This window comes from Mustelus asterias, unplaced genomic scaffold (assembly GCF_964213995.1).
Source record: "Mustelus asterias unplaced genomic scaffold, sMusAst1.hap1.1 HAP1_SCAFFOLD_130, whole genome shotgun sequence".
Taxonomy (NCBI): domain Eukaryota; kingdom Metazoa; phylum Chordata; class Chondrichthyes; order Carcharhiniformes; family Triakidae; genus Mustelus; species Mustelus asterias.
The window spans coordinates 2,158-72,790 of record NW_027590164.1 but is presented as its reverse complement, the minus strand read 5'-3'; the positions used below and the strand labels follow the sequence as shown (position 1 = coordinate 72,790).

Below are 70,633 nucleotides of genomic sequence, written 5' to 3'. Positions count from 1 at the left end.
TTTGTTTGAAGGGAAAGGAATGACTGGCAAATGGGAGGTTTTAAAAGTGTGATATCAAGAGTCCAGGGGCAGTATATTCCTGTTAAGATGCAGGGAAAGAATGGTAAATTTAGGGATCTCTGGCAGACAAGGGACATTGAGGCTCTGGTCAGGTAAAAGAAGGAAGCATACATTGGGTTTAGGCAATCGGGGACAAGTGAATCACTCTGACTATAAAAAGTGTAAGAAAATACTGAAGAGGGAAATCAGGAGGACAAAAAGAGGGTCTGATATGGATCTGGCAGGTAAGATTAAAGAAAATTCCAAGAGGTTCTATAGCTATATTAAGAGTAAAAGCGTGGCTAGAGAGAGAATAGATCCCCTTAAAAATCAGTCTGGCCATCTGTGTGTGGAGCCACAGGAGATGGGTGAGATTTTTAATGAATACTTCTCCTCTGTGTTTACTGCGGAGAGCACCATGGGTGCTAAAGAAATAAGGGAAACAAGTGGTGATGTCTTGGGCACACGCATGTTACTTGGGAGGAGGTATCTGCAGCCTTATAAAAGCAAATTACTGCGGATGCTGGAATCTGAAACCAAGAGAGAAAATGCTGGAAAATCTCAGCAGGTCTGGCAGCATCTGTAAGGAGAGAAAAGAGCTGATGTTTCTTGTCTCGATGACCCTTTGTCAAAGCTCTGGAACATCAGTTCTTTTCTCTCCATACAGATGCTGCCAGACCTGCTGAGAATGGGGAGAGAGTGTGTGGGATGGAGATTTACAGCTTTTGGGGAATGAGAGAGGAAAGAATGTTCCATGGAAATTGTCTGTTCTGAATTTCTATCCTGTACTGACACTGATGACTTTTGGAAACTCATTTTACAGGATATTGAAAGAGGAACCACAGGCCGAAATCTCAAACGTCACGTCTCGATCAGACAGAGTCATATTCCTTGGGACCTCAATATCATTGGACTTTGAATCCAGAAGGAGAAGTGATTGTCCAGTCTGTCAATTTGAAAAGATTTGAAATGTCAGTGTGAGTGAAAAAGCATCGACACACTGCCACACTCGAGTGAGTGTGTTCCAATGCACTGACTAAAGAACTTTAACCAGTTACACAGTCTGAATAAATATCACACCATTCACAGCGGGGAGAGACTGTAATCTTGTTCTGTGTGTGGACGAAGTTTCAACTAATTGTCCACCCAAGAGAGAGGTAAGGACACCTGCACCATGGAGAAACCATGGAAATGTGTGGACTGTAGGAAGAGATACAGATACCCGGTTGTGAACGTGCCCTAGTCATTCTACAGGAGCCTATTGCGCAGGCGCAGTGCTGTATCTGGAGCATGCGCAGTGTCACTTTGCTCGGAGTCCTGTGAATGGGGGAGACGCTTTTTTCAGCGGGTGAGTTGGTGGGGCTGCGGGAGAAATGTAGCCGGGAGTCGGGGTAGGGAGGGAGCTCTGGCTTCACAAACACCCGCTGTCGGCCGCACGGCCCGAATAGACCCTGCAGGTCCAGACATCTCTTCTCTCAGAGGATTTCTCTTCCACAGGGACCAGTGGAAGCTGAGGATCATTGAATATATTCCAGTTCAACAGATCTTTGACTGACAAGGGTGTCAAGGATTATGGGGAACAGACAAGAAGATGGAGCAAAAGCTAAGATGTGGGGGGATTTCTTCACTCAAGGATGTGGTAAAGCTTTGGAATTCTCAATCCCTGAGGACAGTGAAGCCTCAGTCATCAACTATTTTCAAGAGAGAGATTGATTGGTTTCTAGATATTGAAGATATCAAGGGATATGGGTTTAGTGTGGGGAGAATGATGCTGAGGTAGATGAACGAATTATCTAATTGAATAGTTTAAAAGACTCGATGGGCCAAATGGCCGACTGCAGCTCCTATTTGTTATGGTCCCTGTGTCCAGGACAGGAAGCAGTGAGCATGGATCTGTCAATCAGCCTCAATCAGCACCTTCAGGAGAATTGGGAGGGTGAATATTAGATACAACAGAGTGAGAATGGAGGGAGAGTGTGTGGGATGGAGATTTACAGCTTTTGGGGACTGAAATAGGAAAGAATGTTCCATAGAAACTAGAACCATAGAACCATAGAAAATTACAGCTCAGAAACAGGCCTTTTAGCCCTTCTTGTCTGTGCCGAACCATTTTATGCCTAGTCCCACTGATCTGCACTTGGACCATATCCCTCCACACCCCTCTCATCCATGAACCCGTCCAAGTTTTTCTTAAATGTTAAAAGCATTTAACTATTTTATTTGGCAGCTCATTCCACACTCCCACCACTCTCTGCGTGAAGAAGCCCCCCCTAATATTCCCTTTAAACTTTTCTCCTTTCACCCTTAACCCATGCCCTCTGGTTTTTTTCTCCCCGAGCCTCAGCGGAAAAAGCCTGCTTGCATTCACTCTATCTATACCCATCAAAATCTTATACACCTCTATCAAATCTCCCCTCAATCTTCTACGCTCCAGGGAATAAAGTCGCAACCTATTCAATCTCTCTCTGTAACTCAGCTTCTCAAGTCCCAGCAACATCCTTGTGAACCTTCTCTGCACTCTTTCAACCTTATTAACATCCTTCCTGTAACTAGGTGAGCAAAACTGTACACAATACTCCAGATTCGGCCTCACCAATGCCTTATATAACCTTACCATAACGCTCCAACTTTTATACTCGATACTCCGATTTATGAAGGCCAATGTACCAAAGACACTCTTTACGACCCTATCCACCTGTGACATCACTTTTAGGGAATTCTGTACCTGTATTCCCAGATCCCTCTGTTCAACTGCACTCTTCAGAGTCCTACCATTTACCCTGTACGTTCTTCTTTGGTTTGTCCTTCCAAAGTGCAATATCTCACACTTGTCTGCATTAAATTCCATTTGCCATTTTTCAGCCCATTTTTCAAGTTGGTCCAAATCCCTCTGCAAGCTTTGAAAACCTTCCTCACTGTCCACTACACCTCCAATCTTTGTATCATCAGCAAACTTGCTGATCCAATTGACCACATTATCATCCAGATCATTGATATAGATGACAAACAACAATGGACCCAACACCGATCCCTGCGGCACACCACTAGTCACAGGCCTCCACTCAGAGAAGCAATCCTAGAACTGTCTGTTCTGAATTTCTATCCTGTACTGACACTGATGACTTTTGTAAACCCATTTTACAGGATATTGAAAGAGGAATCACAGGCCGAAATCTCAAACGTCACGTCTAGATCTGACAGAGTCATATTCCTTGGGAGCTGAATATCATCGGACTTTGAATCCAGAAGCAGAAATGATTTGAAAAGATTTCAAACATCAGTATGACTGGAAAAGTACCAACACTCTGCCACACTCGAGTGAGAGTCTACCAGTGCACGGACTAAAGAGTTTCAACCAGTTCCACAGCCTGAATAAATATCACATCATTCACAGCAGGGAGAGACTGTACTTGTGTTGTGAGCGTGGACGAGGCTTCAACTGATTGTCCACCCAAGAAAGAGGCAAGGACACCTGCACCATGGAGAAACCATGGAAATGTGGGGACTGTGGGAAGAGATACAGTTACCCATCAGAGCTGGAAGCTCATCGGCGCAGCCACACTGGGGAGAGGCCATTCACCTGCTCGCAGTGTGAGAAGGGATTCATTCAGTCATCCAGCCTGCAGAGACACCAGCAAATTCACACTGGAGAGAGACTGTTCATCTGCTCTCAGTGTGGAAAGGGATTCACTCGGTCATCCCACCTGCAGACACACCAGCGAGTTCACACTGGGGAGAGACCGTTCACCTGCTCTCAGTGTGGGAAGGGATTCACTCAGTTATCCAGCCTGCAGACACACCAGCGAGTTCACACTGGGGAGAAGCCATTCACCTGCTCTCAGTGTGGGGAGGGATTCACTTGTTCATCTAACCTGCAGGTGCACCAGCGAGTTCACACTGGGGAGAGGCCATTCACCTGCTCTCAGTGTGAGAAGGGATTCATTTGTTTATCCCGCCTGCGGAGGCACCAGCGAGTTCACACTGGGGAGAAACCATTCACCTGCTCTCAGTGTGGGAAGGGATTCACTGACTCATCCAGCCTGCGGATACACCAGCGAGTTCACACTGGGGAGAGGCCATTCACCTGCTCTCAGTGTGGGAAGGGATTCAGAGTTTCATCCCAGCTGCTGAGACACCAACAATTTCACGAGTGATTCCAGAGGTTGGATTCTGCTGTTATTGTTTCTGCTCTCAATTACATCCAGGACTGCATTTTGTTCATTCTCACAGTTGGTCAATGGGGAGGGTCGGGGGGTTTCTTTCTGCTGGACTGGCCGGTCTCACGACTTTGCCTCCAGTGGGCTGATTCTCTTTGAGTCTTGTTGCGAATACCTGGTTTCAGATTTCACAAGGATCACAGAGTGACAGGATGTTAGGAGGTTATAGAGGTTTAGAACATGGAAACAGGCCCTTCGGCCCAACTTGTCCATGCTGCTCAGGTTTTACCACTAAGCTAGTCCCAAAAGGGGTGGCACAGTTGTTAGCACTGTTCCTTCACAGCTCCAGGGACCTGGGTTCAATTCCCGGCTTGGGTCACTGTCTGTGTGGAGTTTGCACATTCTCCTCGTGTCTGCGTGGGTTTCCTCCGGGTGCTCCGGTTTCCTCCCACAGTCCAAAGGTGTGCGGGTTCGGTTGATTGGCCATGCTAAAAATTGCCCTTAGTGTCCTGAGATGCGTAGGTTAGAAGGATTAGTGGGTAAATATGTAGGGATATGGGGGTAGGGCCTGGGTGGGATTGTGGTCGGTGCAGACTCGATGGGCCGAATGGCCTCTTTCTGTACTGTCGGGTTTCTATGTTTCTAGGTTAATTGCCCGTATTTTGCCCATATCCCTCTGTACCCATCTTACCCATGTAACTGTCTAAATGTTTTTGAAAAGACAGTATTGTACCCGCCTCTACTACTGCCTCTGGCAACTCGTTCCAGAAACTCACCACGACCTGAGTGAAAAACTGCCCCTCTGGACCCTTTTGTATCTCTCCCCTCTCACTTTAAACCTAAAACTAAGAACAAGGAATGTATCGATAAAATGATTAGAGAACAGAGCCAACGTTTCGAGTCTGGATGACACTTCATATGAGCTGTTATGAAGGGTCATCCAGTATCAAAACATGAGCTATATTCTCTCTCCACAGATGCTGCCAGACCCGCTGAGATTTTCCAGCATTTTCTGTTTTTGTTTCAGATTCCAGCATCCGCAGTATTTTACTCTTCTGATAAAATGATTAGTTCTGATTGGAATCCCCACGACCCTCCCGCAAAACAGGGGGAGTGATGGCAAAGGGAGAAAAAGGATAAGGATGATAAAGTCTGGGTTCTGATTCTCGGTGCCCATGTAGTTTTAACAAAACGAGTGAACCAGTTTATAAAGAACAGAAGTTACCCATCGCTAACAAAAACTGATCAAATTAAAATAATTAGGTTGAGGAAGAGAACAAAAGAATTAATAGATGAAGTTTAAAATCAACTTTGTTTTGCTGTTAGAGAAGTTTTTTAAAATTATGTAAAGTGATGTAACTGTGTACCAAGTGTTTTCTGTTCACTCCCCGCTTTAGGTCCTGTAGAAAAGTTAACCCTTTCAGCAGACAGTTGATTTCGTCATAGAGTCATAGAGGTTTACAGCATGGAAACAGGCCCTTTGGCCCAACTTGTCCATGCCGCCCCTTTTTTAACCCCTAAGTTAGTCCCAATTGCCCGCGTTTGGCCCATATCCCTCTATACCCATCTTACCCATGTAATGGTCCAAACACTTTTTAAGATTGAACCCACCTCTACTATTATTGCTAGCACAAGGGGACATAGCTTTAAATTGAGGGGTGAGAGTTCTTTACTAGAGAGTAGTAAGGGCGTGGAATGCCCTGCCTGCAGCAGTCGTGGACTCGTCAACATTAAGAGCATTCAAATGGTTATTGGATAAACATATGGATGATATTGGAATAGTGTAGATTAGAGGGGCTTTAGATTGGTTCCACTGGTCGGCACAACATCGAGGGCCAAAGGGCCTGTACTGCGCTGTAATGTTTTATGTTCTATTACCTCTGGCAGCTTTTTCCAGACACTCATCACCCTCTGTTAGAAAGAAATGCCCCTCTGGACCCTTTTGTATCTCTCCCCTCTCTTAAACCTATGCTCTCTAGTTTTAGACTCCCCTACCTTTGGGAAAAGATGTTGACTATGTAGCTGATCTATGCTTCTCATTATTTTATAAACCTCTATAAGGTCATCCCTAAGCCTCCTACACTCCAGGGAAAAATGTCTCAGTCTATCCAGCCTCTCCTTATAACTCAAACCATCAAGTCCTGGTAGCATCCTTGTAAATCATTTCTGCACTCTTTCTAGTTTAATAATATCCTTTCTATAATAGGGTGACCAGAACTGTACACAGTATTCCACATGTGGTCTTCCCAATGTCTTGTACAACTTCAACAAGACATTCCAACTCCTGTATTCAATGTTCTGACCGATGAAACCAAGCATGCCGAATGCCTTCTTCACCACTCTGTCCACCTGTGACTCCACTTTCAAGGAGTTATGAACCTGTACCCCTCGATCTCTTTGTTCTTTAACTCTCCCCAACGCCCAACCATTAACCTGCCCAGGTTCGATCGACCAAAATGCATCACCTCGCATTTATCTAAATTAAACTCCATCTGCCATTCGTCAGCCCATTGGCCCAATTGATCAAGATCCTGTTGCAATCCTAGATAACCTTCTTCACTGTCCACTATGCCACCAATCTTGGTGCCATCTGAAAAGTTACGATCCATGCCTCCTACATTGTCATCCAAATCATTCTTATAAATGTCAAATAACAGTGGACCCAGCAGCGATCCCTGAGGCACCCCGCTGGTCACAGGCCTCCAGTTTGAAAAAAACCTTCGACAACCACCCTCTGTCTTCTGTCATCAAGACAATTTTGTATCCATTTGGCTACCTCACCTGGATCCCATGAGATTTAACCTTATGCAACAACCTACCATGTGGTACCTTGTCAAAGGTCTTGCTAAAGTCCATGTAGACAACATCAACTGCACTGCCCTCATCTACCTTCTTGGTTACCCCTTCAAAAAACTCAACCAAATTTGTGAGACATGATTTTCCACTCATAAAGCCATGCTGACCGTCCCTAATCAGTCCTTGTGTCTCTAAATGCCTGTAGATCCTGTCTCTCAAAGTACCTTCTGACAACTTACCCACTACAGATGTGAGGCTCACCGGCCTGTAGTTCCCAGGCTTTTCCCTGCAGCCCTTTTTAAACAAAGGCACAACATTTGCCACCATCCAATCTTCAGGCACCTCACCTGTGACTATCGATGATTCAAATATCTCTGCTAGGGGACTCGCAATTTCCCCCCCTAGCCTCCCACAGTGTCCTGGGATACACTTCATCAGGTCCCAGGGATTTATCTACCTTGATGTGCTTTAAGACTTCCAGCACCTCCTTCTCTGTGATAAGTACATTCCTCAAGACATCACTATTTTTTTCCCCAAGTTCCTTAACATCCATCCCTTTCTGACCAGTGAATACTGATGAGAAATATTCATTTAGGATCTCACCCATCTCTTGTGGATGCGCACATAGATGACCTTGTTGATCCTTAAGAGGTCCTACTCTCTCCCTAGTTACTCTTTTGCCCTTTATGTATTTGTAGAACCTCTTTGGATTCTCCTTTGCCTTATCTGCCAAAACAATCTCGTGTCTTCTTTTTGCCCTCCTGATTTCTCTCTTAACTCTACTCCTACACCCCCTAAACTCTTCAAGGGATACACTTGATCCCAGCTGCCTATGCATGTCATGTGCCTCCTTCTTCTTCTTGACCAGAGCCTCAATATCCCAAGTCATTCAAGGTTCCCTACTTCTCCCAGCCTTGCCCTTCACTCTAAGAGGAATGTGCTTACCCTGAACCCTGGTTAAAACACTTTTGAAAGCCTCCCACTTACCAGACGTCCCTTTGCCTTCCCACAGTTAACTGTCGAAAGTTCCTGCCTGATACCATCAACATTGGCCTTGCCCTAATTTAGAATTTTTACTTTTGGGCCAGACCAATCATTTTCCATAGCTATCTTAAAACTAATGGAATTATGGTCACTGGTCCCAAAGTGATCCCTCACTAACACTTCTATCACCTGCCCTTCCTTATTTCCCAAGAGGAGATCAAGTTTTGCCCCTCTCTAGTTGGGCCATCCACATACTGAATGAGAAATTCCTACTGAATACACTCAACAAATTTCTCTCCATCCAACCCTCTCATACTATGGCTGTCCCAGTCAATGTTGGAAAGTTAAAATCTCCGACTATTACCACCCAATTTTTCTTGGAACTATCTGTATTCTCCTTACATATTTGCTCCTCAATTTCCCGCCGACTATTTGGGGGCCTATAGTACAACCCTATCAAAGTGATTTCCCCCTTCTTATATCGACTCAGTGGGCGAACCCTTGGATATATCCCCTCTCAGTACTGCCGTGATGTTTTCCTGAATCAAAAGTGCAACTCCCCCTCTTTTCTTTTCTCCTGTTCTGTCTTTCCTCTGGCATCTTGTTTTTAAATTGTTTTTAAATCGCCCGGAAACTCGTGTCTATTTTAGTTTCTAATTGTGGATTTATTGGAGCCAATTAAATGTGGAAATTTTAAGCGTAGCCTGGAAGAATTTGGAATAACTGAGAATTTTATTGTGTTGTCACCTCAACCCAAGATAAAGAACAAAGAGTTTGCAAATGGTAACGTTTGGGATTTTAAATCAACAAAGACTAGATGTTGCCTGTAAAGTCAGGCTTTGGAAGTTGGCTTAAAAAAGGTTAAGTTATAATGAAGGATCTTGTATCTTATTTTAATCAAGGAGTTGTGAGCTTGTAGTGCTCTGTCACTTTAAGAAGCTATAGCTGCGAGAGAGAATGCTGAGGATTCATTGTTTGAAATTTACGAGCTGTGAGAATCTGTGTTTTGTTTGTTTTATGTGGATGTTTGTCGATGTGTTTTATCATTGTTTTGGGCTACATTTGTTAAGGTTTATCTTTCTGGGGAATTAACCTTACCATGAGTCTTTAATTAAAGGCATTTTTGGAAGTTTAAAAACAGAATTACAAGAATGCTTAAGTAATTAATTTTGGTTATTGTTGTTGTAAAGCACATGCTAAGTTTCTCTGTTTGTGTGTGGATGATATTTGTGGATTGAACGCTTCAGGCTTTGAGTTTTTCTGTCTGTGATTTAAATCAAACATTTAAAAAAGGAAGTGTAATTCATAAAATGTTTTTTTTCAAAAGTTATGAACTTGGAGCCATATTTACTGGACAGAGACATCTTTCCAGGATATTTCTCTAAACATGCAGGAATTTTAATCCGGATAAAACTCACATGTGAGAATGAGAGTTTTAATTTATAATGGTTATTTAAAATTTGGTACATATGAAACGACTCTGACCAATCCTGTGTTGGATTGATCTTGGGTTAAACTTCCTGTCAGGTCCAAAGATTTATTCCTGACACAATTAACACAATGAAAAGGAAAATTCTGGAATTGGATACCGAAGAACAGAGTTTAAAAGGAGAGATTATTAAATAGAAATGATTCCCAGACCGTGTGGTCATTAGATTAAAACAAAGGAAGGTTGCTGACATCCATTTGAGAACTTTTAATCCACCCCTTTTCAAACTGAGTCTATGTACAAAGAAAACGCCAAGGATGGTAGATAAGGGGGTCTGGAAAACATCATGATGGGGGCACCTATCTGTCCATGAGATGATCACAAAGCCCCATGATGCCCAGATACTAATTTAATTGCACCTATATGTAATGTATGTAATCTATAACCATTCTGATTGGATTGTGTCCAGCCGGGATGGGCTGAGTAACTGGATAAGAATTGATGATTTTTTTTGTTGGGTGGAGTTACACATGGTCAGCCTCTGTGGCTTCTCCCCGCTGGCCTAACTCAATAAACTGTTTGTCGATTGAATCAGGTTTGAGTGTTGAATGATTCTTCTGAGTTCATTCCCCCCCAACACACTGGGTACATTACCACTTCATCCTCGGGAGTGGCCTGATAGGCCGTGGTCCAGACTACATGTGGCCCTTGGGGGGCCTTTCATGAATCACATGTGTTTGCTTGTTGTAGATGCACATTCAAAATGCTTGGAAGCACAGATCATGAGTAATATTACAGGGCAATTAGGACTAGCTTAGTGGTAAAAACTGTGCGACATGGACAAGTTGGGCCGAAGGGCCTGTTTCCATGCTGTAAACCTCTATGACTCTAACTACCTTTTTTGTGGCCTGAAGTTCCCACAATTGGAAAGCAGCCAGATTAGTTAAATAGACAGCATTAATTGTGAGACAATTAAATAATAAATGATTCATTGATACATATGTTATAAAGGCTGGAAATATAAATTTGAACACAAGTTTATAACTTTTAGAATTATAAACACATTAAGAATGGTTAAAATGCTGTGGGAATTATCAGATGTTCCCTTCCCATGCTGACAGAATAAAAAAAGATGAAAGGACTTGTTAACCTTGACTGGAGGGAATGAATCGGCTCCTGTTCAAGATGTCTCAACATCGAATGACTGATGTGAACCAATTATCGGTCGACCCAATTATCAGGCTACCCCAAGCTAAGAGATATCGTTTGAGAGAAAGATATGTCTTAAAATTAAGACAATGTGTGCAATTAGCTAAAAACCAAATCAATTTCATTATTGACAAGTTATGGCTAATTCCTAACAATTGGCTGAGCTGGGCTTTCTACATTTTTAAAGTATAAAAAAGGGATTCGAGAAACCAATTTGGTAAAAGTTTTTTAAAGTTAACTTTTTTTATAGTTTGTTTATTAGTGTCACACATAGACTTACATTAACATTGCAATGAAGTTACTCTGAAAATCCCCCAGTCGCCACACTCTGGCGCCTGTTTGGGTAAACTGAGGGAGAATTTAGCATGGCCAATGTACCCAACCAGCACGTCTTTCGGACTGTGGGAGGAAACCGGAGCACCCGGAGGAAACCTACACAGACACGGGGAGAATGGGCAAACTCCGCACAGCCAGTGACCCAAGCCGGGACTCGAACCCTCTGCTGTGAGGCAGCAGTGCCTCACACTGTGCCCTACAGAGAGACGTTGGGAGCTGTTAGTTTTACAAGTTATCCACGTTTTCAGAGCCATCACTTCATGTCCTGGTTTGAGAAGGATGGAGAAGTTAAAGTTCAGCTTTCCTCCTTTTACTGTTGATCCATACTTTGCTTTTTTATCTTTCTGACTTGTTACATTTTTAATGGTTCATAAACTTTCTGAATTCACCGTTTAAAATATCCTTTCTTGCCATATGGTTAAGACACTGGAACCTGGTGTGATTTACGATGAGGGAAGTTATTGTAAACAAGAGAACCCCCATAAATCTTAGTTCAAACAAATCAAAGTTCTTATAAATGGAATGTTATCCTTTATTCTGAGAGAAATTGAACATAGAAGTAAAGATGTTATGCTCCAGTTGTGCAGGGTGTTGCTGAGATTGCACCTTGAACACAGGGTACAATTTTGTCTCCTATTAAACAAAGGACATAAATGCATTGGAAGCAGTTCAGAGGAGGTTCACAAGATTGATTCCCAATCCAGTAGTGTGAAACATTAACACTGTTTCTCTCTCCACAGATGCTGCAAGACGTGTTGTGTTTTTCCAGCTCTTTCTGTATTTATTTTAGATCTACCTGTAGTGGTAGGAAAAACACTATTTACTATCCAGGATAAAATAAATGTCCTTTCAGTGGAAATGTGCTCTCCCAGGCTCAAAGAGCATCAGAGAACTAGAAGCAAAGTTGTGAGACCGGCCAGTCCAGCAGAAAGAAACCCTCTGACCCTCCCACTTCATCCACCGTCAGAATGAACATGGTTTCGTCCTGGATGTGATTAACAGCAGCAAGAACAGCAGAATCCAACCCCTGTCATCATTCGTGAACTCGCTGGTGTCTCCGCAGGCTGGATGACTGAGTGAATCCTTTCCCACACACACAGCAGGTGAACGGTCTCTCCCCAGTGTGAACTCACTGGTGTTGCCGCAGGTGGGATGACGTTCTAAATCTCTTTGTGCAGTGAGAGCAGCTGAACGGTCTCTCCTCAGTGTGAATGCACTGGTGGATCATCATATCCCGAGAACTTTTGAAACCACTTCCACAATCCGAGCATTTAAAGGGTCTCTCATTGGTGTGAGTGAGATTGTGGCTCAGCAGGCGAGATGAATGAGTGAATTCCTTCCCACACACAGAGCAGGTGAACGGTTTCTCCCTGGTGTGAACTCACGGTGTGATCACACGGGTTGGATTCTGCTGTTATTGTTTCTGCTCTCAATTACATCCAGGATTACATTTTGTTCATTCTCACAGTTAGTCAATGAGGAGGGTCGGAGGGTTTCTTTCTGCTGGACTGGCCGGTCTCATGACTTTGCCTCCAGTGGGCTGATGCTCTTTGAGTCTTGTTGCGAATACCTGGTTTCAGATTTCACAAGGATCACAGAGTGACGGTGTGAGGAAGTTCAGAGATCTTTAGTCAGCATTTTTGTCCAAAACCCCCCAAATGCCCATCCAATTTCCTTTGTAATTGTTTTTTGTCTCCACTTCCTCCACCCTCGGAGGCAGCGAGTTCCAGGTCATTACCATTCACTGCATCAAAATATTCTTCCTCACATTCCCCCCCCCCCGCCCCGCATCCCTGACCCAAAACCTTAAATCTGTGACCCCCCTCATCCTTGTCCAATCAGCTAATGGGAACAGCTTTTCTTTGTCCACCTTATCTAAACCTGTCAGAATCTTGTCCACCTCTATCAAATCTCCCCTCAACCTCCTTTGCTCCAAGGGGAACAACCCCAGCCTGACATCGACAATAAAGAACAAACTAACAGAATATGTTAATACCTGAAATCAAATGGGAATGTTTAATTCCTGTTTTAAAAATATTGTGAATATATTGTCCTGGACAATAAAGAAATTGGAATAACTCACCTTGGGTGTGGTTGAATAAAATATATCAATCTGGTATCCACCTACAGTCTCGTGAAAGGCTGGAATGTGTAGCTGGGATGAATAAATTGATCACTTTCTCTGGGAGATATTTACATCTTTGTTCATGAACTTTGTTTTAAAGAAATCTACATTTGAAAGCCTGGTCACTGCATGAAACATCAGCACCATAACAGGGGGAGATAAGAAAGACAGACACTCACTTTGATCTTTTCATCCGCGCATCTGAGAGTTAAGAATGTGTGACATGATTTTGGGACACCGGAGTGAGTGGACAGATGTGATTTGTTACATGTGAAAAATAGCAAGCCTAAATTCATGGTGAGATGGAGTGAAGAGCGGGTCCCAAACACACACAGCTACTTGAGACACTGCAGGAGATGAAATGGTTAATGTGGCCAGGGGATTGAGACAACATTGGGACATCATCAAGGCACTGACACACACTCCAGAGAGAAACTGAGTTCAAAACAATCAGGGTCCAATTAAACACAATACACATGGACAGAAAGTGAGTGAAATTAAAGTAAAATGAATATTATAGATTGGGACAATTAACCGCTTGGGAGAAATAATACTGAATAAGAACTGTCCACAATTTGGATACGGGTAAAGAGAGAGCTAGAGAATCTTTTACATCCATGCTTGATCTGTTGCTTGAAGCATCTGTCCTTATGTACGAGTAACCTAAAACTCACGGTGCTCCTTCAGGAGAGGACAAGATCGAGTCGATGTTACCCCAGGTGGGACCAGAAGAGAACTGGAAAATAACAGTGAAATTGAGTGAGGATCAGAGAGAGAGTTCTCCTCCCCCCTCAAGGTATGGACTGTAAGAATCCTGGGGGACCCCCAACTTTGGGTTTTCTTGCGAATTAGTGAACATTAAATTAAATTCTATGACTGGCTGTGCATTCAGTTTGAATTTGATTGTTACACTTCTCCTGTTTTTATTCCTGTTGTGATTACGCTCGGGGTAAGGATGGTTGACAGGTGACAGGATGGGAAATTGTGGTTTGGGTCATTGACCAAATGTTTACTGATCCGAAAGGTGTAAAAGGGGCCAAACTTCAGCAGAAATCCAGCAGAGCTGAGAACAGACAACTTGCTGTGTGGGAACAGGGAGATAAACAGCTCCCAGAGGACAGAGAAAACAGGAGGGCCTTGAGTCCTAGATGACACCTGGGTGTGAAGGCCACCATGTTTTCACTGCTTGGCATGGGAATGCTGACTCCCTGTACCAGTGGGAAGACAATTGTTTGAGAGTTTGAGAGTTTGACATGGCTTGTGCAAGTACAGATGGTTCAATGACGGGTTTTGTAATTGGTCCGTTCAAATGTTAGCTTTGCAATGATTGGGTTAAATCAGTCTCCATAGACTTTGTGATGTAAAAAAGTATAAGAAGGGATTCCCCGAGAACAGAGATTTGTCGAGGTTTTACATATTGCATTGACTGGTGCCATGGCATCTGGGGCAGAGCAGGGAGCATTTCCGTGGAGATGCTGCTTCTACCCAGAGTGTAATGGTAATGCTGCTGCACTTTGATACGACTGCTCAGACATTAGACTGTGTCAGCTCTTATTGATACTGAATAAAATCTAACCACTGTCACCAATAAGGGTTATCACCGTGAATCATTTCAGAGTTTGGGAAAAGGGGAGAAAGGGTTAATTGATTCCCTGAACCCCATTTTCTAACATCGCTGTGTCAAAAATAAAATCTCATCTCCCCCTCTGGCTCCTTTGCCAATTACCTTAGAGGGACTCACTTTCTGTTAAAGAGCCTGCCAACCCCTCTCACCCACTTTCCCTAAAGTGCATCAATCTCATCAGGAAAAGTCCACAACAATCAAATATTTTTACTGATGAAAGTTTATTAATGAAACAGAACATGGTTAAAACAAACAGAAAGTGACTTGAGGATCAAAGACAACCAGAGTAAAAGGATGTTCACAATGTTTTGGACCCAAATGGTTTCTCTTTAATTCATCTGTAGCCTGTTCCCTGCCCTCTTTGTGGAACACCTCCGCTCAGCCCACAAGCATGACCCTGACCTTCCGCTTGCCATTAGAATTCAGCACCTTGCTCTCACGCTCACATTTCTGTCCTCGGCCTGCTGCAATGTTCCGGAGAAGCCCAACACAAGCTGGACAAACAGCCCCTCATCTTCCGATGAGGCACGTTACAGCCTTCTGACCTCAACATTGAGTTCAACAACTTCACACCCTGAACTCTCTCCTACATTTTAATTTGTTTTTATTTGCTGAGTGCCAGTCTGTGTCTTGTTTTAATGTTTTTTTGCTTCCAGACAGAGCTGTCCTTTATTCTGCCATTGACACTTACTCTGGACCAATGCTTTGTTTCTTTCCAACAACCATTACCTCTCCCTTTGCCTTTTGTTCCAGGACATTTTTGTCATTTAATCTCACCCACCCTCTAACCAATTCCTGACTTTCCCTTTTGTTCTACCTGCCCCTCCCCCCTTTCTCAGCAGCATCAAACCCATCACATTTCTCCCTCTCTTTCGTTCTGAAGTAGAGTTACATTGCATGTGAAACATTATCTCTGTTTCTCTCTCCACAGATGCTGCCAGAGCTGCTGTGTTTTTCCAGTTCTTTCTGTATTTATTTTTGATCTACCTGTAGTGGAGGGAATAGACTATTTACTATCCAGGATAAAATAAATGGCCTTCATCAGTTTTTGTGGATCATTTCAATGGAAATGTGCTCTCACAGGCTCAAAGAGCATCAGCCCACTGGAAGCAAAGTCATGAGAGCGGCCAGTCCAGCAGAAAGAAACCCTCTAAACCTCCCCAGTGACCAACTTTGAGAATGAATAAATTGCAGCCCGAGATATAATTGAGAGCAGAAACAATAACAGCAGAATCCAACTCCTGGAATCACTTGTGAACTCGCTGGTGTCTCTGCAGGGAGGATGAAACAGTGAATCTCTTTCCACAGACAGAGCAGATGAATGGTCTCTCCCCAGTGTGAACTCGCTGATGTCTTTGCAGGTTGGATGCTGTTCTAAATCTCTTTGTGCAGTGAGAGCAGCTGAACGGTCTCTCCTCAGTGTGAATGCGCTGGTGGATCATCAGTTCCTGAGAGCTTTTGAAGTCGCTCCCACACTCAGAGCATTTAAAGGGTCTCTCATGGGTGTGAGTGACTGTGTGCGTCGACAGGGCAGATGACTGAGTGAATCCCTTCCCGCACACAAAGCAGGTAAATGGTTTCTTCCCAGTGTGAACTCGCTGGTGTACCTGCAAGTGTGATGATGTTCTAAACCTTTTTGTGCAGTGAGAGCAGCTGAACGGTCTCTCCCCGGTGTGAATGCGCTTGTGGACCCTCAGATCTGAAGCATGTTTGAAGGCACTCCCACACTCAGAGCATTTAAAGTGTCTCTCATTTGTGTGAGTGACTTTGTGACTTAGCAAGTGTGATAACTGAGTGAACACCATCCCACACACACAGCAGGTAAATGGCTTCTCTCCGGTGTGAACCCGCTGGTGTGTCCGCAGGTTGGATGACGTTCTAAATCTCTTTGTGCAGTGAGAGCAGCTGAACGGTCTCTCCTCAGTGTGAATGTGCTGGTGGGACACCAGTTCTCCAGAGCTTTTGAAACTACTCCCACAGTCAGAGCATTTAAAGGGTCTCTCATTGGTGTGAGTGAAATTGTGACTCAGCAGGTGGGATAACTGAGTGAATCCTTTCCCACAGTCAGAACAGGTAAATAGTCTCTCCCCCGTGTGAACTCGCTGGTGTCTCTGCAGATTAGGTAAGTCAGTGAATCCCTTCCCACACACAGAGCAGGTGAACGGTCTCTCTCCAGTGTGACTGCGTTGATGAACTTCCAACCGAGATGGGACCGTGAATCCCTTCCCACAGTCCCCACATTTCCACGGTTTCTCCATGGTGCAGGTGTCCTTGTGACTCTCCAGGTTAAACAATCAGTTAAATCTCTCACAGAACACGGGTATAGTCTCTCCCCGCTGGGAATGCTGCGATGTATTTTCAGGCTGTGTAACTGGTTCAAGCTCTTTCCACACTCAGTGCACTGGAACACTCTCACTCTGGTGTGTGTGTGCCTTGGTGCTTTTTCAGTTGCACTGATGCTTAAAATCTCTTGAAACAGACAGCTGAGAGAAACATTTCTCCCTCTGGATTTAAAGGCCGATGATATTCAGGTCCCAATGAATTGAGTGACTCTGTCAGACGTTGATGGGACGTTTGGTTTGCGATTTCTGTCTGTAAATCCTCACCATCTGATATCCTGTAAAAAGAATTTACAAAAGTCATCAGTCAGTACAGGATAGAAATTCAGAACAGACAGTTCTAGTTTCTATGAAACATTCTTTCTCTCTCATTCCCCAAAAGCTGTAAATCTCCATCCCACACACTCTCCCTCCATTCTCGCTCTGCTGTATCTAATATTCACCCTCTCAATTCTCCTGAAGGTGCTGATTGAGGCTGATTGACAGATCCATGCTCACTGCTTCCTGCCCTGGACACAGAGAGCTGGAAATCTCCTTGCAGGCGGCCAGACAGATATATGTCTATCTGACTGGACTAACAATGTGTGGAATAGACAGACTGGACTCACGTCCTTCCCTTCAGCGGCTAAGGGCGGCCAAGTCGCCAGGACCCAATGAACTGCACACGAGGCTGAAGAGATAGTGGACACTTTGGTTAAAATATTTTGTAACTCGCTAAATTCCAGGAGGATATTAGAAGATTGGAAAACAGCCAATGTGACTCCTTTGTTCAAAAAGGGAGAAAGGCAGAAGGCAGTGAACTATAGACCTGTTTATAGAATCATAGAATCTACAGGAGGCCGCCATTTGGCCCATCGAGCCTGCACCAACAACAATCCCAGCCAGGTCCTATCCCCGTAACCCCATGTATTTACCCTCCTAATCTGCCGAACTAAGGGGCGATTCATCACGGCCAATCAACCTAACCCTCACTTCTTTGGAATGAGGTAGGAAATCGGAGCACACAGAGGAAACCCACGCAAGCACGAGGAGAACGTGCAAACTCCACAGGTCCTTGGCACTGTGGGGCAGCAGTGCCAACCACTGTGCCACCAAGCCGCCCCGTGCTGCCCCAGTGAATTTAACACCTCGTCAACATGGTTTTATGAAAGATAAATCATGTTTGACAAATTTGTTCAAATTCTTTGAGGATGCAAGGGGTCGTGTAGATCGAGAGTAATCTGTAGATGTAGTGTATTTAGATAGGGTGGCACAGTGGTTAGCACTGCTGCCGCACAGCGCCAGGGACAAGGGTTCAATTCCAGCCTTGGGTGACCGTCTGTGTGGAGTCTGCACATTCTCCCCGTGTCTGTGTGGGTTTCCTCCAAGTGCTCCAGTTTCTTCCCATAGTCCAAAGATGTGCAGGTTAGGTTGATTGGCCATGCTGAATTATCCCTTTGTGTCCCAATAGATTTAGATTAGGGGGACTAGTGGGGAAAAAATGTGGGCTTATGGGGATGGGGCCTGGGAAAGATGTTCAAGCTGCTCGATGGGCCAAATGACCCCCTTCTGCACTCTAGGGATTCTATGATTTCCAAAAGGCATTTGTCAAGGTGCCACATAAGAGGCTGGCGCATAAAGTAAAGGTCCATGGAATTGATGGAAGTGCGTTAGCATGGATTGAAAACTGGCCGTCACATAGAAAACAGAGAGTTGGAATAAATGGGTCATTTTCAGAGTGGAAAGATGTAACTAGTGGAGTACCACAGGGATCAGTTCTTGGCAAGCAATTCATGATTCATTGGAGAAGGAACAGAATGTAAGGTTTCCAAATGATATGAAGATAAGTGAAAGGACATGTTGTGATGAGGATATTTTGATTCTGCAGTGGGATATAGATAGATTGGGTGACAAAAACCTGGCAAATGGAGTTTACTGTGGGGAAATGTGAGGTCATGTATTTCAGTAGGAAGAATCAAAAGGGAGATTATCTAAATGGAGAGGCACTGCAGGTGAGTGAAGTACAGAGGGATCGAGGTGTTTTGCACATGAATCACAAAAAGCTAGCAGGCAGGTCCCACAATAGGTAAGAAGGAAAATGGAATTTTGACCTTTATCGCAAAGGGGTTGGAGTTTAAAAACAGGGAGGTTTTGTGGCAACTGCACAGGGTGTTGGTGAGGTCTCACCTGGAATAATGCACACAGTTTTGATCCCCTCATTTAAACAAGGATATAGTAAGATCGGAGGTTCACCAGGTTAATTCCTGGGATGAGAGGGTTGTCCGATCAAGAGAGAATAAATTGTCGAGGTCTGTATTCCTTGAAGCTTGAAAGATAAACATAGAACATAGAACAGTACAGCACAGTACAGGCCCTTCGGCCCTCGATGTTGTGCCAAGCTTTGTCCGAAACCAAGATCAAGCCCTCCCACTCCCTATCATCCTGGTGTGCTCCATGTGCTTATCCAATAACCGCTTGAAAGTTCCTAAAGTCTCCGACTCCACTATCACTGCAGGCAGTCCATTCCACACCCCAACCACTCTCTGAGTAAAGAACCTACCTCGGACATCCCTCCTATATCTCCCATCATGAACCTTATAGTTATGCCTCCTAGTAACGGCTACATCCACCCGAGGAAATAGTCTCTGAATGTCCACTCTATCTATCCCCCTCATCATCTTATAAACCTCTATTAAGTCGCCTCTCATCCCCCTCCGCTCTAAAGAGAAAAGCCCCAGCTCCCTCAAGCTTTCCTCATAAGACCTACCCTCCAAACCAGGCAGCATCCTGGTAAATCTCCTTTGCACTCTTTCCAGTGCTTCCACATCCTTCTTATAGTGAGGTAACCAGAACTGCACACAATATTCCAAATGTGGTCTCACCAAGGTCCTGGACAGTTGCAGTATAAGCCCACAGCTCTTCAAACTCAAACCCCCTGTTAAGAAACGCTAACACACTAAAGGCCTTCTTCACAGCTCTATCCACTTGAGTGGCAACCTTCAGAGGTCTGTGGATATGAACCCCAAGATCTCTCTGTTCCTCCACATTCCTCAGAACCCTGCCGTTGACACTGTAATCCACATTCAAACTTGTCCTACCAAAATGAATCATCTCGCACTTATCAGGGTTAAACTCCATTTGCCATTTTTCAGCCCAGCTCTGCATCCTATCAATGTCTCTTTGCGGCCTACAACAGCCCTCCACCTCATCCACTACTCCACCAATTTTGGTGTCATCAGCAAATTTACTGACCCACGCTTCAGCCCCCTCCTCCAAGTCATTGATAAAAATCACAAATAGCAGAGGACCCAGCACTGATCCCTGTGGTACACCGCTGGTAACTGGTCTCCAGTCTGAAAATTTTCCATCCACCACCACCCTCTGTCTTCTATGAGATAGTAAGAAGTTTAACAACACCAGGTTAAAGTCCAACAGGTTTCTTTGGTAGCAAAAGCCACACAAGCTTTCGGAGCCTTAAGCCCCTTCTTCAAGTGAGTGAGAATTCTGTTCACAAACAGGGCATATAAAGACACAAACTCAATTTACAGAATAATGGTTGGAATGCGAATACTTCCAGCTAATCAAGTCTTTAAGATACAAACAATGTGAGTGGAGAGAGCATCAAGACAGGCTAAAGAGATGTGTATTGTCTCCAGACAGGCCAGCCAGCCACTCTGCAGGTCCAGACAAGCTGTGGGGATTACAGATAGTGTGACATGAACTCAATATCCTGGTTGAGGCCGTCCTCATGTGTGTGGAACTTGGCTATCAGTTTCTGCTCAGCGACTCTGCGCTGTCATGTGTCGTGAAGGCCACCTTGGAGAATGCCTACCTGAATATCAGAGGCCGAATGCCCGTGACCGCTGAAGTGGCTGTCTTGTCTGGAGACAATACACATCTCTTTAGCCTGTCTTGATGTTCTCTCCACTCACATTGTTTGTATCTTAAAGACTTGATTAGCTGTAAGTATTCGCATTCCAACCATTATTCTGTAAATTGAGTTTGTGTCTTTATATGCCCTGTTTGTGAACAGAATTCCCACTCACCAGAAGAAGGGGCTGAAGGCTCTGAAAGCTTGTGTGGCTTTTGCTACCAAATAAACCTGTTGGACTTTAACCTGGTGTTGTTAAACTTCTTACTTGTTTACCCCAGTCCAACGCCGGCATCTCCACTTCTATGAGATAGCCAGTTACTTATCTATCAGTTATCTATATTATCAGGGAAATAAAGCTGCAAAGATATGAGGATAGAGCAGAGGAATGGGACTGACTGGATGGCTGTAGACACCTTGCATGGATCCAATGGGCTGAATGGCCCTGCACCAGAATGACACTTTCTTGTAATCTCATCTTCTAATTTAACCTGGGAGTTCAGATATCACTCAGGTCCATCTGTTCTACACTCTCTCCAGGGCTATTATACCCTGTTGCCCGGAACTGAGCACAGTTCTCCAGATGTGGTCTAACCAGGGTTTGTGAATCTCGGGGCCTTTCCAATCACACTGAAATCCGAAATCTTCTCTCACAGACACAATCAACATTCAGAGGCTGCTAATATTCAGGTTCTGATGTATTGAGTGACTCCATCAGATCACAATGTGATGTTTGATTTGAGTTTCCCATATGTCAATTCTCCACTTCCAGCACTCTGCAAATTTACAGAAACCATCACAGTTAGTCCAGGATAGAAATTCACAACATTCTCTCCTCCGAGTTGCCAAATGTGATTAAATGTTTCCTGGAAGTTTTATCACGTCTTTTCTATTGTGCTCATCCTCCAATCACTAATCAGTCAACACATCCATCCCCACTGCCTTCCTGGGCCAATTGGAAAGCAAAAAAGACTCCTTACCTTACAGCATAATGATTGACAGTTAGGCAAACATTTTTTATCCATTTTCAATATTTTTATATCCGGTGAAGAGAAATGTTCAAAGGAAAATGACAACAAAAGATATATTTTTTAATGTCCTGAATGTTTTAGAGACTGAGGTTTGAATCCCACTACAGCAGGTGGTGAAATTTGAATTCAAGAAAAAAACAGAATTGAAAGTCGAATAATGACCATGAAACCATTGTCGATTGTTGTAAAAAGCAACTGATTCACTAATGTCCTTGAGCCAAGGAAATCTGCTGCCTGACCTGGTCAGGTCTATATGTGATTCCAGATCCACAGCAGTGTGGTTGGTTGACTCTTAAAATGCCCTCTGAAGTGCACTCAGTTCAAGGGCAAATAAAGATGGGCAATAGATGCTGTCCCAGCCAGTGGCAGCCACATTCCCTGGATGCATTGGGAAACAAATCTCCCATCCTTATCTGGTCTGGCCTAAATATGACTCCAAACTACATACTCTTCAAATGCCCTGTGACATGGTCTAGCAAGCCACTCAGTTGAAGGACAAATAGGGATGGGCAATAAATGCTGGTCTAGCCAGCGACTCCCACATTCCCTGAATGAATGAAAAAATTCCTGGAGACTCCAGTCCAATCCGGGAGAGTTGGTAACCGGGCCAGGCTCACAGCGCATGCGCCCTTCTGTACATTGTTCCTGTAAAGATGGCGGCCGCTGACCCGGGCCTGGAGCCGCTCAGCTCCGACTCTATTCTGTACCAATTGAAGCGGGACCGGGAACATTTTATTCTGGATTGAAGACTCTAGGGGGTATTTATGAAGCCTCCCAGCCCACTCCGCTGCTTCTATCCCTCCCCGGTCACCCAGCGGCTCCATTACTGAACCTCACTCCATTGTTTCTTTCCGGCTCCTCGCAGCTCCAGATACGGCCCGGACTGCGCATGCTCCAGTCAGAGCCAGGTACCGCGCTTGCGCAAGGCGGTGCTGTAATGTGGATAGGGCACATTCTCACCCGCAGAGAATGTTGGGTAATCACCCCGCCATTCACACTGGTTTTGTTTAATAGAAAATATGGTTTGCGATCTGAATATGATTGGTACCATTGGGCCACAATAACAAATGTATTAAATCGATTGGGCGGCACGGTAGCACAGTGGTTAGCACTGCTGCTTCACAGCTCCAGGGACCTGGGTTCGATTCCTGGCTTGGGTCACTGTCTGTGCGGAGTTTGCACGTTCTCCTCGTGTCTGCGTGGGTTTCCTCCAGGTGCTCCGGTTTCCTCCCACAGTCCAAAGATGTGCGGGATAGGTTGATTGGCCATGCTAAAATTGCCCCTTAGTGTCCGGAGATGTGTAGGTTAGAGGGATTAGTGGGTAAATATGTAGGGATATGGGGGTAGGGCCTGGGTGGGATTGTGGTCGGTGCAGACTCGATGGGCCAAATGGCCTCTTTCTGTACTGTAGGGTTTCTATGATTCATCATTTCTATGATTGATGTGGAACTAAGGAGTGATATAGTAACTAAGCACTGGGATGGCACAGTTGCAAGCACTGCTGTCTCACAGGAGCAGTGCTCCGAAAGCTAATGGTATTTGCTACCAAATAAACCTGTTGGACTTTAACCTGGTGTTGTGAGACTTCTTACCATCTCACAGTGCCAGGGAACCAAATTCAATTCTGGCCTCGGGTCATTGTCTCTGTGGACTTTGCATGTTCTCCCTGTGTCTGTGCGGGTTTCCTCCCACAGTCCAAAGATGTGCAGGTTAGGTTAATTGGCTATGCTAAAGTGCCCCTTAGTGTCAGGGGGATTAGCAGGGTGAATAGTTGGGGTTATGGGGATAGTGCATGGGTAGGATTGATGTCAGCAGAGACTTAATGGGCTGAATGGCCTCCTGTAGGAATTCTCTGAATCTATGAACATCGGGTCTCCACCACAGTTCGGTCCTGGGTCTGACTGACAACAGGACAAACATCTACAGTTAGAAGTGAATGCATCGGGGTCTCAGCATGTTTTCCCCATAGACACAACAGTTAAACTGCCCCTTGTCAATAAGAATGCTGGCATTGGATCAAATGCTTTGAGCTCTTAAAATCAGAGTGTTAGCCACTGAGGAAAACTAAGGAAATCCCTTTGCACATGTGAAGTGTCTGAGTGTTGTCCCCCTAGTCTAACTGTGCTGTTCTATCAGTAAATGAGATAACTGAGTGAATCCATGTGAAGGACAGTATCTGTCAGAGTGCAGCAGTCCCTCAATGTCAGACTGCAGTGTCAGCCTAGATAATGTGCTCAGCTTGATGAATATTTCCTGTTGTTATTGATGTGGATCATTCAGAAACAATGGACTCTGATGATGTCATCCAGTCCTGCTGCGATGATGTCATAGAGACTATTACATCACAGTGGAGCCTTAGTGCCTCGGGTGACTATCTGTCTGGAGTTTGCACGTTATCCCCATGTCTGCATAGGTTTCCTCTGGGTGCTCTGATCTACTCCCACAGTCTGACGATGTGCAGGTTAGGTGGATTGGCCACGCTAAATTGACCCTTAGTGTCCCAAGTTGTGCAAGTTAGATGGATTAGAAATGGTAAATGTGTTACAGGTATAAGTGGGGGAGAGGGCCTGGGTAAGATTCTCTGTCAGAATGTCGGTACAGACTCTTTAGGACAAATGGCCTCTTCTGCACTGTAGGGATTCTGAGTGACAGAGCATAATATTAGGATAGATGGGAAAAGCCTGATTGGAGAGGCAGATCTTGAATCAGGAGAGATGGACAATTTAGTGAGAGAATTTCACAGTTTCACACCCAGGCCCTGCCACTAATGATGGAGTATTAAAATCAAGGATGCTCAAGAGGCCAGAATGAGAAGAGTGCAGATATCTCAGAGAATAGTGAAACTGGAGATTACTGAGATAGGGAGGTATAAGGTCATGGAGGAATTTGAAATCAAGGATGTGAATTTTAAAGTTGATGCCCTACTTGACTTGAAGGTGAGGTAGGTCAGTGAGCTCAGGGGGAATGGGTGAATCTCACATTTCCGTGTGGGGGTGGGATGAATGTGACGGGCTGGTCAGAAATGTATTGGAATTGTCAAGTGTAAAGATAACACGGGCATGAATGAGGGTTTCAGCAGCAGATGAGCTGGGGTGGGTGAAGACAGGGTGACATTATGGAGATTGAAATATCTGGTATTGGTGATGGGGTGGATATGTGGTCAGAAACTCATCTTGGGGTCAAATCTGACACCGAGACTGTGAAGAGTGTGGTTCAGCCTCAGACAGTTCCCAGGCAGAGAGATGGACTGTAAGACATAGGAGCAGAAGGAGGCCATTTGGCCCATCAAGTTTGCTCTGCCATTCAATGAAATCATGACTGATCGCATGTGATTATCCGCAAGTCCACTTTCTTGCCTTATCTCCATAGCCCTTGATTCCCTTACTGATTAAGAAAAAAAATCGATCTCAGCCTTGAGCATACTTAATGACCCAGCCTGTACAGCCCTCTGCGCTAAAGAATTCCACAGATTCACTACCTTCTGAAAAATGTGGAGGAACAGAGAGATCTTGGGGTTCATATCCATAGATCTCTGAAGGTTGCCACACAAGTGGATAGAGCCGTGAAGAAGGCCTATAGTGTGTTGGCGTTCATTAACAGGGGGTTTGAGTTTAAGAGCCGTGGGGTTATGCTGCAACTGTACAGGACCTTGGTGAGACCACATTTGGAATATTGTGTGCAGTTCTGGTCACCTCACTACAAGAAGGATGTGAAGACACTGGAAAGAGTGCAAAGGAGATTTACCAGGATGCTGCCTGGTTTGGAGGGTCGGTCTTATGAGGAAAGGTTGAGGGAACTTGGGCTTTTCTCTTTGGAGCGGAGGAGGTTGAGAGGAGACTTGATAGAGGTTTATAAGATGATGAGGGGGATAGATAGAGTGAACGTTCAAAGACTATTTCCTCGGGTGAATGGAGCAGTAACTAGGGGGCATAACTATAGGGTTCATGGTGGGAGATATAGGAAGGATGTCCGAGGTAGGTTTTTTACTCAGAGTGGTTGGGGTGTGGAATGGACTGCCTGCAGGGATAGTGGAGTCAGAAACTTTAGGAACATTTAAGAAGCTATTGGATAGGCACATGGAGTACTTCGGGATGATAGGGAGGAAATAGCTTGATCTGGGTTTCAGACAAAGCTCGGCACAACATCGTGGGCCGATGGGCCTGTTCTGTGCTGTACTGTTCTATGTTCTATGTTCTGAGAAGAAATTCCTCCTCATCGCTGTCTTAATTGGATGACCCGTTACTCTGAGTAGTGAGGGAATGGAATTTTTAGTGGTGACTGAAGACAATGGCTTTTGTCTTTCCAATTTTTAACTGGAGGAAATTTCTGCTCATCCAGGACTGAATGTGGGATGAGCAGTTTGATAATTTAGTAACAGTGGAGGAATGGAGGGGGATGGGGGTGAAGTAGAGCTGGGTGTTGTCAGTTTACAGGTGAAAACTAACACGGTGCTTTCGGATGTTGTCACCCAGTGGCAGCATGTGGATGAGAAATAGCAGGGGCAAAGGACAGATCCTCGGGGGACACTGAGTTCAGGGGTTTTGGAGAGAAAAGGAAGTTGGAGATGGGGCAGTAATTTGCAAAGATAGTGGGGTTTAGTGTTTTTTTTAGGATGGGTGATGACGGTACATTTAAAGTGAGAGAAACAGTAAGAAATGGGAGAGAATTGTGAACAGTGTCACCTCACATGGGGAAGTTGGATGGACAGCAGTTTTGTGAGAATGGAGTCCAGGGAGTTGAAGGCAGGTCTCACGGACAAGATGAGCTCAGAGGGAGATAGAAGATAGGAGAGAAACTGGAGAAAGATAGAGCTCAGACAAGGAGGAACTTCACAGACACTTTGGTCCGGTGGTCTGTGGAAGGGAAGGAAGCAGCAAAGACAGCTGATTGGATTGGCTCAATCTTAGTCACAAGGAACCATAGAATCTGCACAGTGCAGAAAGAGGCCTTTTGGCTCATCGAGTCTGCACTGACTCTGAAAAAGTATCCCACCCAAGCCTTCCCCTCCATGCCATCCCTGTAACCCCACGTATTTACCATGGCTAATCCACCCAAACTACACATCTTTGGACACTTGGGTGCAATTTAGCATGGCTAATTCACCTAACCTGCACATCTTTGGAGTGTGGGAGGAAACTAGAGAACCCGGAGGAAACCCACACAGACACGGGGAGAACGTGCAACCTCCACATGGTCACACAAGGCCAGAATCAAAGCTGGGTCCCTGGCACTGAGGGAGCAGTGCTAAATACTGTGCCGCCTTATATGCCATGCGTTCCTCCACTTGTTGGAGGTGAGGATGGAGGTCCCTTTAAAAGGAAATAATTTGTGATAGAGATATTTAAAAAGACTTGATACACTTTGTTGAATAAAAAGCTGATTTATTTGACTTTTATCAAGAATATTAACTCCTATAACGGAGCTGGAGTTTATTTAATGTTAAGGGCACGGTTTATGATCAATATTGTGCTGTCTATGGTTGGAGGGGATGTAGAGATCAGGACAATTCAAGAGGTCCACACAAGATTGGATAAAAACAGCATTGAGACTGGTTTATTTTTAGGTGTGCATTCGACAGGTTTCAATTCCCCAACTACTGGCAGCCTGCAGAGACCCGATGATGTCACAGAGTGATCACGTGACCATGCCACACACAACAATATCCCAAATACACAACAACAAATCTGAGTTTACAATGTGTGTTGTATGAGGAGAGATTGTGAAATCCGGAAATTATGTCCTGACTTCTTATGATGGTTTTATAGCAATCTAAATATTAATTAAGAAATGGGGGGAAAAAAACCACAAAATGAAATAGAATTACACTTAAAATAATACAATGGCTTCACACAGCATCAATACTTTAAACAGTTCCAAACAATCTCAATTTAACTACCTTCACCAATCTGTCCAGCAACGCCTTTAGATTTTAAGATCTATAAAAATCCAGTAACTTTTTATTTTAACCACTCAGTGCCTTTACTCCTGTTGGTGTTGTTTCTGAGGTTAACAGCAGTTGGCTTTTCAAATCGGCCTCCTTCACACTGCTTTCTGGGAGTTAACCAACTATTACTGCTGTTGACCGAGACCTGAAACAACTCCCTTCATAGGTTTCAGTTTCCCATTAACTCTGTTCTTTCCTTTCATCTCTCTATTCGCACCCAATTTCCTCACAACTAATCTCTCCCAGAATTGATAAACATCATCTCTTTATTTTAACATTGATAATATAAAAGAAAAGTAAATTCACTTTAATCATACTTTACTCATGACAACTTTGTGGCACAGCATGCATATATTATTTTTTGATCACTAAGAGCCCATTCAGATCTATTTCTGTTCTGTACCCACCCCTACTAAACTGTTTTGGATAAGCACCTGTTTGAAGTCTTGCTGGGCTCATTAACACATCAAACTCTCAGTTTAAATTCACACAGCCACTCTGTTTCCTGCTGTAATTACCACTCTCACACTCCATCAGTTTTAAAAAATGAGCAATGCCAGGCAATGGCCATCACCAATAAGAGACACTGTAACCACCGCCCCATGACATCCAATGGTGGAACCATCACTGAATCCCTGAACTACTGGGACAGTAGTTCCCCAGAACTATGGTATCCTTGAGGTTACCATTGACCAAAACCTCAACTGGACTCACCACATAAACACAGTGGTTACAGGAGCAGGTCAGAAGCTGGGAATACTGTGGCGAGTAACTCACCTCCTGACTCCCCAGAACCTACCCACCATCTACAAGGAACAAGTCAGGAGTGTGGTGGAATACTCCCCACAAGCCTGGATGGCGCAGCTCCAACAACACTCAAGAAGCTTGACACCATCCAGGACAAAGCAGCCCACTTGGTTGGCACCACGTCTACAAACATTCACTCCCTCCACCACCGACGCTCAGTAGCAGCAATGTGTACTATCTACAAGATGCACTGGAGCAATTCACCAAAGATCCTTAGACAGCACCTTCCAAACCCCCGACCACTTCCATCGAGAAGGATAAGGGCAGCAGATAAATGGGAACACCACCACCTGCAATTCCTCTCCAAGCCACTCACCATCCTGACTTGGAGATTTATCGCCGTTCCTTCATAGTCACTGGGTCAAAATCCTGGAATTCCCTCCCTAACGGCATTGTGGGTCAACCCACAGAACATGGACTGCAGCGATTCAAGAAGGCAGCTCACCACCACCTTCTCAAGGGCAACTAGGGATGGGCAATAAATGCTGGTCAGCCAGCGACGCCCATGTCCCATGAATGAATAAATTTGGAGACAGTTTTATCCGGTGAGCTCGAGGAAGGGAGGGAAGCAGCAGAGGCAGCTGATTAGATTGTCTCAATCTTAGTGACAAAGAAACTCCATGAGCTCCTCACACCTTATAACTGGGTTGGAGTTTATGAACATCAGCAGCAACATTGAGGCTGGTTCAGCCCAGGATGTGACGAACAGCAACATCCAATCACTGAGATTTCTTGTGAATTTGCTGGTGCATTAGCAGGTTGGATAACTGAATGAATCCCTTTCCACACACGGAGCAGGGGAATGGCTTCTCCCCAGTGTGAATTCGCAGGTGTACAGTAAGGTCAGATGATCGTCTGAACCCAGTCCCACACTGAGAGCACCTGAATGGTCTCACATCAGTGTGAACACGTTGATGGGACAGTAGTTCCCCAGAACTTTTATAGCACTTCCCACAGTCTGGGCAGTTAAAAGGTCTCTCACCAGTGTGAACTCGTTGGTGTACAGTGAGGTCAGATGATCGTCTGAATCCAGTCCCACAGTGAGAGCACCTGAAGGGTCTCTCATCAGTGTGAATGCGTTGATGGGATATCAATTCCCCAGAACTTTTATAACACTTCTTGCAATCTGAACATTGGAATGGTCTCTCCCCAGTGTGAACTCGCTGGTGTCTCTGCAGATTGGAGGAGTGAGCGAATCCCTTCCCACACTGGGAGCAAGTGAACGGCCTCTCACCTGTGTGAATGTGTTGGTGTGTCTGCAAGTGGTATGAGTGTGTGAATCCCTTCCCACACTGGGAGCAGGTGAACGGTCTCTCCCTAGTGTGAGTTCGTTGATGAATTTCCAACTTGGATGGGTAATCGAACCCTTTCCCACAGTCCCCACATTTCCATGGTTTCTCCCCATTGCGATGGCATTTATGTTCTGACAGGCCAGATGATCGACTGAAGCTGCGTCCACACACAGAACATGTGTACGGTTTCTCCCCAGTGTGAACAGTGTTTTTTCCTTCCATCTTCAAAATCTGATGATATTCCATTTACGATAAAATCGGTCTGTATTAGATCCTGATGCGATGTTTGGTTTCAATTTCCCAACTCCAAATCCTCTCCTTCTAACATCCTGTGAAACAGATTTAAAACAGCAAAATGGGAGTGAGAGAGAACCCACAAAAACTCAAAGGGAGATTGTGAAATTGAGCGGAATGAATCAATCTGAGGTTGATTGGCCATTTGTGGGGCCGGAACGAGGAAAAAGTGACCATGGAAAACTGCTGGATTGTCATAAAAACCCAACTGGTTCACCTTTATGGGAGGAGCAAAGAGGGAGGGAGAGAGTTTGTGTTTGAGGGAGAGCGCGCGTGAGAGGGAGAGTACGCATGCGAGGGGGAAAGTGAGCGTGCAAGGGGGGGAGTGCGTGTGCGAGGGGGGGAGTGCGTGTGTGTGAGAGGGGAGGTGTGTGTGAGAGGGAAGGTGTGTGAGAGGGAAGGTGTGTGTGAGAGGGAAGGTGTGTGAGAGGGAAGGTGTGCGTGAGAGCGGAGGTGTGCGTGAGAGGGAAGGTGTGCGTGAGAGCGAAGGTGTGCGTGAGAGGGGAGGTGTGTGTGTGAGAGGGAAGGTGTGTGTGTGAGAGGAAAGGTGTGCGTGAGATGGGAGGTGTGTGTGAGAGGGAAGGTGTGTGTGAGAGGGGAGGTGTGTGTGAGAGGGAAGGTGTGTGTGTGAGGGAAGGTGTGTGTGAGAGGGAAGGTGTGTGTGAGAGGGAAGGTGTGTGTGTGAGAGGGAAGGTGTGTGTGTGAGAGGGAAGGTGTGTGTGTGAGAGGGAAGGTGTGTGTGTGAGAGGGAAGGTGTGTGTGTGAGAGGGAAGGTGTGTGTGTGAGAGGAAAGGTGTGCAGGTGAGAGGGAAGGTGTGCGTGTGAGGGAAGGTGTGCGTGTGAGGGAAGGTGTGTGTGAGAGGGAAGGTGTGTGTGTGAGAGGGAAGGTGTGTGTGTGAGAGGGAAGGTGTGTGTGTGAGAGGGAAGGTGTGTGTGTGAGAGGGAAGGTGTGTGTGTGAGAGGGAAGGTGTGTGTGTGAGAGGGAAGGTGTGTGTGTGAGAGGGAAGGTGTGTGTGAGAGAGGGAAGGTGTGTGTGTGAGAGGGAAGGTGTGTGTGTGAGAGGGAAAGTGTGTGTGTGTGAGAGGGAAGGTGTGTGTGTGTGTGTGAGAGGGAAGGTGTGTGTGTGTGAGAGGGAAGGTGTGTGTGTGTGAGAGGGAAGGTGTGTGTGTGAGAGGGAAGGTGTGTGTGTGTGAGGGAAGGTGTGTGTGTGAGGGAAGGTGTGTGTGAGAGGGAAGGTGTATGTGAGAGAGGGAAGGTGTGTGTGAGAGGGAAGGTGTGTGTGAGAGGGAAGGTGTGTGTGAGAGTGTGTGATAATGTTTGTGTGAGGGAGAGAGAGTGTGAGAGAGAGAGAGTGGGTGTGTGAGAGACAGACAATAGGTAGATGGCGATAGAAAGGGATTGAATACATGCACAGCTGGGGTTTTCACCCCTCCCCCATTGGCATTTTGCATTGATCACTGGCCGTGCTGCTGGGAAACTGCCTCGGACGGTCACCATCAGCTGGAATGGAAGATCCCACTCGTGGAAGGGCTGCAAATTCAGTCCCGCAACTAAACCACAACTTTAACAGAATCTCCCAACAGACAGAGAAAAATCTCCTCGTTGAGGAAATCCCCAGGGAGCGGGGATGATGTCACCACACAATGTGAGCGAGGTACTGTGGTTAGCATTGCTACCTTACAGCGCCAGGGACCCGGGTTCGATTCTGGCCTTGGGTGGTAGTCTGTGCAGAATTTGCACATTGTCACCATGTCTGCCTGGGTTTCCTCCAGGTGCTCTGGTTTCATCCCACAGTCCAAAGATGTGCAGGTTAGGGGGATTGGCCATGCTAAACTGCCCCTTAGTTTCCAAAGATGTGTAGGTTAGGTGGAGCGGCCATGGTAAAATTGTCCCCATGTCCCAAGATCTGCAGGTTAGGCAGATTAGCGGGGTAAATATGTGCAGTTAGGAGGGTTGCGCCTGGGGAAGATGCTCTGTCAGAGAGTCAGTGCAGACTTCATGGGCCAAATGGCCTCCTACTGCACAGACAGGAACACAGAACATCTGGATCTGTGCAAAGCAGTGATCACCACACATTATGGAGGATGTGAGGCTCCTCGACAGGGTGCCGAGGAGATTTACCAGAATAGTTCCAGGGATGAGGGATTATAGTTACAATGTTAGGCTGGAGAAACTGGGGTTATTGTCCTTGGAGCAAAAGAGACTGATAGAGCTGTACAAGTTTATGATTGGTCTAAGATAAGGTAGCTAAAGAAAAGCTGTTCCTATCAGCTGATTTGGGTGGCACGATGGTACAAGTAAAGTGAAGTTTATTTATTAGTCACAAGTAAGGCTTACATTAACAATGCAGTGAAGTTACAGTTAAATTCCTCCAGTCATCACACTCCGACACCTGTTCAGGTCAATGCACCTAACCAGCACGTCTTTCAGACTGTGGGAGGAAACCGGAGCACCCGGGTCTCTGGCGCTGTGAGGCAGTAGTGCTAACCACTGTGCCACTAACAGTGGTTAGCACTGATGTCTCACAGCTCCAGGGACCGGGGATCGATTCCCGGTTTGGGTCACTGTCTGTGTGGAGTTTGCACATTCTCCTCGTGTCTGCATGGGTTTCCTCCGGGTGCTTCGGTTTCCTCCCACAGTCCAAAGATGTGTGGGTTAAGTTGATTGGCCATGCTAAATTGCCCCTTGGTGTCCCCGGATGCATAGGTTAGAGGGATTAGCAGGGTAAATAGGTGGGGTTGCAAGGATGGGGCCTGGGTGGAATTGTTGTCAGCGCAGACTCAATGGGCAGAATGTACTCCTTCTACACTGGAGGATTTCTGTGATTGCAAAAGAATTAAGTGGCACAGATTTAAGATTTTGAGCAAAATCTACAGGGCAATATGAGGAAGAAATTTTACACCATGGGGGTAATGACTTGGAACTCAATGCTTACGTTCAAATGATGATGATATCCAGGTCCTGATGAATCAAGTAACAATGTCAGTTTTTGATGTGAGGTTTCATTTGAGATTTGTGTCTGCAAATCCTCTTCTAATACCTGAAAATGAAATGTACAAAAGGCATCACTGTCAGTCGAAAAATGAAATTCAATAAGAAGTTGTCCAGGACAACTACTCAGGCTCCCTGCTGCACTTTTCCCTTTGTCATTGTCAGCAGTCCCTCGATTCTCCTCAGGGTTATGAGTTTCTGCCATGGGTTTTCATGTGACTGAACTGAGCCCACAGATCTTTGGGCCAATGGGAAAGACATCCCATGATATAGTGGGATCTGGAAAGCAGAATGTATTTCCCTTTCCAAAAGAGGAAATGCTGGAAAATCTCAGCAGGTCTGGCAGCATCTGTGAGGAGAGAAAAGAGCTGACGTTGAGGCCAGATGACCCTTTGTCAAAGCTATTTCCCTTTCTTTCCTTCTCTGCCACCGCTCTGCCTCATCAATAAGACATTGGGACTCAGAGGGTTGATGCCGTTTGATGGACAAGTTGTCTCCATTCTGAACAATGGGGAACAAGCTCCTCCCACTCATTGACAACATTACCCCCTAAAACGATGGCGGTTGCGCATGCGCCTTGTTGCATAGTGCCCCCAATAAAGATGGCGGCCGTGAACGCGGCCCGAACATGAGGAGCTGCAGGACCGCTCGGTGCAAACTGGGTCCGTGAAGCTCTTTACCGAGGTTCACGGCTTACACAACCTGCTTACGCAGCGTTTCCGTCCACCCGCGAGATCCCTCTGACTTACCTCAATCACCTCTGACTTATTTCCGAGCCGGAAAAACAGCCCTTCTCCGTCGCCATGCGCACCCACAATGCGCATGCTCCAGTCAGAGCAGGCCCCGCCCCTCATTCGCTCCTATTGGTTGGAGGACCAACCTCCCGCGCTCGGACCTCCAACCCCGCCCCTCCTCATCCCATTGGTCCGCGCTGCAGTCAATCAGCCGGGCATTGTGACGGTGACTTGCTGCTTGTCCAATAATCACAATGAGAGAGTCTCAGTGTAACAATGAGACACACAGACTCCAATACAATCAGAGTGGGGATGGAGCACAGAGACAACACAGCAAAGCACTGACTTACTCTCAGTGTAACAATGACACACACAGGCTCCAATACAATCAGAGTGGGGATGGAGCACAGAGACAACACAGCAAAGCACTGACTTACTCTCAGTGTAACAATGACACACACAGGCTCCAATACAATCAGAGTGGGGATGGAGCACAGGGACAACACAGCAAAGCACTGACTTCAAAACAGAAAATGCTGCAAAACCTCAGCAGGTCTGACAGCAACTGTGGAGAGAGATTCCAGCCAACGTTTCGAGTCTGGATGACCCTTCGTCATGGATTGCCTTGATTTACTTTAGATTACTTACTCTCAGTGTAACAAACACAGTGTTTATTCCAATAATAAGTCAGGCTGCAGTGTGTTAGTGAACACAGTATTGGATCCAATGTAATGATAGTACAGACGGTATAGAATCCCTACAGTGCAGAAGGAGGTCATTGAGCCTATACCGACAATGATCCCACCCAGTCCTGTCCCCGTAACCCATGTAGATATCTTGCTTATCCCCGACACTAAGGGCCAATTTAGCATGGCCAATCAATCTAATCTGCACATTTTTGGAGTGTGGGAGGAAACAAGAGCACCCGGAGGAAACCCACACAGGGAGAATGTGCAGACTCCACACAGTCAGCTGAGGCATGAATTGAACCCGGGTTCCTGGCGCTGTGAGGCAGCAATGCCAACCACTGTGCTGCCAGGCTGCCTGTGTTTTAAGAAACTCATTAAAATCTGGAACTCGGATGGGGATATGGGTTGGTGTTTGGTGGGAATCAGATTTACAGAATTGGTTCCTGTCATAGCAACAATCCAATTGCTATATGTTGGTAAGACTGAGAGAAGTATTTAAAGTGGAGACCATCGGTGTGTTCAAGGATAATGATGGAATTTATGAACTTATGAACTGAGAAAATATTGAGAGCAAAGAAATCAATCTGAAAAATTGTAGTCACTTCACGTTGTTCCAGAAGTGGCGTCTGGTTGTGGAGATGTCAGGTTTTACACAGCACATGGTCATTCTGAATGGAGAATCTCTGAGTTGTACAATTCACATCATTCAGGGGCCAGATTGTCTGCTCAGAAAGAGGAAGGTTTCTGTGACACCAATAAAAAGCAACAGACACCCTCACACACACAGTCTCACACCCTGCAAATTATCTCCTGTCACTTTATTGTTTTTAGTCGTTTTGAAATAAATCCTGAATGAACTATAAAAATCATTCATAAGTACTTGTTGAGATTCCCCTGAAAGACATCTATATTGTTCATTTCACTCCCTGTAGTTGTGATTTCCATATTCTCGCCACTCTTTGTGTAGAGAAATTTATCCTGGATTTCCTATTGGATTTCTTAGTGACTGTTTTATATTGATTGTCTCCAGTTTCCCAGTAACTTCACTGCAGTGTTAATCTAAGCCTACTTGTGACGAATAAATAAACTTTACTTTTTGCTCTTCCCCACAAGAGGAAACACTATTTCTGTATCTAAGCATTTTATAATTTTGAAGACCTCTGCTCAGGTTACCCCTCAGCCTTCATTTCTCAAGAAAGAAGAACTAGCCTGTCAATCCTTTCCTGATAAAAAAACCACACACATTTTGAAAATCATTTATGGGATGTGGGCATTGTTGGCTTGGCCAGCATTTATGGCTAATCCCTGATTGCCCTTGAGAAGGTGGTGGTGAGCTGCCTTCTACATTAAAATCTCATCATTAAAATCTTCTCTGCACCCTTTCCAGTGCCTGGATAGGGATTTTTTTAATAATACGGTGACCAGAATGGTATGCAGTGGTCAGTAAGATTCTTGATCAGAGAGTCACAGATTTTCCAAAAGTGGTTTGAGTTTATCCATGGTTTTAAATTAGATTCTTAGGAAGCAACAATTTAAAAATGATGCATAATAAACAGGGGGAAAAAAAACAAGACCCATGGCAGGTGAGTAACTGAGGCCCCAGCACTGATCCTGCGTTACCCAAATAGTCACAGCCTGCCAGTTGGAAAAAGACCCGTTTAATCCTACTCTTTGTCTCCTGTCTGCCAGTCAGTTTTCTACCCATCTCAGTACAACAGCCCCAATCCCATGTGCTTTACTTTTTGTCAAGAAGTTGCCAAGTTGGTGGACGAGGGGAATCGGGTTCACGTTATCTATCTCAGGGCATAATCATCAACAACTTGTATTTACACAGAGTGTTGTGGGACTGGAGGATGTTACTGAGATACTGAGGAACTTTTTAAAGTTCATTTTTACGGAATGTAGGCATCACTTGCTGGGCCAGCATTTCTTGCCCATCCCTAACTGCCCTCCATTTCAGAGGGCATTTGAGAGTCAACCACATTGCTGGTCTGGAGTCACATGTAGGCCAGACCAGGTAAGGACAGCAGGTTTCCTTTTCTAAAGGACGTTACAGAACCAAATGGGTTCTAATGACAATTGATTAATGGTTGAGGTTTGTCATTAGACTTTTAATCCAAGATTTTAATTGAATACAAATTTCACCATCGCCTGTGGTGGGATTCGAACCTGGGTCCCCAGAGCCTTACCCTGAGTCCAGTGATAATTCCACTGTGCCGCTGCCTCCCCTATTCATCCAATTGTTATTGTTTATCTCAGGGCGCAGAAACAACAGAATCCAACTTTGCCGGTCACACATGAAGTCGTCTATGTTTCAGCAGGCTGTAATACTGATTAAATCCCTTCCCACACATGGAGCAGTTGAAAGGTTTTGCCCCAGTGTGAACTCGCTGGTGTCTCTGCAGGCGGGATGGATCAGTGAATCCCTTCCCACACAGGGAGCAGGTGAATGGTTCTGTCGCAGTGTGAGCTCGCTGGTGTTTCAGCATATAGGATGAATCAGTGAATCCCTTCCCACACACAGAGCAGGTGAACGGCTTCTCCCCGGTGTGAATGCGTTGGTGTCTCAGCAGGCCAGACGACTGAGCGAATCCCTTTCCACACACAGAGCACAGGAACGGCCTCTCCCCGATGTGAATGCGTTTGTGTTTCAGCAGATCATCACTTCTTTTAAAGGTCTTATTGCATTCTGAGCATTGAAAAGGTCTCTTATCAGAGTGAATGTGTTGGTGTTGATTGCAGGAGGAAAACTGAGCAAATCCTTTGCCGCAAATGGAGCAGGAGAACGGCTTCTCCCCTGTGTGAATGCGGCGGTGTCTCCGGAGGCTGGATGACTCCGTGAAAGCCTTCCCACACACGGAGCAGATGAATGCCTTCTCCCCGGTGTGAATAGGCCGGTGACTCAGCAGATGCTGCAAACAAGTAAATGTTTTCCCACACACAGGGCAAACGTATGGCCTCTCCCCAGTGTGAGTGCCCTGGTGTCTCAGCAGACTAATCCTTCTTTTGAAGGTCTTCTCACATTTAAAGCATTTAAAATGTCTCTTCTGAAAATGAATCTGTTGGTGAACGGTGCAGTGGGAGGACTGAGTGAATCTCTTCCCACACTGGGAGCAGCTGAATGGCCTGTCCTTGGTGTGAACTTGTTGGTGCTCAGTGAGATGCACTGAGTCGCTGAACGACTCTCCACAGTGAGAGCAGCTGAACGGTCTCTCGTGTGTGTGAAGGAGCTGGTGCTCTGCAAGGCGGGAGGACTGGCTGAACCTCTTCCCGCAGTGAGAGCAGCTGAACGGTCTCTCATGTGTGTGAAGGAGCTGGTGTTGGGCCTGTTCCTCAGAGGTTTCAATGCTTTCCCCAGAGTCAGAGCTTTGAAGAGGCTTCTGAATAATGTGATCGAGTTGGTGAGCCAGCAGGTTGGACGAACACATGAATTTCTTCCCACACACGGAGCAGGTGAATGAACTCTCACTATTGCGAGTTCGCTGTCGTGTCAGCATGTTTTCCAGCTGTATCAATCCCTTCCCACAGGAGGAGCAAGGAAACGGATTCTCACCAGTTTCCAACTGAGATGGTCAATTAAATCCCTTCAGATGCACAAATCTTCAAATCCCAATGAATTGATTGACTCTGTCTGACGTGAGATTTGATTGTCCAGACTGCAAATCCTCCTCTTCTATTTCCTGTAAAATAAGTTTACAAAGAATTACGTGGCTGGCACGGTGGCACAGTGGTTAGTACTCCTGCCTCACAGCGCCAGGGAGCTGGGTTCGATTCCGGCCTTGGTTACCTGTCTGTGTGGAGTTTACACAGTAAGGAGTCTAACAACACCAGGTTAAAGTCCAACAGGTTTATTTGGTAGCAAAAGCCACTAGCTTTCGGAGCGCTGCTGTGTGGAGTTTGCACATTCTCTACTTGTCTGCGTGGGTTTCCTCCGGGTGCTCCAGTTTTCTCCCACAGTCCAAAGATATTCAGGTTAGGTGGATTTCATGCTAAATTATCCATTTTTCCCCAGGATGTGTAGGTTAGGGAGATTAGTGGGGTAAATAAGTTGGGTTATGTTGTTGGGGCCTTGGTGGGATGCTCTGTCAGAGAGTTGACTTGATGGGCCAAATAGCCTCCTTCCGAACTGTGGAATTCTATGAATATATCTGTCCTGGACTGACAGTGATGACTTTTGTAAACTCCCTTTGCAGGATAATGGAAAGGAGGATTTACAGCAAGAAAACACAAACCAAACATCACGTTGAGATCTGACAGTCACTCGGATCATTAGGAGCTGATTGTTATTGTCTTTGAACAGGGAAGGAGAATTGTTTGTTCTGTCTGTGACAATACACAAACAGGCCATTCGGTTTATCGAGTCTGTACTGGAGTTTATCCTCCACATGAGTCTCCTCTCATTCTGATCACCACATCTCAGCTTTTCAGTTGATTTTTCCAATCCCTTTTCTCTCATAAGCTCATATATTTTCCTTTTGAAAGCATCTAAAGTATTTGTGTCAACCACTTCCAGTCGCAGTGAGTTCCATATTCTAACAACTGTCTGAAGAAAGAAACATCTCCTATTTTCCTGTTTGATTTATTTGTTGTCTGTTCATGGTTCCCAGTAATGGAAAAACCAACAAGTGGAAACATTCCATTCACATCTACCTACTTATCCCATTCAGAAAGCCCGTATCAGAAGAGACAACATTTTTCTCTTGGTTTGAGCTTGTTGTGTGTAAATCCTCAATTTCTAACCCTCTGTAACAAAAAATATCCAAAATCCATCACGATCGAAAATCTAGGTACAAGTAATTCAGAAAGCTATTATTTGTTATGAGGGGAATGGAGTAAAAGCAGGGAAGTTATGTTTCAGTTGCACACGGTGAGTCTGTATCTGGAGCAATGTCTACATTATCGATTTCCTTATTTAAGGAAAAATATAAATGCATTAGAAGTTCATAGAAGGTTTAGTCGACTAACACCTGGAATAGGTGGATAGTCTGATGAGGAGCAGTGAGACAGTCTCTGCTCGAGTTTAAAAGAGTAAGAGGCAACTTAATTTAAACCTTTCAGATCCTGAAAGGTCTTGGATGTGGAGAGGAGTCATCGAGGTTTATAGCATGGAAACAGGCCTTCAGCCCAACTTGTCCATGCTGCCCCTTTTTTAACCCCAAAACTAGTCCCAATTGCCCGCATTTGGCCCATATCCCTCTATACCCATCATACCCATGTAACTATCTAAATGCTTTTCAAAAGACAAAATTGTACCCGCCTCTACTACTACCTCTGGCAGTTTGCTCAAGACACTCCCCACCCTCTGTATGAAAATATTGCCCCTCTGGACCCTTTGTATCTCTCTCTTCTCACCTGAAATCTATGCCCTCTAGTTTTAGACTCCCCTACCTTTGCAAAAAGATATTGACTATCTAGCTGATCTATGCCCCTATTATTTTATAGACTGCTATAAGATCACCCCTATGCCTCCTGCGCTCCAGAAAAAAAATTCCCAGTCTATCCAGTCTCTCCTTATAACCATCAAATCCCAGTAGCATCCTCGTAAATCTTTTCCGCACTCTTTCTTGTTTAATAACAACCTTTCTATAATAGGGTGACCAGAACTGCACACAGTATTCCAAGTGTGGCCTTACACAAGTCTTGTACAACTTCAACAAGACGTCCCAACTCCTGTATTTAATGTTCTGACCAATGAAACCAAGCATGCCGAATGCCTTCTTCACCACTCTACCTATGAACCTGTACCCCGAGATCTCCTTGTTCTGTAACTCTCCCCAATGCCCTACCATTAACTGAGTAAGTCCTGTCCTGGTTCAATCTACCAAAATGCATCACCTCGCATTTATCAAAATTAAACTCCATCTGCCATTCACCAGCCCACTGGCCCAATTGATCAAGATCCCGATGCAATCCTAGGTAACCTTCTTCACTGTCCACTATGCCACCAATCCTGGTGTCATCTGCAAAGTTACTAACCATACTGCAAACTTACTAACCATGCCTACTAAATTCTCATCCACATCATGAATATAAATGACAAATAACAGTGGACCCAACACCGATCCCTGAGGCACACGGCTGGTCACGGGCCTCCAGTTTGAAAAACAACCATCTACAACCACCCTCTGTCTTCTGTCATCAAGCCAGTTTTGTACCTATTTGGCTACCTCATCCTGGATCCCGTGAGATTACCCTTATGCAACAACTTACCATTTGATACCTTGTCAAAGGCCTTGCTAAAGTCCATGTAAAGAACATTAACTGCACTGCCCTCATCTAACTTCTTGGTTACCCATTCAAAAAACTCAATCAAATTTGTGAGACATGATTTTCCACTCCAAAGCCATGCTGACTGTTTCGAATCAGTCCTTGCCTCTCTGCATGCCTGTAGATCCTGTCTCTCAAAATACCTTCCAACAACTTGTTGGAAGTGTTGTTTACTCTTATGGGAGAATCTCGGGGTCACTGTTTAAACAAGTGTTGCGCATAGAGACAGCGAATCTTTGGATCTCCATTCCTCAAAAGTAGATATATATCTCTTGGGGCTAAAGGGATATTATGGGGGGATGGGTGGGACAAGGGTATTGAATTTGAGGATCAGCCATGACCATAATGAATGGCAGGGAACATTCAAAGGGCTGAATGGTCTACTTCCGCTTCTATTTTCTATGCATGTTTCTATGTAAACATGAGGAGCTTGGGGCTGAAGTGTAACCAAAAGGCCATACGACATAGGAGCAGAATTAGGCGACTCGGCCCATCGAGGCTGCTTCACCATTCAGTCATGGGCTGATATTTTTCTCATCCCCATTCTCCTACCTTTTCCCCATAACCCCTGATCCACTTATTAATCAAGAACCTATCTATCTCTGTCTTAAAGACACTCAATGACCTGGCCTCCACAGCCTTCTGTGGCAAAGAGTTCCACAGATTCACCACTCTCTGGTGGGCCAGTGGGCTGACGAATGGCAGATGGAGTATAATTTCGACAAATGCGAAGTGATGCATTTTGGTAGATTGAACCAGGACAGGACTTACTCAGTTAATGGTAGGGCGTTGGGGAGAGTTACAGAACAAAGAGATCTAGGGGTACATATTCATAGCTCCTTGAAAGTGGAGTCACAGGTGGACAGAGTGGTGAAGAAGGCACTCAGCATGCTTGGTTTCATCGGTTAGAACATTGAATACAGGAGTTGGAATGTCTTGTTGAAGTTGTACAAGACATTGGTAAGGCCACACTTGGAATACTGTGTGCAATTCTGCTCACCCTATTATAGAAAGGATAGTATTAAACTAAAAAGAGTGCAGAAAAGATTTAGTAGGATGCTACCGGGACTTGATGGATTGAGTATAAGGAGAGGCTGAATGGACTGGAACTTTTTTCTCTGGAGCGTAGGAGGCTGAGGGGTGATCTTATAGAAGACTATAAAATAATGAGGGGCATAGACAAGGTAGATAGTCAATATCTTTTCCCAAAGGTAGGGGAGTCTAAAACAAGAGGGCACAGGTTTAAGGTGAGAGGGGAGAGATACAAAAGTGTCCAGAGGGGCAATTTGTTCACACAGAGGGTGGTGAGTGTCTGGAACAAGCTGTGGGTACAATTGTATCTTTTAAAAAGCATTTAGATAGTTACATGGGTACGATGGGAATAGAGGGATATGGGCCAAATGTAGGCAATTGGGATTCGCTTCAGGGGTTTTAAAAAAAAGGGCGGCATGGACAAGTTGGGCCGAAGGGCCTGTTTCCATGCTGTAAACCTCAATGACTCTGGCTGAAGAAATTCTTCCTCATCTCTGTTTTAAAGGATCATCCCTTTAGTCTGAGGTTGTGCCCTCTGGTTCTAGTTTTTCCTACTAGTGGAAACATCCTCTCCACGTCCACTCTGTCCAGGCCACGCCGTACCCTGTAAGTTTCAATAAATTCCTCCTCAACCTTCTAAACTCCAACAAGTACAAAAGCCGTGTAACCGCTTCAGGTAAGTATTCCGGATGCCACCTCTCATACTGAATATGTACATGACCCATTAACTTCTCTCGGCTGCAAACGTGAGGTGCAGCCTGGGAGTGGGTGAAGCTGTTTGAAAAGCTGATGCTCAAATTTAATCATGTTTCCGAGCACTAGGACCCGGTGGGAGCAGAAACACAAAGACCCGCCCCCTCACGGTTGCGTCACCAAGACACCAGCGCATGCGCTTTGCTCCCTGCTCAATCAAGATGGAGGCCGTTAACCTGAGCTTTGTCTCGGGAAAAAGACCTGAAGCTGCAAACACGGGACCTACGGGCTCATATTCGATGTTTGAGGCCTTCAACAGGTATTTAGAAACCCTCTACGTCCATCCGCCGGTTCCATTGCTCCCTCTATGTTTCTGCATCCTTACCGGCTGCTGATGAGACACAGGAACTTCTCTCCAGTCGCTGTCACCCGCACTGCGCGTGCTGCAAACGCCTTTGCTTACTGCGCATGCGCGCTTCTCCCATGCGTGGAACAGGGAACTCTTCCGATTGGTCTGGAGCGGCGCATGCTTCAGGTCCCGCCCCTCATTCACTCCGATTGGTTGGAGGACCAGCCGCTGCCGCTCGGTCCTCCAGCCCCGCCCCCTCTTCCGATTGGCCCGGAGCTGCCGTCAATCAGTCCCCGGGCATTGTGATGTGGAGCATGCGCAGTGTCATTGCTGTCCTTGGAGCTTGTTTGTCCCGGAGAAGCGGAGTCAGCGTCAGGCGGTGGCTGCGAGGATTTGGAAACACTTTGTGGATCCGCAAACCCTTCAGAATCATTGTCAGCTCCCTGGTTTGCAGCTGCGGGGCTTCTCCCTCCCTCCCTCCCGGGAACAGGCCCAGGTTAACGGCCCCATCCTGGCTCAGCCACTGGAGGATGGTTCACATCAGAGGATGGGGGAGGGGGGACAATAAATAAGAGGTTACACTTTGGCCTCAAATCAATGAGGACTCTGATCTCTGGGAAGGAAGGAAACCCTGGGAGGTGGGCGGGGAGGATTCACAAACACCCGCTGGAGGCCCCAACACCCCCACTAAGACCCATTGGTTTTATTGCCAGTCTGCAGACAGGAGCTGGAGAACTGAATCCACAGTAAGAGTTTTAACAACACCAGGTTAAAGTGCCATTAGCTTTCGGAGCGCTGCTCCTTTGTCCAATGGAGTGGATATCTGCTCTCAAACAGGGCATACAGAGACACAAAATCAAGTTACAGAATACTGATTAGAATGCGAATCTTTACAGCTAATCAGGTCTTAAAGATACAGACAATGTGAGTGGAGGGAGCATTAGGCACAGGTTAACGAAATGTGTATTGTCTCCAGACAGGACAGCCAGTGAGATTCTGCAAGTCCAGGAGGCAAGCTGTGGGGGTTACCGATAGTGTGACATGAACCCAACATCCTGGTTTAGGCCGCCCTCATGTGTGCGGAACTTGGCTCTCAGTTCTGCTCAGCGACTCTGCGCTGTCGTGTGTCGTGAAGGCTGCCTTGGAGAATGCTTACCCGAAGATCAGAGGCTGAATGCCCATGACCGCTGAAGTGTTCCCCAACAGGAAGAGAACAGTCTTGCCTGGTGATTGTCGAGCGGTGTTCATTCAGCCGTTGTCGTAGCGTCTGCATGGTTTCCCCAATGTACTATGCCTCGGGGCATCCTTTCCTGCAGCGTATCAGGTAGACAATGTTGGCCGAGTTGCAAGAGTAGGTACCGTGTACCAGGTAGATGGTGTTCTCACGTGAGATGATGGCATCCGTGTCGATGATCCGGCACGTCTTGCAGAGGTTGCTGTGGCAGGGTTGTGTGGTGTCGTGGTCACTGTTCTCCTGAAGGCTGGTTAGTTTGCTGCGGACAATGGTCTGTTGGAGGTTGTGCGGTTGTTTGAAGGCGAGAAGTGGGGGTGTGGGGATGGTCTTGACGAGATGTTCGTCTTCATCAATGACATGTCATTGATCAGAACTGAATCCAGACAGAGGAGAGGGAGGGAGGGAGAAAACTGGGAATGGAGGAAAAGAATGTTGGAGATGGTGAGATAGGTTTGGATTTCAGCCCAGGGAGGAGGGTGAGTGTGTGGGATGGGGATTTACAGATTTGGGGGAACAAGCGGAAAAAATGTTCCAGAGAAACTAGAATTGTCTGTTCAGAATTTCTATCCTGGACTGACAGTAGTTTTGTTCTCTTCTTTTGCAGGATATTTGATGGGGAAGATTTACAGACTGGAAACTCAAATCAAATTTCATACGAATATTTTACAATCATTCGATTTATCAGCACCTAAACTCAATTAGCCTTTGAATGTGGAAGGAAAAATGTTTGTTCTGCCTGTGGGAAAAGATTTCAAACATCAGTGTGACTGGAGAAGCATCGAGACACATGCACACACTGGAGTGAGACTGTTCCAGTGAACTGACTGTGGAAAGAGCTTTACCCAGTTACGCAGCCTGAAAAACATCACACCATTCACTGTCAGGTGAAACCGTACACGTGTTCTGTGTGGACGAGGATTTAACAGATCATCCAACCTGGAGAGACACAAAGACACCAGCACCATGGAGAAACAGTGGAAATGTGAAGACTGTGGAAAAGTGTGTAAAACCCCATCTCAGCTGGAAATTCATCGACGCAGTCACACTGGGGAGAGACCATTCATCTGCTGTATGTGTGGTAAAGGATTCGCTCAGTCATTTAGCCTGGTGTCACACCAGCGAGTTCACACTGAGGACAGACCGTTGAAATGCTCTGACTGTGGGAATAGTTTTAAGAGTTCTGAGGGTTTAATTCACCATCAACGGGTTCACACTGGCGAGAGACCATTCAATTGCTCTCAATGTGGGAAGAACTTCAGGCAAGTATCTCACCTCACTGAACACCTACGTGTTCACACTGGGGAGAAACCCTTCACCTGCTCCATGTGTGGGAAGGGATTCACTTGTGCTTCCCACCTCACTGAACACAAGCGTGTTCACACTGGGGAGAGACCATTCAGCTGCTCTCAGTGTGGGAAACATTTCAGGCAGTATTCCACCCTCACTGAACACAAGCGTGTTCACACTGGGGAGAGACCGTTTCTTTGCTCCTTTTGTGGGAAAGGATTTGTTAAATCATCCCATCTTCTTCGACACCAGCACATCCACACTGGAGAGAGACCATTCACCTGCGCTGAGTGTGGGAAGAGATTCACTACGACATCTCACCTCAGTGAACACCAGAGTCTTCACACTGGGGAGAAACCTTTCACCTGCTCCCTATGTGGCAAGGGATTCACATGTTTATCCTACCTCAGAAGACACAAAATTGTTCACTCCGATGAGAGACCCTGTAAGTGTTCTGACTGTGGGAAGAGGTTTAAAAGCAGAAATGAACTGATGAAACACCAGCCTCTTCACACAGGGGAGAGGCCGTTTGCTTGCTCTGTGTGTGGGAAGGGATTCACTCAGTCATCACAGCTCAGCAACCATCAGCTTGTTCACACTGATAAGAGACAGTTTAAATGCTCTGACTGTGGAAAGAGCTTTAAAAGTGCAGGGAATCTGCAGAGACACCAAACCACTCCCACTGAGAGAGGCTGTTCAGCTGCTCTTCATCTGGGAACTGATTCACTACTTCATCCCAAATCACTGGACACCTGCGGGTTCACACTGGTGGGAGGCCATTCATCTGATTTGAGTGTGGGAAGGGATTCACTGTCATCCAGCCTGCTAAAACACCAGTGCACTCCCACTGAGGGAGCATGTTCACCTGCTCCATGTGTGACAAGGGATTCAATCAGTTAAGCAGCTTTATTTCACATCAACTTGTTCAGACCGAAAAATACATGGTTTTGATGTTCTGATTGTGACGAGATTTAAAAGTGTAATGGATCTGCTGCAACACAAGCACAACACTGAGCAGAGGCTGTTTACCTGCTCCATGTGTGGGAAGGGATTCACTCAGTCATTGTATCTCAGTAAACATCAACTTGTTCACATTGAGAAGAGACTGTTTAAATGGTTGGACTGTGAGAAGAGGTTTAAAAGCTCCCTCCCTAACAGCACCGTGTACCTGTACCACAGGGATTGCAGTGATTGAAGAAGGCAGCTCACCACCACCTTCACAAGAGTAATGAGGAAGGGGCAATAAATGCTGGCCTGAGCATTTGAAAAATGGATAGAAGTCATCGGTGATTTTTCACTCGGTTATTAAGAAGCAACGGTTTAGATATGATACATAAAAGACATAAAACCTGTAATAGGTAAGATCCCGGATGAAGGAAATACTGATCTCCGCTGATCGCTGGAGGTGATATTCTCCTCGGAATGGGATGTGGACAGAGATGCCCACATCCTGTAAATTAATATGAAATAAGTAATCTGCTGAGACACCAACCCACAGATACTGGAGAGGCCTTTCACCTGCAGTGTGCGAGAGAAGCAATTTATTCTCATTCACCCTGCAGACACACCAGTGAGATAATAAGTGATTCCAGGGTTTGGATTCTGCTTTAATCACATCCAGGACTCAACTGTGTTCATTCTGATATTTGGAGGTTTTTTTTCAGTTGAGGTTAATAATCCCTGGAACTGGGCTGGAGTTTAATAATCTGTATATAATTAAATCAGCTTTGTGACAAGCTCAGTGTCGGAGTCCTTGATTTCACTAAGAGGAGACTGATTGACGTCCTGTTACTGACTGTTCCATTGTTGGGTCTTTTCCCCTTAATGGAAGATTTATATTTATAATAGCGCCTTTCACAACTTCAGGATGTCCCAAAGTGCTTTTACAGCCAATGAAGTTCTTTGAAGTGTAATCAATGCCTTAGTGTAGGAAATGCAGTCCCCAAATTGTGCACAGCAAGATCCCACACACATGTGATTGTGAGCAGAGAATCTGTTCAGTGATGATTGTTGAGGGATAAATATTAAGCAATAAACTTCTCCGCTCTTTGGAATAACATCCTGGGAAATTTTACACCCAACTAAGAGGGCAGATGGGGCCATGGTTGAAGGTCTCATCTGATTTTCAGGGATGGGTAATAGAATCCTTTACCACAGTCCTCATATTTCCACGATTTCTCCAATGTGGCTGTGTCAGTGGTTTTCCAGATGGGATGGATAATTGAATCCTTTACCAAAATCCTCACATTTCCATGGTGTCTTCATACAGCCAGAGCTCTTGTGTCTCTCCAGGTTGGACAGTCAGCGCCGTTCACATACAGAATAGGTTTACTATCGAGTCCCCCGCTGTCAATGGAACAATGTTTTTTTTCAGGTTGTGAAACTAATCAAAACTCACTTCACTGCAACACCCAGGTGTGTATCTCGGTGCTTTTTCTAATCACACTGATGTTTGGAAGGTTTTTCCACAGATTGAATCTGGAAAATGAAGTTTTTCTCCATCCTAAGGCTGATGATATTCAGATCCTGATGAATAATATGAGGGTATCAGATCTTGATGTGATGTTTGATTTGAATTTCCTGTATGCAAATGTTCTCCTTTTAATAAATTCCGTAAAAGGAATTTTAAAATGTAACCAGTGTCAGTCCAGCATTAAGATGCAGAACAGACAATTCTAGCTTCTCTGGAACATGTTTCTGTCTGTTGTTCCCCCAAATCTGTAAATACCCATCCCACACACACTCCCTCCTCCCTGGGCTGAAATTAAAATAAAGTGATGGATAATTATTTCTGTATGCTTTTAACAAATTTGGTATAGAATGATGTCCAAAGAGATGGATCAGCATAAGCTCATTTAATAATAGAGCTTGATGGCCGAATGGCCTACTCTGGCTCCTATTTCCTATTTCCCATGATCTTGTGTTCTCAAGTGTTATATATCAACTTATTAATTGTCACGAGTGTTGCCTGCATCTCCATTATTTTTTACCATTTACCTATGTGAACTGCTGGTGTGTATCAAATGGAATGTGTACTGTACTTTCATTGCACTATTGGAGTTTTACAATGTTTATGCCATTGTGGGATATCTTCTGAGAAAGGTGATGAATTGAAAGTAACAAGTACAAGGAAAGATTTACAACATACAAGCTGTCAACGGCAGGAACAAATCAATCCTTGCATTGTGTTGGCTGCTGGCTGCGGAATATAATTGGGACATACACACTGGGCAGTGCTGTACAGTGTAATAGGGGCACACATACTGGGCAGTGCTGTACAGTGTAATAGGGGCACACATACTGGGCAGTGCTGTACAGTGTAATAGGGGCACACATACTGGGCAGTGCTGTACAGTGTAATAGGGGCACACATACTGGGCAGTGCTAAAGGGACTTTAACTTTGCAAATATTGACTGGAAAAGCTATAGTTCGAGTACTTTAGATGGGTCAGTTTTTGTCCAATGTGTGCAGGAGGGTTTCCTGACACAGTATGTGGATAGGCCAACAAGAGGCAAGGCCGCATTGGATTTGGTACTGGGTAATGAACCAGACCAGGTGTTAGATTTGGAGGTAGGGGAGCACTTTGGTGATAGTGACCACAATTTGGTTATGTTTACTTTAGAGATGGAAAGGAATAGGTATATACTGAAGGGCAAATATTATAGTTGGGGGAAAGGAAATTATGATGCGATTAGGTGAGATTTAGGATGCATAGGTTGGGGAAGGAAACTGCAGGGGATGGGCACAATTGAAATGTGGAGCTTGTTCAAGGAACAGCTACTGGGTTTCCCTGATAAGTATGTACCTGTCAGGCAGGGAGGAAGTGGTCGAGTGAGGGAACCGTGGTTTACTAAAGAAGTTGAATCTCTTGTGAAGAGGAAGAAGGAGACTTATATAAAGATGAGACGTGAAGGCTCAGTTAGGGTGCTTGAGAGTTACAAGTTAGCCAGGAAGGACCTAAAGAGAGAGTTAAGAAGAGCCAGGAGGGAACATGAGAGGTCTTTGGCAGGTAGGATCAAGGAAAACCCTAAAGCTTTCTATAGGTATGTCAGGAATAAAAGAATGACTAGGGTAAGATTAGGGCCAGTCAAGGACGGTAGTGGGAAGTTGTGCGTGGAGCATGAAGAGATAGGAGAGGCGCTAAATGAATATTTTTCGTCAGTATTCACGCAGGAAAAAGACAATGTTGTCGAGGAGAATACTGAGATACAGGCTATTGGACTAGATGGGATTGAGGTTAATAAGGAGGAGGTGTTAGCAATTCTGGACAGTGTGAAAATAGATAAGTCCCCTGGGCCGGATGGGATTCATCCCAGGATTCTCTGGGAGGCTAGGGAGGAGATTGCAGAGCCTTTGCCTTTGACCTTTATGTCGTCATTGACTACAGGAATAGTGCCAGAAGACTGGAGGATAGCAAATGTTGTCCCCTTGTTCAAGAAGGGGAGTAGAGACAACCCTGGCAATTATAGACCAGTGAGCCTTACTTCTGTTGTGGGCGAAGTTTTGGAAAGGATTATAAGAGATAGGATTTATAATCATCTGGAATGGAATAATTTGATTAGGGATAGTCAACACGGTTTTATGAAGGGTAGGTCGTGCCTCACAAACCTTATTGAGTTTTTTGAGAAGGTGACCAAAGAGGTGGATGAGGGTAAAGCAGTTGATGTGGTGTATATGGATTTCAGTAATGCGTTTGATAAGGTTCCCCACGGTAAGCTATTGCAGAAGATACGGAGGCATGAGATTGAGGGTGATTTAGCGGTTTGGATCAGGAATTGGCTAGCTGTAAGAAGGTAGAGGGTGGTGGTTGATGGGAAATGTTCATCCTGGAGTTCAGTTACTAGTGGTGTACCACAAGGATCTGTTTTGGGGCCACTGCTGTTTGTCATTTTTATAAATGACCTGGATGAGGGCGCAGAAGGATGGGTTAGTAAATTTGTGGATGACACTAAAGTTGGTGGAGCTGTGGAGTGCAGAAGGTTGTTGCAGGTTACAGAGGGACATAGATAAGCTGCAGTACTGGGCTGAGAGGAGGCAAATGGAGTTCAATGCGGAAAAGTGTGAGGTGATTCGCTTTTGAAGGAGTAACAGGATTACAGAGTACTGGGCTAATGGTAAGATACTTGGTAGTGTGGATGAGCAGAGAGATCTCGGTGTCCATGTGCATAGATCCCTGAAAGTTGGCACCCAGGTTGATAGGGTTGTTAAGAAGGCGTACGGAGTGTTAGCTTTTATTGGTAGAGGGATTGAGTTTCGGAGCCAGGAGGTCATGTTGCAGCTGTACAAAACTCTGGACCAGCCGCACTTGGAGTATTGCGTACAGTTCTGGTCACCGCATTATAGGAAGGATGTGGAAGCATTGGAAAGGGTGCAGAGGAGATTTACTAGGATGTTGCCTGGTATGGTGGGAAGGTCTTATGAGGAAAGGCTGAGGGACTTGAGGTTGTTTTCGTTAGAAGGTTAAGAGGTGACTTAATAGAGGCTTACAAGATGATCAGAGGATTAGATAGGGTGGATAGAGAGAGACTTTTTCCTCAGATGGTGATAGCTAACACGAGGGGACATAGCTTTAAATTGAGTTGTGATAGATATAGGACAGATATCAGAGGTAGGTTCTTCACTCAGAGAGTAGTAAGGGCGTGGAATGCCCTGCCTGCAGCAGTAGTGGACTCGCCAACATTAAGGACATTTAAATGGTCATTGGATAAACATATGGATGATATTGGAATAGTGTAGGTTAGAGGGGCTTTAGATTGGTTTCACTGGTCGGCACAACATCGAGGGCTGAAGGGCCTGTACTGCGCTGTAATGTTCTATGTTCTCTGTGCAGGTACGGTGGATTGGCCATGCTAAATTGCCCTTTGGTGTTTGGAGAGGGGGGGGAGGGGTGGTGGCTAGCAAGGTGAATGCATGGGGTTGTGGGGATGGGGCCTGGTGCAGACTTGATGGGCCAAATGGCCTCCTTCTGCACTGTCGGGATTTTACGATTCTCGTGGAACAGACCTTGTATCCAGAACTGACTGCGTGGAGATTTTCTTAGAGCAGCCAAACAAGAGGAAAGGTTTCCTGCTGCTGTGCTGAGAATCCAGATTGCACTAAACACGCCCACGCCCCCCGACATTGACCTCTCCTGGATACCTCACACTGCCTGGCGAGTGATTGACAGCAGCTTGGGGCCAATAGGGAGAGAGGGCGGGGCTGGAGGACCGATCGGGAGCGGCTGGTCCTCCAAGCAATTAGAGTGAATGAGGGGGCGGGGCTTGGCTGTGAGTGAAGCATGCGCAGTCCAGTTAATGGCGACGGAGACAAGATTTTTTTCTTTGGATCTGCCATCCGTAACGGAGAGAATGGCGAGACGAAGGGAACCACGGATCAGGTGAGTGACTGGATACGTTCCGTAAACACGTTACACAAACCGCAAATGCGGAAAAATATCCCATCGTTTCCCGTGAACCGTTGCCCCCTCCCTGCAGCAGGGGCCGCAGCTTTCTCACAGAGCTGGGTTCAGCGGCCGCTATCTTTATCGGGGCATTAACAGCAGAGCGCATGCGCGGCCTCATCTTTGTTCGGGGCAGTAGCAGCAGAATGTGTCCATCGCCGCCACCTTTGTTGGGGGCAACAATTTTGATTATCTCCAAGTGAGAATCTCCATCAACCTGCTTCACTCTGTCACTTCCAGTTTCTTACTGATGAGGCAGAACAATGATATATATCCAGGGCAGTCACCATTATTTGGATTTATATTGTGCATGAATAGAATTAAACTTTTAAAGACATTTCAGAGAAAGGTTATGAAATAACAATTGACATTGAGCCACATGACGAGATATTAGGTTTTAAGGAGAATTTTAACTGAGAAAAATAAGGTGGCGAATCAGAGAGGTTTAAGGAGGAAATTCCAGAGCTTCTGAAATAGGCAAAATCAGTAATGATGGAACGATTAAAATCAGGAATGCTCAAGTGGTCAAAATTAGATGAGTGCTGAGATCTCAGAGGGTGTGGGCCTGGAGGAGATTACAGAGATTGGGATGATTGCAACCATGGAGGAAAACAAGGATAAGACATTTACAATCTTGGTGCATCTTAAAATGAAGCATTGTATTTCAGTGAGCATTTGTTTGTAGATCAGCATTTGTCAATATATGTGCCATGGGTGGCACAGTGGTTCGCACTGCCACCTCACAGCGTCAGGCACCTGGGTTCGATTCCCGGCTTGGGTCACTGTCTGCGTGGAGCTTGCATGTTCTCCCCGTGCCTGCGTGGGTTTCCTCCGAGTGCTCCGGTTTCCTCCCACAGTCTCAAAGACATGCTGGTTAGCTGCATTGATCCGAACAGGTGCCGGAGTGTGGCGACTAGGGGAATTTCACAGTAACTCCATTGTAGTGTTGATGAAAGCCTACTTATGACGAATAAATAAACTTTAGCTTTAACTTTAGTATTTAAATGGGGGACATTTCTGCTTATCGAACCTAGGATTTCAGACAAGTTCGGATGCTATGTAGCTTGGAGGGGAACTTGCAGGTGATGGTGTCCACATACTCTTGCTGCCCTGGTCCATCCAGGTGGTGGAGGTTGAGGGCTTAGGAGATTGTGGTTCAGTTCTAGGTCGAGAGAATGCCTCCCATTTGCCCCTGTCTCTTGCTACTTTCCCTCTGTTTTTCTCTCTGTCTCTCTTGTAACATAGGTTTCTCTGGCCCAGGGTGCTACATCATTCAATATGATGATGACATGTGGTTGAAAGGCAGAGCAGCCTCGACAGGCTGAATGGCCTCCTCCTGCTCCTATTTCTTGTGTTCTTGCAGAGGCCAGAACCTTGTGTAGACTCAGACCAGAGGCAGGCTTTCTTCCCTGAAGGACATTAGTGACCATTTCACTTCTGACAAAGGATCAAACAGGTTTCATAGTCACTTTTTCCTTGTGCCAGCCCCATAAATGACCAGATTAATTCAGCTCAATTTCACAACCTGCCTTTTGTGAGTTCTTTCTCATCCCCTTTTTTCTGTTTAAAATCAATTTCAGATCATCTGAAGTGGAGGATTTCCAATCAGAAAACTCAAACCAAACATCCCATCAGGATCAGATGGAGTCACCCAATTTATTGTCAGCTGAATATTTGTGAATTTTGAACATGGAAGGAAAAAGCACCGTTCACAGTGGGGAGAAATGCTGGGAATGTGGGGAGGGATTCATTTCCCCACCTGAACTGGAAACACATTGGCCCAGACACACCGGGGAGAGGTCATTCACTTGCTCCAAGTGTGGGAAGGGATTCTCTCGCTCATCCAGCCTGCTGCAACACCAGCGAGTTCACACTGGAGAGAGACCTTTCAATTGTTCCAACTGTGGGAAGGGATTCGCTCAGTCAGGCAACCTGCTGAGACACCAGCGAGTTCACACTGGGAAGAGACCATTCACTTGCTCAGAGTGTGGGAAAGGATTCGCTCGGTCCTCTGACTTGATGGCGCAACAGCGAGTTCACACTGACGAGAGACCATTTAAATGTCCAGACTGTGCAAAGTGCTATAAAAGTTCCCGGGACCTGATACTCCATCAACGTGCTCACAGTGACGAGAGGCCATTCAGATGCTCTCATTGTGGGACTGGGTTCAAACAATCATCTCAACTCACTGAGCACCAGTGTAGTCACACCGGGGAGAGGACATTCACCTGCTCTGTGTGTGGGAATGGGTTCAGTCGGTCATCTAACCTGCGGATACACCAGAGAATTCACACTGGGGAGAGACCTTTCACCTGTTCTGAGTGTGGGAAGGGATTCACTCAGTTATCCACTCTGCTGAATCACCAGAGTGTTCACAATGAGAAGAGACCATTTCAATGTCCAGACTGCAGGAAGTGCGACAAAAGTTCCCGGCAACTGCTCCACCATCAACGAGTTCACACTGAGGAGAGACCTTTTATATGCCCAGACTTGTGAGAAGTGTTTTAAAAGTTCCAGGGAACTGATGCGCCATCGACGTGTCCACACCGACGAGAAACCATTCAGGTGCTCTCACTGTGACGCTGGGTTCAAGACATCATCTGATCTCACTGTACATCAGCGAGTTCACACTGGGGAGAAACCATTCACCTGCTCCCAGTGTGGGAAGGGATTCACTCAGTCATCCCCCCTGCTGACACACCAGCGAGTTCATAGGTAACTAAGGTGATTAGATTTTAGTGTTAATAAGGTCAGGACTGATCCATGTTCATTGGGGTCTGTTTCTGTTCATGTTGGTAAACTTCAAACCAAAAGAGAAAATGCTGGAAAATCTCAGCAGGTCTGGCAGCATCTTTAAAGAGAGAAAAGAGCTGACGTTTCAAGTCCAGATGACCCTTTGTCAAAGCTTAGTTGGTAAACTTCAACCCAGTTACATGGGCTAATACTCTGGATAAAAGTTAAATAAGTCAACATTGTGTTCGCACATTATGTTGAATCTTTTAACACCTCAAACATTAGTTAGTTCCTTCTGAAGGTCTCTTTCTCGCCCATCTCCTCCATTCTCACCTCCAACAAGTGTGAGGAGTTCATGAAGCTTCTTTGTTACTAAGATTGAGATAATTCGATCAGCTGCCGCTGCTGTATCCCTCCCTTCCACGCACCTACTGGGACAAACCATGTCTAAAGTTCCCTCTTGACCAAGCCCAGAACAGACATCTTTCTCCAGTTTCTCTCCTATCTCCCCTCGTGCCCGCTCCATGTTTATCTTGTCCATGAGACCCACCCCGTTCTCCATCGACCCTATTCTCACTAAATTGCTGATCATCCAACTTCCCCACATTTGGTGATATTGTTAATGGTTCTCTCTTTTCCCTGGTACTGTCCCCCTCACTTTTGAATCCTCTGAAATCACCCACCCTGAAAAAAACACTCAATCCCAGTCTTTGCCAACTATTGCCCCATCTCCAATCTCCCTTTCCTCTCCAAAGCCCCTGAACTCGGTGAGCCCCAAGGATCTATCCTTGGCCCCTCCTATTTCTCATCCACATGCTGCCACTGAATGACATCATCCAAAAGCACCGTGTTAGTTTTCCCATCTACACTGACAACACCCAGCTCTACCCATCCCTCTCCATTCCTCCACTGTTACTAAATTATCAAACTGCTTATCCCACATTCAGTACTGGATGAACAGAAATTTCCTCCAATTAAAAATTGGGAAGACCAAAGTCATTGTCTTCAGTCACCGTTACAAATTCTGTTCCCGAACTGCCAAGTCCATCCCTCTCCCTGGGAGCTGTCTGAAGCTGAATCACACTCTTCACAATCTCCATGTCAGATTTGACCCCAAGATGAGTTTCTGACCACATATCCACACCATCACTAATACCAGATATTTCAATCCCCGTAACGTCACCTGACCCCACCCCAGCTCATCTGCTGTAGCTCCTTACCCAGCAGCCCAGTGTGGAGGCACTGCGCCAGTCCCATTGGCCTGAGCCAACTGAGCATGTGTGGTGCTGGCAGGTGATCTGCATATTTAAAGGGACACTGTCCCTCTATGCAGTTGTCATTTGAACAGGACAGAAGTATTGTGAGAGAGACTCATTTCAACAAAGAAGAGAGCTGGATTTAGGGGAATAAAAATGTAAAGTTATAAAACTGTCCACCCTGAATTTGTCCTTTTTTCTTTACAGTAATTACTGATATAAATGGTTAAATGGACAGGAAGCTCAGACTAGACATCACATCAATCTAACCGAGTCACTCGATTCAGGACTGAATATCATTGGCATCATGGAAGGTGAGAGCAGCAGTCACAGCGAAGACAAACTGTACACGTGTTCCACATGTGGATCTGGATTCAACCAATCGACTGTTATGGGAAGGCACAAGTGTAACCGAAACAGGGAGAGTCCGTGTGGACAATGTGGGAATACTGGGAATGGATTCCATTATCCCTCTGATCAGGAAACTAATCGATTTGGTCACACTGGGGAGAGTCCATGTGGGCAATGTGGGGATACCAGGAAGGGATTCTGTTATCCCTCTGATCAGGAAATTCATCAATGCAGTCACACTGGGGAGAGTCCATTCACCTGCCCCCTGTGCGAAAAGGGATTCACTCGATTTTCAAACATGTTGCGACACCAGCAGGTTCACACCGGGGAGAAACCTTTCACCTGCATCCCACCTGCTGACACACCAGCGAGTTCACACCGGGGAGAGACCGTTGACCTGCTGGGTGTGTGGAAAGAGATTCACTGAGTCATCGGCCCTGCTGAGACACAAGCGAGTTCACACCGGGGAGAGACCATTCCCCTGCTGTGTGTGTGGGAAGGGATTTGCTGAATCATCAATCCTGCTGCGACACCAGCAAGTTCACACCGGGGAGAGGCCATTCAGCTGCTCAGTGTGTGGGAAGGGATTCACTCAATCATCCAACCTTGTGAGACACCAGCGGGTTCACAAGCAACTGCACTGTTCTGATTCTGCAGCTATTACTGCTGTTAATCAGATTCGGGGGTGAACCTTGTTCATTATAAAACAGGGGAGTCTTGATGCTGTTGCTGATAACCACAGCAACTGGGCTGCAGTTGGAAGAATTTTCATTTATATAGTGCCTTTCACAACCTCAGGGTACCTCGATGCGCAGACAGAAATGTGATGCTGATCAGAGGTGATCTGTTTTTAGTGAGGTTGGCTGAGAGCGAAATATATAATAAATTTATAATAGAATTTTACACTAAGTTTGAAAACAATGTTACTCAATCTGAAACAGGAGTCTTAAATCCTAACAGAAGTAACCGTGAAGTTATGAGGACGCAACTGGATTGTGGTGGATTAGGAAAATACCGAAAAGCAGTGGATCCGTTGTCAACAAATGTATTCCCACAAACAAAGCTGATAAAAGACTGAGTCAATCTCTTCCCACACACACAACCACCATCATCTAGAAGGACAAGGACAGCAGACAGATGGGAACACCACCTGCTGGAAATTCCCCTCCTAGCCACACACCTTCCTAACTTGGAAATACATCACCGTTCCTTCATTGTCACTGGATCAAAATCCTGTAATTCCCTCCCTAACAGCACTATGGGTGTACCTATAACACATGGACTGAAGGAAGGCAGCTTACCACCACCTTCTCAGTAAATTTATGCAAAAGTCTGAAAACATGTACCAAACGACTCAAGAACAACTTCTTCCTTACTGTCATGTTTGAATGGTCCTATCATATATTAAGCTGATCTTTCTCTTCACCCTACCTGTACCTGCACCCTATCCTTTCCTTCTCCCCATGTACTCCATGAAAGGTATGCTTTGTCTGTATAGCGTGCAAGAAACAATACTTTTCAGTGGATCCCAATACATTTGACAATAAATCAAATCAAAATTGAATGCACATGCTGCTTGGCCTTTTGGCTAAGATCAAGTGCCAAGGGCTCGGATTTCGCAAGGAGCTATCGAGTTTCGATGGGGATTGTGGATTGAAGAAGCAGGCGTCAGACGACCGGCAGACGACCGTCTACAACACTTGAGCTCTGCTGCTACTGGTGGATCTTTATGCTGGTTTCAAGCCTCTGGCTTGGACCTAACGCCGGTACAGCAAGACTCAGTGTTATCGAGCTATGGCTGCAGCTGCTCTGAAAGCTACAGGCCAAAGGCAGCCCAACACCATCCGGGTGAAGGCTTCGGGAGGAGGCTCGCCTGTGGGCCGCGACTACCTCGTGAAGAAGGTATTGTTCGAGTGCTGCGGATTCCAAGCAGCAGACGTCTACGGTGTGGCTGAGTACAGCAAGCCGCCGCACGTGGATGTCAGCTTCAGGAGCCTGTCAGGATGCCTCAAGCTCCTGACAGCGGTGAAGGAGAAAGGCAAAGAGGGGCCCCTCTCTATCCTGACGGCGGAGCCCCTGTTCACCATGCCGTCCCAGCGGAACCGGGTTATCACATTTCATATGTATAACCACTTCGTCCCTGCGGCTGATGTGCTGACGTTCCTCTCCAGGTACGTGGAGGTGAAGGGAGAGAGCGTGGACGTCATGGACCAGTATGGAATATGGACCTGTAATAGGCAAGTGAGAGTCACCCTGAAGACCGACCCCAAGGGAGGCCTTCTGCACCCGACCTCCAATTTTACCATCGGAGGGAATCGAGGCTTCCTGTACTACAGGGGCCAGCCACGACTGTGCCGCAACTGTGGCAAAACCGGCCATTTTGCCGCGAGCTGCACCGTCACGGTATGCAGAAACTGCCTGAAGGAGGGGCACTCGACCGACGAGTGCAAAGAAAGCAAAAGTTGCAACCTGTGTGGGGAGACTGGCCATGTATACAGAGTCTGCCCCAAGCGGAAGGTCACGTACGCCCAGATCACCGGAGGCGGAGCGAGGAAGGCGAGTGCTCCTGCCGCCTCAGGGAACAAGAAGCCCACCGCAAAAGATCCTGGCACGGAGAAAGCTTCTGAAGCAAAGGTGGACCCCCGAGTGCAGCAGGATGATGACACATCCACACCACCACCAGCAGAGGGCGCAGAGGACATGGAGCAGGAGAACGGAGATCCCGAGGGCCCCTGGCAGGTGGTAAAGAAAAAGAAAAGAACCCAGAAAAGGAAATCCTGCGCAGCTAGGGTCTCCAGTGGCGACGTCTCCTCAGACGAGGAAAAGAAAGCGGGCAACCGATAAAGCCTCAAACGGCGCATTAGGAAAGCGGCACGGGAACCACAATGGACTCGGACCAACGGCCACAAAGCAGCCGGGGACCATCCAGCCGACGGATGCAGCAGTGCGGCCGAGGCCCCCGAAGCCCCGGACAGCAGGAACGAGGACACCGACAACGCCCAAGGCGGAGACCGGGCCGCAAGCCCAGCACCAACCGAGGGCTACACGACACCGACCATGTCACCCAGTCGTGGTCGGGGCCCTGACGCAGGGTCGGACTGCTACCTCAGCCCTGCAGCCCTGCAGAATTTCGTCAGCGCCACAGGAATGCAGCACCTGGAGGAGGCTGACTGAAGGACACGTAAGAACTGACAAACCTCTTAAACATTAAAATGTCTTTAAAGTTTGCATCCTTAAATGTTTGCAGTGTTAAAGACAGCCTGAGATGTGCGGCCAGCTTGTCCTACCTGGCCAAGGTCAAGGCCGACCTGCTGTTCCTGCAGGAGTGTGGAATACCACACCTCAGCAACTACAGGCGCTGGTCGAGTGTGTGGTCCCACGGACCGTCCATCTGGTCAGGTGGGAACGACTGCCGTTCATCCGGCCTAGGCATTCTGCTGCGGGGGGGGCAACTTCACCATCTCCGAAGTTAAGGACGTGGTGGGAGGACGCCTCCTCGTAGCAGATGTCACGTACAAAAACTGCCCTCTCAGGCTGATCAATGTGTATGCCCCTGCCGTCAAGACCGAGCGGCTGGCACTCTTCGAACAGCTGCCACTGCTACTCACCACCTCCAGGCCAATCATACTGGGTGGGGACTTTAACTGCATCATTGACAAGGCCGGCCGGTCCAACAGGGCCGAGAGTAAACTGGACGCTACATCCAGAGCCCTGCTGGAAACAGTCAAAGATGCCAAGCTGCTCGACGTCTTCAGCAAACCAGCAGACGGAGGGCAGCGTAGATACACGTGGTCGCGGCCAGACGGGTCTGTCCGCTCCAGGATCGACTTCATGTTTGCATCCCGCGCGCTCACGGTCAGGTCCACCGACGTCAAGCCGGTGTTCTTCTCTGACCACTGCCTCCTGCTGGCAGACTGTCAGCTGGAGGAAAACCAGAAAGTGGGCAGGGGGTCCTGGAAGCTTAATGTAGAACTGTTGACCCCAGAGAACCTCGAGGAACTCAAGAGGGTTTACCACGGTTGGAGAACCGTGAAACCCTTCTTTGAGTCTCCATCGCTCTGGTGGGAAACCATCAAGGGCAACATCAAGAGGTTCTTCATCCGAAAAGGGGTTCAGAAGGCCAGGGAGAGACGGGGGGAAATGTCCCGACTCCAGAAAAGCATGCAGGAGCTACTCCAACTGCAGTCGATGGGGGTGGATGTCAAGGAGGACCTCCGGGAGGTGAAGAGCCAGCAAGCCTCGCTCTTTGCCTCGGAGGCCTCCAAGGTTATCTTCCGGTCCAGGGTCCGCTCCGTGGAGCAGGACGAAACGTGCTCGCGCTTCTTCTTCCAGAAGGTGCACAGAGAATCCTCTGTGATCACAAGCCTGAAGGAAGAAGATGGCTCTGTAGGGTCATCGCAGTCTGACATTCTGAGGATCTGCAAATCCTTCTATGCCGGACTGTATGACCTGAAGCCAACAGACAGCACGGCCTCCCAGTCTTTCCTGTCGTCCATCACGCAAGTCATGGACGACGGCGAGCGGGAGAGCCTGGACAGACCGGTAGCTCTGGATGAGCTGACAAAGGGCATCGAGTCCCTTCAGAAGGGTAAAACTCCCGGTAGCGACGGCTTACCGGCTGAGTTTTACTCGGCGTTGTGGGACTTGACGGGCCCGGACCTCCTGGAAGTATACGAGAGTATGCTTCTGGAAGGCAGCATGTCAGAATCCATGAGGAAAGGCATCATTACCCTCATCTACAAGCAGAAGGGGGAATGGGAAGAAATTAGAAATTGGAGACCTATTTCACTATTGAATGTGGATTACAAGATTCTGGCCAAGGTCATCGCCAACCGGGTCAAGTCTGCTCTGGGGTCAGTGATCCATCCTGATCAAACCTGTGCTGTACCCGGCAGGAAGATCTCTGATAGCCTCGCGCTACTCAGGGATACGATCGCCGAACGTGCAGGACAGGCAGGTGGACACCTGCCTCATCAGTCTAGACCAGGAGAAGGCGTTTGACAGAATATCGCACAGCTACATGATGGATGTGCTCTCCAAAATGGGCTTTGGGGAGGGAATCCGCATTTGGATCCAACTGCTCTACACAGACATCAGTAGCGCAGTTTCAATCAATGGGTGGGAATCAGATATGTTTCAAATCAGGTCTGGAGTCAGGCAGGGCTGCCCTCTCTCCTCCGTCCTTTTTGTGTGTTGCATTGAACCCTTTGCCGAGGCCCTCAGAAGCGACCCAGGCATCAAAGGGGTTACAATCCCAGGCAGCGGAGGGACGCAAGTTAAAGCCTCCCTCTACATGGATGACGTGGCTGTTTTCTGCTCGGACCCCTCGTCTGTTCGCAGGCTTCTTCGAGTCTGTGAGCAGTTCGAGCTGGCCTCGGGGGCCAAAGTCAACCAGGGTAAGAGTGAGGCCATGTTCTTTGGGAACTGGCCTGACACATCCTTTACCCCCTTCACCGTTAGGGCAGACTACCTCAAGGTGCTGGGGATATGGTTCGGAGCAGCAGGGGCATGCGCCAAAAACTGGGAGGAGCGCATCGCCAAAGCCAGACAAAAATTGGGATTGTGGGAGCAACGCTCCCTCTCCATCACTGGGAAGAACCTTGTGATCCAATGCGAGGTTCTGTCCGTGTTGTTGTACGTGGCGCAGGTGTGGCCTCTCCCCAAGTCCTGCGCAACAGCAGTGACCCGGGCCATCTTTAAGTTCATCTGGAGATCAAAGATGGATCGTGTCCGGAGGGAGGCGATGCACAAATCTCCAGAGAATGAAGGGAAAAACGTTCCCAACGCCACCCTCATCCTGATGGCCACCTTTGTGTGCAGCTGCATCAAGCTGTGTGTAGATCCTCGGTACAGTAACAGCAAGTGCTACTATTTTTTGAGGTTCTACCTGTCCCAAGTGTTGCGGAGGATGGGTCTGGCCACATTGCCGCGGAACGCTCCAAGTAGTTGGACCGTACCGCAGCACCTGTCCTTCGTGGAGAAATTCTTCCGGAAACACACCTTTGACCACATGGCTATCAAGCAGTGGTCAGCACGTAATGTCCTTGAGGCCCTGAGAGAAAAGGAGATGGCAGATCCTGTCGGATGGTTCCCTGAGCGGACTGTCAATGTCATTTGGCAGAATGCCTCATCACCAGAACTCACAAACAAGCACCAAGACCTGGCTTGGCTGGTGGTGAGAAGGGCACTCCCCGTCAGATCCTTTATGCACGCCCGGGGTCTCAACCTCACCGCACTCTGCTCTCGAAGCGGCTGCGGGGGTGATGAGACGGTCGCACACCTCCTTGTGGAATGTGCCTTTGCAAAGAAGGTCTGGAGTGAGGTGCAGTGGTATTTGTCGCGGTTCGTCCCGGGCAGCTCGGTGACGCAGGACTCTGTGCTCTACGGGCTGTTTCCGGGGACGCACACCGAGACAAATATCAACTGCTGCTGGAGGGTCATCAACTCGGTGGAGGACGTGCTTTGGTGCGCCCGAAACTTGCTGATCTTCCAGCTGAAAGAATTGTCCTCGACCGAGTGTTGCAGACTGGCACATTCCAAGGTCCAGGACTCTGTGCTCAGGGACGCGCTCAAGCTTGGGGCAGCCGCCGCCAAGGCACAATGGGGAAAGGCCACCGTGTAAAGCGTCTCAACCGAGGCAGACCGAGGGCCGGGTAACTGGTATGGAGGGGAGATCCTATGAGGAGAGGCTGAGGGATTTGGGATTGTTTTCGCTGGAAAGGCGGCGGCTAAGAGGGGATCTTATTGAAACATATAAGATGATTAGAGGTTTAGATAGGGTGGATAGTGATAGCCTTTTTCCTCTGATGGAGAAATCCAGCACGAGGGGGCATGGCTTTAAATTGAGGGGGGGTAGTTATAGAACCGATGTCAGGGATAGGTTCTTTACCCAGAGGGTGGTGAGGGATTGGAATGCCCTGCCAGCATCAGTAGTAAATGCGCCTAGTTTGGGGGCGTTTAAGAGATCCGTAGATAGGTTCATGGACGAAAAGAAATTGGTTTAGGTTGGAGGGTCACAGTTTTTTTTTAACTGGTCGGTGCAACATCGTGGGCCGAAGGGCCTGTTCTGCGCTGTAATGTTCTATGTTCTATGTTCTAACTGCAGAATACCCTCGGCCTGCGTAACTGTGTGCCAACCTGATAAATAACGGCACACAGTAAACTCTGATGTATGTACATAGTTTTAAGTAATGAAATGTAATGAATGTAATGTTTTGTCAATAAGCACTGTATTGTACTGTAAAAATGATTCTTTTTTGCACTGTTTATGACTTTTGGATCTGTCATTTTGCAATGTTTTATTGGAGAGTTTTTTTTGTGAATAAAGTATATTTTTGAAATAAAAAAAAGAGTGTTTGTAATCTCTGTCTCACTGTCTCGGTAATGGGGGCAATTTCCAGCGTTTTCCGTTTTATGTCAACCAGAGAATGTGTAAGAATTGTCACACCCGAAACAGATGTCTCTTACTCAGGACACACCAGCTCGGGTCTGGTTGGGGGGGCGGGGGGGGGGGGGCGGTGGGTAACGTTCACAATTTTGTGTTTATGTCTGGTGCGAATAATACTTTGGATTGAACGGAGAAGTTTTTTAAACTGAGGAGAGTAACTGCATTTGGGCGCTGACTTTAAACAACATTAACAAGCCCGGGCTGCTGGAGAAACATTTTGGGATTTGTGAGCAGTCAGTTCCGGCTGGTTTGAAGTGAAATCCTGTCGGTGCTGCGGCAAATCTGAACTCAAACCAGACAAACTGGAACCGCTGGGTTAGAGATTCCGGGTGTTGGGATGTGGGAGCTGGGGGAGGGGGAGATGGCGGGAAAACTCTGAGCCTGAGTTTCGAGCGGGATGTGAGCGGGATAAAGGGAAGGAATGACAGTTAATGTGGGAGTCAGGGACAATAGCAGAAGGTGGGAAGCTCTGGAAAGGAGCAATGGGGGTAAAGGCCATCAAAGAATGCTTCTTTAAATGAAGATAAAAGCAAAACACTGCGGATGCTGGAATCTTAAACAGAAAATGCTGGAAAATCAAAGCAGGTCTGACAGCATCTGTGGAGAGAGAATGGAGTTCATGCTTCCAGTCTGGATGATCACAGATGCGATCAGACCTGCTGAAGTTTTCCAGCACTTTCTGTTTTTGATGAACTGAAGGTTCAGCAGGGAAAGAAGCAGCGAACTGAACACACTGAACCCAGGGGGAGGGGGTGACCCAGGATAAGCTCAGTGAGGTTCTGCAATGTCCATCAACACATCCACATTGAGACCTTCGAGCGCCAAGGGGGAGGGGAAGGAGAGACTATTTGGGACACAGCAGGAGGTCACCCCTCCCCCCACTCTGGGCTTCCACATCCCTCCCACACCTGGACAGGGTTGGCTCAAGGTGCAGGAAGCTGCAAGCTGAGAGGCTGAGCTGTGAACTGGGCCAGGTTGGGGATTTGAGTGACAGTCCTGGGGCTATTTCAGGACAGGAACTGCCACAGATTCCCCCTTTTTCCTGGGACGTTTCAGTGGAGCTGTGTTGGTGAGTGTTTGTAATCTCTGTCTCACTGTCTCGGTAATGGGGGTGGGTTGTAGATTGCTGTGAGTGTTAGACTAAATAACCTCTCCTCATGCTGCCAGTTCCAGTCTGCAGACTCCATTTCTCAGTCCAGTTTGCTGCTCTGTCTCTGTCTCTCTGTACTTTGCTGCAGTGCTCCACATTCTGAGCAACATCCAGCCCATTGTTATCACCCGAAATTTGCGGCAAACTCCCTTCACTGTGGCACAGTGGTTAGCACTGCTGCCTCACTGAGTCTGGGTTCGATTCCAGCGGTGGGTGACTGTCTCTCTGGAGTTTGCACAGTAAGAAGTCTCAGAACACCAGGTTAAAGTCCAATAAGTTTATTTGGAATCAAAGCAAATTACTGCGGATGCTGGAATTTGAAACTATGTTCTGTGGAACATCGTTTCCTCACTTGTTCCTGTGCAGCAGTAAATCCTCATCCTGAACACTTTCCCTCCTCCCTGTCCTGCAACCAACTCCCACACTGACCAACCAGCTCATATTTCAATGGATTGTGCCGTGTTTGACTCCACTGTGCCAGGCTGCATGGTGTATGGGCGCTGTTTCACCCATAAGATGGATGTGTGCAGCACCCTCTTCCAACTGTTCTGGCTGCCAACCAGCCCGTGCCCACCCACACAGTTCCAACAGCACCGCACACAATACTGCTCACCTGCTCCGACAGACTCATGAAGGATGTCCTTTCATTTTCTCTGAGAGAGTTGGTCAGCCTGGCAAACCCAGTGTGAAATATCTTCACAAATCTTTTCTCCCACTCTCTATTCTGGATGGGTTCAGTTCTCTTTTGTACAGAGTGAAAATAAAATCAATTATTTTCTCTCCTGGTCACTGCAGGGAGCTGCAGCTTTTTACTGGGGGTGTTGGGGCCTCCAGCGGGTGATTGTGAATCCTCCCCGCCCACCTCCCAGGGTTTCCTTCCTTCCCAGAGATCAGAGTCCTCATTGATTTGAGGCCAAAGTGTAACCTCTTATTTATTGTCCCCCTCCCCCATCCTCTGATGTGAACCATCCTCCAGTGGCTGAGCCAGGATGGGGCCGTTAACCTGGGCCTGTTCCCAGGAGGGAGGGAGGGAGAAGCCCCGCAGCTGCAAACCAGGGAGCTGACAATGATTCTGAAGGGTTTGCGGATCCACAAAGTGTTTCCAAATCCTCCCAGCCACCGCCTAACGCTGACTCCGCTTCTCCGGGACAAACAAGCACCAAGTACAGCAATGACACTGCGCATGCTCCACATCACAATGCCCCGGGACTGATTGACGGCAACTCCGGACCAATAGGAAGAGGGGAGCGGGGCTGGAGGTCCGAGCGGGAGCGGCTGGTCCTCCAACCAATCGGAGTGAATGAGGGGCGGGACCTGAGGCATGCGCAATGCGGGGAATGGCGACAGACGGTTTAGAAAATTGAACAACACCAACTATCTCCCTCTGTTAAGACCCGGGAATGAAGCCCAGCAGGACCCGGGAATGAAGCCCAGCAGGACCCGAGGACCCATCAGCCCACAGCTCCAACAGTTTGCTGAGGACCACTTCCCTGGGAATTGTGCTTTTTCAGAGTTCATCCCACACTTCTGTTTTCTGATTTCCAGCTGTTTCTGAGTTTTAACTGTATCCTCTATTGTGAACACCGAGGCAAAATACTTGTTCAATTCATCTCCCAGCTCCTCATTTTTCATCATCAATTCCTGGACTCACTTTCTATTAGACAGTTAAGAAATGAGGTCGAGCAAGTGACTGAAGTGTCAGTCAGGGAGCACTATTGGGAGCACCAATAGTTTCAAAATAGTTCAGGAAAAAGATAGGACAGGTCCACAGGTCAAGGCCCTAAACTGGAGCAGGGCCACTTTTATGTGCATTAGGCAGAATCGAGCAGATGTCGATTAGGTGAGTTTGTTTGAAGGGAAAGGAATGACTGGGAAATAGGAGGTTTTAAAAAAGTGTGATATCAAGAATCCAGGGTCAGTATATTCCTGTTAAGATGCAGGGAAAGAATGGTGAATTTAGGGATCTCTGGCAGACAAGGGACATTGAGGCTCTGGTCAGGTAAAAGAAGGAAGCATACATTGGGTTTCGGCAATCGGGGACAAGTGAATCACTCTGACGATAAAAAGTGTAAGAAAATACTGAAGAGGGAAATCAGGAGGACAGAAAGAGGGTATGATATGGATCTGGCAGGTAAGATTAAAGAAAATTCCAAGAGGTTCTATAGCTATATTAAGAGTAAAAGGGTGGCTAGAGAGAGAATAGATCCCCTTAAAAATCAGTATGGCCATCTGTGTGTGGAGCCGCAGGAGATGGGTGAGATTTTTAATGAATACTTCTCCTCTGTGTTTACTGCGGAGAGCACCATGGGTGCTAAAGAAATAAGGGAAACAAGTGGTGATGTCTTGGGCACACGCATGTTACTTGGGAGGAGGTATCTGCAGCCTTATAAAAGCAAATTACTGCGGATGCTGGAATCTGAAACCAAGAGAGAAAATGCTGGAAAATTTCAGCAGGTCTGGCAGCATCTGTAAGGAGAGAAAAGAGCTGATGTTTCTTGTCTCGATGACCCTTTGTCAAAGCTCTGAAACATCAGTTCTTTTCTCTCCATGCAGATGCTGCCAGACCTGCTGAGAATGGGGAGAGAGTGTGTGGGATGGAGATTTACAGCTTTTGGGGAATGAGAGAGGAAAGAATGTTCCATAGAAATTGTCTGTTCTGAATTTCTATCCTGTACTGACACTGATGACTTTTGTAAACTCATTTTACAGGATATTGAAAGAGGAATCACAGGCCGAAATCTCAGACGTCACGTCTCGATCTGACAGAGTCATATCCCTTGGGACCTCAATATCATCGGACTTTGAATCCAGAAGGAGAAATGATTGTGCAGCCTGTCGATTTGAAAAGATTTGAAATGTCTGTGTGAGTGAAAAAGCATCAACACACTGCCACACTTGAGTGAGTGTGTTCCAATGCACTGACTAAAGAGCTTTAACCAGTTACACAGTCTGAATAAATATCACACCATTCACAGCGGGGAGAGACTGTAATCTTGTTCTGTGTGTGGACGAAGTTTCAACTAATTGTTCACCCAAGAGAGAGGTAAGGACACCTGCACCATGGAGAAACCATGGAAATGTGTGGACTGTGGGAAGAGATACAGAGCCCCATCTCTGCTGGAAGCTCATCGGCGCAGCCACACTGGGGAGAGACCATTCACCTGCTCTCAGTGTGAGAAGGGATTCATTCAGTTATCTACCCTGCGGACACACGAGCGAGTTCACACTGGGGAGAAGCCATTCACCTGCTCTCAGTGTGGGGAGGGATTCACTTGTTCATCCAACCTGCGGACACACCAGCGAGTTCACACTGGAGAGAGGCCATTCACCTGCTCTCAGTGTGGGAAGGGATTCACTTGTTTATCCACCCTGCGGACACACCAGCGAGTTCACACTGGGGAGAGGCCATTCACCTGCTCTCAGTGTGGGAAGGGATTCACTTGTTCATCCAACCTGCGGACACACCAGCGAGTTCACACTGGGGAGAGGCCGTTCACCTGCTCTCAATGTGGGAAGGGATTCACTTGTTTATCCACCCTGCGGACACACCAGCAAGTTCACACTGGGGAGAGACCATTCACCTGCTCTCAGTGTGGGAAGGGATTCACTTGTTTATCCACCCTGCGGACACACCAGCGAGTTCACACTGGGGAGAGGCCATTCACCTGCTCTCAGTGTGGGAAGGGATTCACTTGTTCATCCAACCTGCGGACACACCAGCGAGTTCACACTGGGGAGAGGCCGTTCACCTGCTCTCAATGTGGGAAGGGATTCACTTGTTTATCCACCCTGCGGACACACCAGCAAGTTCACACTGGGGAGAGACCATTCACCTGCTCTCAGTGTGGGAAGGGATTCACTCGGTTATCCAACCTGCAGACACACCAGCGAGTTCACACTGGGGAGAAACCATTCACCTGCTCTCAGTGTGGGAAGGGATTCACTTGGTTATCCAACTTGCAGGCACACCAGCGAGTTCACACTGGGGAGAGACCGTTCACCTGCTCTCAGTGTGGGAAGGGATTCACTCAGTTATCCCACCTGCAGAGACACCAGCAAGTTCACACTGGGGAGAGACCGTTCACCTGCTCTCAGTGTGGGAAGGGATTCACTCGGTTATTCCACCTGCAGGCACACCAGCGAGTTCACACTGGGGAGAGACCATTCACCTGCTCTCAGTGTGGGGAGGGATTCACTCAGTCATCCAGCCTGCGGGCACACCAGCGAGTTCACACTGGGGAGAGGCCGTTTACCTGCTCTCAGTGTGGGAAGGGATTCAGAGTTTCATCCCGGCTGCTGAGACACCAGCGAGTTCACGAGTGATTCCAGGGGTTGGATTCTGCTGTTATTGTTTCTGCTCTCAGTTGCATCCAGGATTGCATTTTGTTCATTCTCACAGTTGGTCAATGGGAAGGGTCAGAGGGTTTCTTTGTGCTGGACTGGCTGGTCTCAGCCTCCAGTGGGCTGATGCTCTTTGAGTCTTTTTGCAAATACCTGGTTTCAAATGTCACAAGGATCACAGAGTGACAGGGTGTTAGGAGGTTTCGAGATATTTAGAGGAAAACAGAGGTTGGCATTGCAAAGGTACATTTCTGAATGGAGGGCTGTGACAAGTGACATTCCTCAGGGATCAGTGCTGGGACTTTTGCTGTTTGTAATATATATATAAATGATTTGGAGGAAAATGTAACTGGTTTGATTGGTCAGTTTGCGGATGACACAAAGGTTGGTGGAATTGCGGATAGCGATGGGGACCGGCGGAGGATACAGCAGGATATCGATCAGTTGGAGACTTGGGCGTAGAGATGGCAGATGGAGTTTAATTCAGACAAATGTGAGGTAATGCATTTTGGAAGGTCTAATACAGGTGGGAAATATACAGTTATCGGCAGAACCCTTCAGAGTATTCATAGGCAGAGGGATCTGGGTGTACAGGTACACAGGTCATTGAAAGTGGCAATGCAGGTGGAGAAGTTAATCAAGAAGGCATATGGCATGCTTGCCTTCATCGGCCGGGGCATTGAGTTTAAAAATTGGTAAGTCATGTTGCAGCTTTATAGAACCTTAGTTAGACGGCACTTGGAATCTAGTGTTCAATTCTGGTCACCACACTACCAGAAGGATGTGGAGGCTTTGGAGAGGGTACGGAAAATATTTATCAGGATGTTGCCTGGTGTGGAGGGCATTAGCTATGAGGAGAGGTTGGAGAAACTTGGTTTGTTCTCACTGGAACAACGGAGGTTGAGGAGGGCAACCTGATAGAAGTCTACAAGATTATGAGGGGCATGGACAGAGTGGATAGTCAGAAGCTTTTTCCCAGGGTGGAAGAGTCAATTACTAGGGGCATAGGTTTCAGGTGTGAAGGGCATGGTTTAAAGGAGATGTACGAGGCAGGTTCTTTACACAGAGGTTGGTGGGTGCCTGGAACTCGTTGCCGGGGAAGGTAGTGGAAGCAGATACGATAGTGACGTTAAGATGTGTCTTGACAAATATATGAATAGCATAGGAATAGAGGGATATGGTCCCCGTAAAGGTAGGGGGTTTTAGTTCAGACGGGCAGCATGGTTGCTACAGGCTTGGAGGGCCAAAGGGCTTGTTTCTGTGCTGTAATTTTATAGAGAATATAATAGAATCCCTACAGTACAGAAGGAGGCCATTCAGCCCATCGAGCCTGTTCCGACCACAATCCCACCCAGGCCCTACTCCCGTAAACTCACATTTACC

At 46.6% G+C, this 70,633-nt stretch overlaps 6 protein-coding genes across 7 annotated transcripts; 3 read left to right on the top strand and 3 right to left on the bottom strand.

The window, feature by feature from the left end:
• Positions 1-14,908: 14,908 nt before the first annotated feature.
• Positions 14,909-22,803, bottom strand: LOC144484861 (uncharacterized). The gene is made up of 3 exons (XM_078203223.1): positions 22,757-22,803; positions 21,549-21,664; positions 14,909-17,316 (listed from the first exon to the last, which is right to left on the bottom strand). Exon 3 carries the CDS (start codon positions 16,955-16,957, stop codon positions 15,947-15,949), a length of 1,011 nt encoding a protein of 336 aa, XP_078059349.1. The 5' UTR covers positions 16,958-17,316; positions 21,549-21,664; positions 22,757-22,803; the 3' UTR covers positions 14,909-15,946.
• Positions 22,804-27,447: 4,644 nt separating this feature from the next.
• LOC144484890 (uncharacterized) lies at positions 27,448-36,913 on the bottom strand. The gene is made up of 3 exons (XM_078203257.1): positions 36,860-36,913; positions 33,192-33,296; positions 27,448-30,291 (listed from the first exon to the last, which is right to left on the bottom strand). The coding sequence occupies exon 3, from the start codon at positions 30,206-30,208 to the stop codon at positions 29,390-29,392; it is 819 nt and encodes a 272-aa protein (XP_078059383.1). The 5' UTR covers positions 30,209-30,291; positions 33,192-33,296; positions 36,860-36,913; the 3' UTR covers positions 27,448-29,389.
• On the bottom strand, positions 36,762-43,112 carry LOC144484880 (uncharacterized). Of its 2 annotated transcripts, none has more exons than XM_078203241.1 (2): positions 43,048-43,112; positions 36,762-38,350 (listed from the first exon to the last, which is right to left on the bottom strand). In XM_078203241.1, the coding sequence occupies exon 2, from the start codon at positions 38,165-38,167 to the stop codon at positions 36,962-36,964; it is 1,206 nt and encodes a 401-aa protein (XP_078059367.1). In that variant the 5' UTR covers positions 38,168-38,350; positions 43,048-43,112; the 3' UTR covers positions 36,762-36,961. The 2 variants fall into 2 exon arrangements, with proteins under 2 accessions (XP_078059367.1, XP_078059366.1); XM_078203240.1 differs by having other exon boundaries at positions 36,763-38,350; positions 42,949-43,112.
• Positions 43,113-45,188: 2,076 nt separating this feature from the next.
• On the top strand, positions 45,189-47,260 carry LOC144484879 (uncharacterized). Its single transcript, XM_078203239.1, has one exon. The coding sequence runs from the start codon at positions 45,209-45,211 to the stop codon at positions 46,430-46,432; it is 1,224 nt and encodes a 407-aa protein (XP_078059365.1). The 5' UTR covers positions 45,189-45,208; the 3' UTR covers positions 46,433-47,260.
• LOC144484866 (uncharacterized) lies at positions 46,515-57,001 on the top strand. Its single transcript, XM_078203228.1, is given in 5 exon segments — positions 46,515-46,597; positions 53,757-54,462; positions 54,464-54,687; positions 56,547-56,602; positions 56,658-57,001. Coding segments are annotated over 5 exon segments (1,413 nt in total).
• A 2,196-nt stretch (positions 57,002-59,197) lies between these two features.
• On the top strand, positions 59,198-69,232 carry LOC144484865 (uncharacterized). The gene is made up of 4 exons (XM_078203227.1): positions 59,198-59,385; positions 59,560-59,706; positions 59,846-60,090; positions 67,947-69,232. Exons 1-4 carry the CDS (start codon positions 59,198-59,200, stop codon positions 69,230-69,232), a joined length of 1,866 nt encoding a protein of 621 aa, XP_078059353.1.
• Positions 69,233-70,633: the final 1,401 nt, after the last annotated feature.

Excerpts from the sequence above, each read along its gene's own strand:
- LOC144484865 (XM_078203227.1), top strand. The coding sequence starts at position 59,198 with ATGGACTCGGACCAACGGCCACAAAGCAGCCGGGGACCATCCAGCCGA. Across the intron at positions 59,386-59,559 it reads GACCATGTCACCCAGTCGTG|TGTTAAAGACAGCCTGAGAT; the intron begins GTCGGGGCCCTG and ends AAATGTTTGCAG. Across the intron at positions 60,091-67,946 it reads ACCAGCAGACGGAGGGCAGC|AGAGAGGTAAGGACACCTGC; the intron begins GTAGATACACGT and ends TGTTCACCCAAG.
- LOC144484890 (XM_078203257.1), bottom strand. The coding sequence starts at position 30,208 with ATGGAATATCATCAGATTTTGAAGATGGAAGGAAAAAACACTGTTCAC.
- LOC144484879 (XM_078203239.1), top strand. The coding sequence starts at position 45,209 with ATGGAGAAACAGTGGAAATGTGAAGACTGTGGAAAAGTGTGTAAAACC.
- LOC144484861 (XM_078203223.1), bottom strand. The coding sequence starts at position 16,957 with ATGGAGAAACCGTGGAAATGTGGGGACTGTGGGAAGGGATTCACGGTC.
- LOC144484880 (XM_078203241.1), bottom strand. The coding sequence starts at position 38,167 with ATGCTGACACGACAGCGAACTCGCAATAGTGAGAGTTCATTCACCTGC.